Source organism: Oryctolagus cuniculus, chromosome 1 (assembly GCF_051225735.1).
Source record: "Oryctolagus cuniculus isolate XC-2025 breed Fujian yellow rabbit chromosome 1, ASM5122573v1, whole genome shotgun sequence".
Classification (NCBI taxonomy): domain Eukaryota; kingdom Metazoa; phylum Chordata; class Mammalia; order Lagomorpha; family Leporidae; genus Oryctolagus; species Oryctolagus cuniculus.
Window position 1 is genome coordinate 207,082,153 of NC_142867.1, and position 72,089 is coordinate 207,154,241.

Below are 72,089 nucleotides of genomic sequence, written 5' to 3' on the forward strand. Positions count from 1 at the left end.
GGGTCATGGCTGGAATAATTGTATAATAGCTCTTGAGCACAATTTAGAATTAAGGAAATTTAATTTGTAGACTAAACTGATAAGGAAGCAAAGGGATATATACTTTCATTTTATAGTCAGAAAATATACTTAAAATCCCACATCCATTACTGTCTAACTAAAGTCTTTGGTAATTTATTCTCATTCCAAGTGGAAATGCCTGACTCTTATTTCTTCAAAGTCTCGTTCAATAGTTACATCCTCAATTATACATTTAGTGCTTTAAATCCTTAATCATCCAAACTAAATAAGTTATCTTCTGAAACATTTTTTTCTGTTTCACTACGTAGTATTGTGCAGTTATTGAGGTAACTTTCTTTTTTATTATTTTCATTATTAGTCTATTATTGTTATTTGTTTCCACCAACAAAATGGAAACTCATCTATTGAATTTTACTGATTAATTGGATTTTTTTTTTCACTTTTTACAAATAAGAAAACCAATGTATGGTATATATAGGCAACTGAAAATGTGTGTCCCTTGATTTTAAATTTTATCCACTCAATGACTATGTCAAAATTGTTAGATGAATACTGAATAACTCATAAGAAATAATAAATGGATATAAAAGTAAATAACCAAGTTTAAATAGGATAACAGATGAGACACACTGAAATCATTTGAATGGGACTGCTGTATCTGGTGAAATTGCAAGCTAACACCTTCTGTCTCTTCTCAGTAACCCATAACAATGAGAATTTATCTCCATAACTAGATGCTAAATTAAGTGATCAAATTGCATCCCTAACTAATCCTGAATATATTCCTAACTTCTCCAAGATTAATCATCCTAAACAGAAATAAAAATCAGTAGTAACTCACTTACATGCTATGCACAATCAGCAGGGTACCCATAAAGGGGTTATTGACTTTTCTTTTGATTAATATTGTGGCTAGATTCAAAATTTATAATCTTGCTATTCATTCATTGCATTCATTTTTCTTTCAAGTTTCATTATTTTACTGACTAATGAATTAATATTTTTATTGCTTCATATTTAATCATCGTTTTTGGCTTAGATGCTACTACCATTGTTTATCTTACCAGGTTTTCTTTTTAAGGTATATTGTATAAATCTTTAAACTTTTGTCTAATTTATTGTATAATACATCATTTAATAACATATAATATATACATACAAATATATACATATGGCTCATAACAGCTTACTTCAGTTTCTTCCCTGCTTTTTGTACCATTATTTTCACATTTTATTTTATATAAATTTAATATATTTTATCATTCATAACATTCAATAATCTAAAAGGATCTGAATAACAGAAGTCTTACTTGTAACTATTTATCAATATTTTATTCCAAGATCTATATTTCTATTAGATAATCATGTTCCTTGTGACTGAAAGACTTTTTAATATGTTTTGTTGTGTGTGTTGGCTTTTGATTACAATCTTCTCCTTTCTATGCTAAAAAATGTTTCCACTACATTTTTTTAAAAAAAATTTTATTGTGTATGTAAGGACTACATATATGTATATGCTTTCTGAATTTTAAAGATGTTGCTTCATTGTCTCATACAATTTCATTCCTCTGTACCTAAGGCATCCTTTTAAACTCTGGGTGCTTTTAAATTTCTTTCTCATCGCTGGTTTTAACCAATTCAAGTATGATGAGCTTTTTTGTTTTCTTTATGTTTTTTGTATGTACAAGGGATGTGTTGTCCTCAGATCTCAGGGTTTAACATTTATATGACATTTGAAAGACATTTTGACTGTGGTTTCTTCAAATATGCTTTTCTGTACCCTTCTTTACTTGGTGATTCAAATTACAGATAGTTTAGAATGCTTTAAACAGAGCAGTTTCCATGTAACTCTGTAATTTTGTAAAGTTTTCTATACTCTATTTTAAACCCCAGCTTTAACTAAGGTGTAATTTGTAAAATAAAAAAAAAGTTAAAAGTTTTAAAATTTAAAAGTATATTGATTCTGTATCCTGCAACTTCACTGAATTTATTTATTTTGTCCAAAAGTATTTTGGTAGAGTCTTTAAGATTTTCTGTAAACAAAATGTCACCTTCAAAAAGCGAAAATTTTATTTCATTTCCAGTTTGGAAGCTTTTTATTTCTTCTTATTGTCTAAGTGCTCTAACACTCCCGTGTTGCACTGAATAGAAGTGATAAAGCAGACACCTGGTCTTGTTTCTGATCTTAAAGAAAAAGCTTTAAGCTTTCCAAAATGCAATGTAAGCTTAGGTGTTTTCATTTTTGGTCATTATTAAGTGAAGCACAGTCCTTCTATATCTAGCTTGCTGAATGTTTTTAATATTTATTATTTTTTTTGACAGGCAGAGTGGATAGTGAGAGAGAGAGACAGAGAGAAAGGTCTTCCTTTGCCGTTGGTTCACCCTCCAATGATTAATATTTATGTATTAATGCATTATATAAGTATATATTACATTAATATATAATACATTAATTCATTAATATTTATAATATCTGAAAGTCAGAATTACAGAGAGAGAGAGAGACAGAGAGAAAGATCTTCCATCCACTAGTTCACTCCCTAGATGGCTGCAAAGGCCACGGCTGTGTCAGGCTTAAGTCAGGAGCCACGAGCTCCATCCAGGTCTCCCACATGAATAGCAGTGGCCCAAGCAATAGGGCCATCTTCCTCAACTTTTTCCAGGACATTAGCAGGAATGCTGGATCAGAAATGGAGCAGCAAGTCTCGAACTGGTGCCCATATGGGATGCTGGCATTGCAAGGAATGCTTTACCCACTTTGCCATAATGGCAGGCCTCTTGAGTGGTTTTGTTGTTGTTGTTTTAAAATTAAACAGTGTTCAATTTTGTCAAATGCTCATTTTTAAAATCTACTGAGACAAGCATATGCTTTTGATTCTTCATTCTGTCGACGTGGTATATTACATTACTTATCAGAAATGAAGGGAGATAAAGCCATATGATAATAGCAGGAATTTTAATGTCCCATTTTCAACAATAGATTGATCATTCAAACATCAAATCAATAAGGGACCAGTGGACTTGAATAACACCATTGTCGAAAGGGACTTAACAGACATACAGAGAACATTTCATTAAATAGTAATAGAATATTTGATCTTTTCAAGCATACACAGAAGATTCTTCAGAGTAGATTATATGTTGGACTACAAAATAAGCTTTAACAAATTAAAGAAAACATAAAATATATAATCCCTATTCTAATCATAGTGGTATGAAACTAGAAATCAATAATATGAAGGAAATTAGATAATTCATAAATGTGTCGAATGTAAATAATATAGTTGTGAACAACCAACGGGTCTAAGAAGGTATCAAAAAGAAGCTGAAAAGACATCTTGAGGTGCAGGCATTTGGCACAGTACTTAGGGCCCCACTTGGTCAAATCAATGTGTCTGGGTTTGAGTCGTGACTCTGCTACCAACTCCAGTTTTGTGCAAATACACACCTTAGAGATCAGTAGATGACAGATGGAATGACTGGGTCTCTGTCATCCATAAGGGAGACAGAGATTGGAATCCAGACTCCTGATTTGGCCTGATCCATCTTTGGCTATTACAGGCATTTGGGAAGTAGACCTGTTGATGGAAGATATATGGCTACTCCATCTACCTTTCAAATAAAAATAAAGTGGGCATGTTAATATTGAAATAATGATTTAAGCTATGTGAAATGAATAAAAATGGCAACATAACATACAAAAACATGTAATGCAGCAAAAGTAGATCTAAGAGGAAACTTTATAGTGATAAACATATGCATAAAGTAAGAAAAAATCTAAATACAACAAAAATTCACATCTCAACTAGAAAGGGAAGCAACAATAAACAGAAATCTACAGAGGGAAGAAAATATTAAGCAGAGGAGAAATAGATTAAATAGAAAATATTGCTGGAATTGAGTTAGTTTTTAAAAGAGATAAACATAGTTGACTAAACATTACCTAAAAAGAAGGCTAAAATTGATAAAATTATGCCTGAAAGAAGAGGAATTGCAATAGACAGCACATAAATAATATAAAAGATCATCTAAAAAATCTGCAATTACAAGGGTATCCAAATGTAAAATATTTTCCTTACTCAAACAGGAAACCTTATACCCTTTATCCATCAACTGCTGTCTCCTAATTCCCCATCCTATCTTTATGCAACCATAAACCTACATCTTTCTTTATTGATTTGACCATTCTGGGCATTTAATACACATGGAAACAGATACTGTGTGATTTTATTTATGGCTGACTTCTTTAACTTTACATGTTTTCAATGCCCATTCAAGGCATGGCATATGTTAGCATTTCATTTTTTCACATGGCAGCATAATAATCCATTTGTGAATATGTCACATATTGTTTAGCCATTAATCAGTTAATGGACATATACATTGTTTCCACCTTATGACTACTATAAACAATGGTGCTATAAGCATTCATATGAATGTTTATGTGTGGGTATGTTTCCACTTCACTTGGGAGAAAAGTAGAATGTAGGGCATATATTCAATATTTATGTATTTGAAAAACTTCCAGGCTGTCTACCAAAGTGGCTACACTATTTTAACTTCTCACTGGAATTATTAATATTTCCATGTCTATACATCTTCAACAAAAATTATTAATGTCTTTTTATTACAGACATTCTAGCGGAGGTACAGTGTCTTCTAATTTCATAATGACTAAAGAGATGGAGCAGCTAGTGTACTTACTGGAAATTCATATATCCTTTTGGGAGAAATGTCTAATCAAATATTTTACTTTCATTAAATGAATTATTTGTCTTTATTATTGGATTATGAGTGTGTTTTTGTATCCATGATATTAATTTATTATTCGATACAATTTTGTAACAGTTTCACATTTTATGTTGAATTTTCATTTTTTATATTGCTATTTGAAACACAAATTTTATTTTGATGAAGTCTAGTTTATCAATTTTTTTCTTTAACTGCAGCCTTTTAGTGTAATATTTAGGAATTTAATGCTAAATCTAAGGTTATAAAAATTTATCTGTATGTTTCTTTCTAAAAATTTTACAATTTTACTTTCTACTTTTTTATATATCTGATTCACTTTGAGTTGATTTTTGCATAGGGCATATGGATCAAATTTCATTCTTTTTTGCAACTGGCATTTATTTGCAGTATTTTCTCTAAGAATGGTCTTGTCACCCTACCCAGTGGTGGAGGATGTCATTCACACAGACAATATAAAGCCTGCAAAACCATTTGGTCTGGTTCTGCCGAAGTAACTGTAGGTAACACTAAAATGCAATGAAGCTATATGAGGTTAATATTTAAGCTGATAATTTTGGATGGCCTGTGATTGATGTTATAAATATTCAATTGTCCTTGTCAGAAAAAAAAGGTCCCCACCCCCACTTGGGCTAGTGAAATGCTTGCTGGCCATAAACATGTGGATTATTCTTCTCTCTGATTTACATTTCATTGATCTACATGTTTATGAAATGTCAGCACTACACTGTCTTGATTAGTGCAGCTTTTCAGTAAGCTTTGAAAGCAAAATTTGTGAATACTCCCTCTAGTTCATATAAGTCATCTTCATTCATCTTTTTCAAGATCGTTTCAGTAGCTATTTTGAGTCCACTGTGAAATTATCTGCATTTCAAAATTAACCTTTAATATTTAGAGAAAAGTTGACTGCATTGATTCTGTTTCCCTTCTACAAGGTGGAGTTACATATTTGCTGGGATATGGTTCTCCATTTTGCCTTTAACTGAGAGTGAGATAAAGATGTAGATATGTTCACAGTTAAAAAAAAGTTACTACATAAAATGACTTTTAGAAGCTAATTTTAATAGAATCCCTACACTAAGTACCGTGTATTTCCTTTAACCAAAATTACCAAATAAACACAAAGTGTATTTAAAATGTCCTATTTGGGTATAGAATAAAATACTTTATTTCATCTGTTCTAAATTCAAAATGTAGTATACAAGTGGATAACTTACACAGAGAATCTAAAGTTACCCAACCTGCACAATAAACATTTAGGGTTCTATAAATAAATTGTGTCATCTACAAACAACATTTTAATATTTCCTTTCCAGTTTTGATTATTTTTATTGTCTTAATACTCTGAATAAAACTCCAGTATTATATTGCACAGAAGTGATGAGAGTGGGCATCTTTATCTTCTTCCTAATCTTAGAGGAAATGCTTTCAGCTTTTCACAAGTCATTATGATGTAGCTGCAGGGTTGTCATATATTGTTTCTATTATGTTGAAATACATTCCTTCTATTCTTAACTTGTTGAATGTTTTTAATGTGAAAAGTTGTTTATCTTTTCAAATGCTATCGTTTTGCATCTATTAAGATGTGCATATGCTTCTGACCCTTCCTTCTCCTGATGTGGTATATCACATTAACTGATCAGTAGAATTGACCTTTACTGACCTTTTCCTTAGCCTGGGTTGCTGACTGGGGGCTGAGCAACTTGAAAGCTTGGAGAGGGAAGCAGCACTTCATGCCTACCTACTTCATGCTCTCCCTATCCCCACCCCCACAGAATGATAGATATGCAGCAAAATGTCATGCAGTGGACCTCTGTTCTGATCCTATCAGAATCAGAGTCACAGTGAAGGCAACACATGGGTCAAAGCACAGATTCCCTGTGTCCTGCAGCTGTGAGAGTTTTGGTGCTCATGCATTCTACATGAACCACGGGGATTCCTCCTGGTTTATGGGGACTAGTGTCATAAGCAGCCCATAAAAAAATCTGCTTTAACACTGGAAGATTTGAATACTATACCTTGCAACATTAGGACTGAAACAATTAGTTGTAAATTCCTCAATCCCACTGGAATCTACCAGGTGGATTTAGGAAAGAATCTACTCTGGACTCATAGTCATTAGCAAAAAGTCTACTGTTTACCTTGTGGTCATCCTAAAGTATTGGAGAAGGGTTACTTCATATGCTATATTCCCTGGACCAGGGCTGTTGGTGTTTTAAGCCATAGGACCACCTGGACTCTCCCAGCAGGATCTGAGGAATGGCTCAAGCATATTACACAGTTTTAGAGCCACAGAAATTGGTGCAAAAATGATAGAATCATTATGCTTGCAACTGAGACAAGGGCGCAGCCAACTTTGTCTCCCTTAGCATGAAGAACAAGACCCAGGCTACCACAATCCCCAGGGAGAACTACACTGAACTCACTGTGGACTGAATATACAGACTGAACAGGAGTCACTGTTCACTTACTCCCCATGTAGGATCTCTGTCCTTAATGCGCTGTACTATGTGAATTAATGGCATAACTAGTTCTCAAACAGTACTTTACACTTTGTGTTTCTGTGTGGGTGCAAACTGTTGAAATCTTTACTTAATATATAATAAATTAATCTTCTGTATATAAAGATAATTGAAAATGAATCTTGATGTGAATGGGATGGGAGAGGGAGCGAGAAATGGGAGGGTTGTGGGTGGGAGGGAAGTTAAGGGGAGAAAAAGCCACCATAATCCAAAAGCTGTACTTTGGAAATTTATATTTATTAAATAAAAGTTAAAAAAAAAAGAAACACAATCATCTTAAAGACACACTTTTATCCTTACAAAATGCAGTAGACTAGACCATTGTGTCACCTACAGACAAAACTCACATTGATTAAGACAAAGGAAATAACTCAGAGACTACACTCCTAGCCCCACCTAGAAACAAAGCAGAAGCAATAAGACAAGTGATACCCTGAATTCCAGATACAACATAGACTCTTTTCCAAAATACCTACTCCATAAAAAAGAAATGATTGCAACAGATGTACAGACATCAATATAGGGGCACAGAAGACATAAAGAAGCAGGGTAACATGACTCCTCCAAAGGAATACAATAATCCTCTAGAATTAGATCCTGAAGCAAAGGAAATACATGAAAAATACAGATATGGAGTTCAAAATAATGATTGTAAGGAAACTCAATATGATACAAGAGAACACAGATACACAGATTAAAGGAATGAAGAAATCAGTGAGTGACATGAATACAAAATATTACGAAGGAGTTGGCAATCATTAACAGAAACTAAACAGAAATTTTGGAGATAAGATCTTCAATCAGTTAAATAAAAATATGATTAAGAGCTTGAACAATAGAATAAGACAAGTGGAGTAAATTTTCTGACCTCAAGGACAAAATTTTTTCAATAACCCAGACAAAAAGAAAAAAAAGAAAATACTAAATATTCATATTTTAGGTATTCCTGAAGGAGAAGAGGAAAACTGTTAAGAACCAACTAAGAGAAATAATAGTTAAAAATGTTCCAAGTCTTAAAAGTAACATAGACATTCATATACAATAAACTCAAAGCACTCCAAGCAAATCAACCATAAGAGATCCTCTCTAAGGCATATTGTAGTCAAATTGACAAAGGTTAAGGACAAGGGGAGAATCCTAATGAAGGAGGATTTTTTGTCAAGTTACATATAAAGGAAAACAGGCAAGAAGAGAATGAAGTGACATATTCAAGGTCCTAAAAGAAAAAAAAAAAAACTTCCAATCATATTACATCCAATGAAGTTATTCTTCAAAAATGATAGAGAAATAAAGTGTTTTCCAGGTAAGCAATAACTGAGAGAATTCTCCACCACCAGACCAGCCTTACAAGAAATTCTTACAAGTGTCCTGCATTAGAAGTAAGCATCATCAAACACGTGACACAACCAAGTTCATTAACAGAGTGGTATAATAAGTATCCAATCAACAAAATGACAGATGTTAGTTCTTATCTATCAACACTAACCTTGAATGTAAATGGATTAAATTCTCTAGCCAAAATACTTAGATTGGGTAAATGGATAAAAAAAACAAGACCTACTACTGCCTACAAGAAAATCACTTCACAAAGAAAGATCCCCCAGACTGAAAGTGAAGGGATGGAAAAAGATATACCAGGCAAATGGAAACCAAAAATATACAGAAGTAGCTATTCCAATATCAGATACAACATGCCGGACGCTCGCCAGCGAGAGTCCAGCGTAGTAAAGACACGATCGCTGCTTACTCAGTTCTCATGGAACTTTATTCATCCAGACGCAAGGTGAAAGAAAAGAAGCCAAGCCCTCCCTCTCTACACAATACTATCCCCATTATATACCCAAGGTTCCCCTAGCAGGATGCTCCCAGCCAATGGCAAGTCTGTTCACATGCAGTCCATGCAGGCACAGTCCAATCAAGTTGAAGGGCACATAGTGCCTCAGGTGGAAAGTTCATTTTGCTCCATCGGGGTTGTTTGTGTGTCTTCAGGACATCCTGTGGTTAGCACTTCCTTGACTTGTTTTGCTCAGCAGCCAGCACTTCCTTAACTTGTTCTGCACAAGTTGTTACAACAGGCCATGCAAACAGCAAAGAGAGGAAGTTCCCACAGGTGGTCAGCCTGTGGTTCCCCACAACAACAGACTTTAAGTAAAAAAAAAAAAAAAAAAAAAGAGAGAGAGAGAGAGATAAAGAAGGACATTATATTTTGATTTGGCAAGAATACATAACAATCATAATATATATGCAACAACACATGAACACACAGATATATACAGCAAATTCTATTATATCTAAGGAGAGAGAGAATCCAATACAATAAGATTGAGTGACTTCAACACCCCACTCTCATCAACTGACAAGTCTTTCACAGAAAATCAATAAAGATACATCATATCTGAAAGATATTATCAAAAAAATGTACCCAACAGATATTTACAAGGCATTTCATCCAATGGCTACAGAACACATTCTTCTCATCAGCACATGGATCTAGAATAGATCACATATTAGGCCACAAATCAACTCTCAGCCAGTTTAAAGGTTCAAATTCTACCAGGTATCTTCTCAGACCATAAAGAAGTAAAACCAAAAGCAAGAACAATAAAATACTCATAAATACTTGGATATTAAATAACATACTGATGAGTGATCAGTGGGTAATTGAAGAAACTAAAAAGGAATTCAAAAATATTTTTAAAATAAAGAAAATTAACACAAACCATTTAAAAACCTGTGGGATAACAGCAAAAGCAATATTAAGAGGGAGTTTATAGCATTGAGTGCTTAACATTAAAAAAAGAGAAATGTCTCAAACTAAAGATCTAATGATGCACTTCAAAAACTTAGAAAAACAAGAACAAACTAAACCCAAATTCAAAAGGAAGCAAAAATTAATAACAATCAGAGCAAAAATAAATGTAATTGAAACAAACAAAAAATTGTCACTGCATATAATCAACAAAACAGATGATTGGTTTTTTGAAAAGATAAACAAAATGCTCAAACTCTTAGCCAGAATAACAAAAAAGAGGAAAAACACAAATAAATAAAAATAGAAATTAAAAAGGAGACATTGCAACTAACATCACTGAAATACAAAGTATTATAAGAAACCACAATGAAAAATTATATGCCAATAAACTGGAAAGCCTCTAAGAAATGGATAAATTCCTGGATACCTACAACCTACTAATATTAAATCAAGAAGATATAGAAAATCTAAACAGAAACATAACAAACAAATGAGCTTTAAGCAGTAAACAAAGCTTTCTATCAAGGAAAAGTCCATGACCTGATGGCTTTACTACCAAATTCTAAAAAACATTCAAAGAAGAACTAAGTCCAATACTTTGCAAACTATTCCAAAATATTGAACAGAATGGAGCTCTGTTTTGTGGCCAGCATCACTTTGATACCAAAACCAAATACATGATATGAAAATAAAACTCAGACCTATATCCTTAATGAACACAAATGCAAAAATTCTCAACAGAATACCAGCAAACTGAATCCCAAACCACATCAAAAAGATAACACAACATGATCAAATGGAATTTATTACAGTAATTTAAGGGTGTTTCAAAATTCTATAAATGTCATATTTACAACCTATTATATAGGTTATAGCAAATCTATAAGTGTCATAGGTCACATCAACAGTACGAAGAACAAAAACTATTTGGTCATCTCAATAGATTCAGAGAAACATTTGAAATGATTCAATACCCTTTCATGATAAAAATCCTCCACAAATTAGGTATACAAAGAACAAACCTCAAAGTAGAAAGACTATCTATGAAAAATAGCCAATAGTATACACAATGGGTAAAAGCTGAAAGCATTTCCCCTCAGTTGGAACAAGATGAGGATGTCTACTTCTGGGGCCAGCACTGTGGCATAGCGGGTAAAGCCACCACCTGCAGTGCCCACAGCCCACACGAGTGCCAGTTCAAGTCCCACCTGCTCCACTTCCAATCCAGCTCTCTGTTATGGCCTGGGAAAGTAATGGAATATGATCCATACCCATGGCCCCCCTCACCTGCATGGGAGACCTGGAAGAAGCTCCTGGCTCCTGGCTTAGGATTGCCACAGCTCAGGCTGTTGCAGCCATTGGGGAGTGAACCAGGGGATGGAAGATCTTTCTCTCTCTCTCTGCCTCTGCCTCTCTCTAACTCTGCCTTTTCAGACAAATAAATAAGTCTTTAAAAAAAAGGATTTCCACTCTTGCCACTATTATTCAATATAGTACTAGAAGATTTAGCAATAGCAATTAGGGAGGAGAAAGCAATAAGGGGCATCAAATTGGATAGGATGAAGTCAAATTATGTACAGTTACGGACAACATGAGATTGAAAATAGAAATACATAAATACTCTTTAAAAATAAGAGATAATAAAATTACAGCTGAAATAATAGTGATATATAAAATATCAACTCAAAATGGATCAAGGGTATAAACTTAAGACCTGAGACTATGAAGCCTCTGGAAGAAAAAGTCCAGGAAACACTTCAAGACATTGGTTTAGGTGATGGATTCTTGGATAAGACCCCCTAAGCCAAATAGGATTATATCAAACGCAGAAGCTTGTGCACAGCAAAGGAAACAATCAATAGGGTAAAGAAACATCCAAAAGAATGAGAAAAATATTTGTGAGTTTTCTGACAAAGGATTAATGGTTAAGAATGTTGTATTACTAGAGTTTTAATGATCTGTAATTACTTTATAATTTTTTGTATGAGGGTGAAGTGGTCATTTGTCCATTCAATTATAACTTATAGTCATTGCCCACATCCCCATTATACTAGGGTCTTTTTGCCTCTTGTCTGTTAAACTTCTTATCTGTGAAGCATTTAGACTTCTTTACTGTAATGTAAATTTAAAATCTTTTATCGCAAAAACTAAACAAAAAAAGGAAAAGATATGGAGGGAGGTTGTGGTTGAGGAGAAGAAAGGGAATATCATATTCGTAGAATTGTATCTATGAACTATATTGAATCTTTTAAATATACTTAAAATAATTTTTAAAAAACTAAAATCAAAAAAGCAAACAAGCAAAAAAAAAACATAGTTCTTATTCTAAGGAGTAGTGGAGAGATACATACAGATCAATATCAATGAAAATGATATGATAAGAGCTAGTAGGTGGCATCATTGTGTCACAGTGGGTTAAGCAGACAATCTAACACCAGCATCCCCTACTGCAGCATCAGTTCGAGTATTTGTTGCTCTGCTTCTGACCCAGGTCCCTATTAACGTGCCTTAGAAAGCAGCAAAAGGTGGTCCAAAGACTTGGGTTACTGCCACCCACATGGAGACCCATATAGAGTTCCAGGCTCCTGGATTTGACCTGGCCCAGACCTGGCCATTGCAGCAATATGGGGTGTAAAACATCAGATAGAACATATCTTTCTCTCAGTCTTTCAACCCTTGATGTCCACATGACTATCAAATAAGTAAAATAAAGAGCTATTATAGGTGTTATACAAATTGTTATGGGAAATTAGACAAAGCAGTACGCCAAAGAGGCTATACAGGGAACTACCTTACCCTGTGGCTTACAAGAAAAAATCTGAACAAGCATCATAGTGATAAGTTATAGAAGAAGAATTAGAAAAATGAAAGCACATTATGTACTTTGCATTGATTCTGGCTAACATTCTACTTCAGTAGTACAGCAATGACTGTAACATTTAAAGGTATTTTTATAATAATGGCAGTGAGAACAGCAGTATTTATTGTTATCTTTTTTATTGTATTGTCTTGTGTGTTATCTGATTTAATATAATCTAAAAGTATCAATTTCATTTCTCTTATAGAGATGAGTTAAAAACCACTTTTATTCACAAAAAGTTTTTACAATACCCAATCTGTGACTTTAAACTTTGGTCTGCATTTGATCTTTTTTTTAATATTTTTTATTTATTTATTTGACAGGTAGAGTTATAGACAGTGAGAGAGAGAGAGAAACAGAAAGAAAGGTTTTCCTTCAACTGGTTCCCTCCCCAAATGGCAGCTACGGCCGGTACTGTGCCAATCTGAAGCCAGGAGCCAGGTGCTTCCTCCTGGTCTCCCACACATGTGCAGGAACCCAAGCACTTGAGCCATTTCCACTGCCCTCCTGGGCCACAGAGGAGAGCTGGACTGGAAGAGGAGGAGCCGGGACAAGAACCCAGTGACCATATGGGATGCTGGTGCCGAGGTGGAGGATTAACCAAGTGAGCCATGGCGCCGGCCACCTGCATTTGCTTTTTAAGATAGGAAATACAAAAAGAGAGCATCCCAGTAGATTTTGAGTGTCACCTGGTTTAATGTTTCTTTGGGACACATTTCATGAGCTTTATAAGTATTATATTATGTGTATCAAGTTACCATTGAATTTACTTTTGCATGAATACAAGGCATTTCTGCATAATATTGCAGTGTAAAATCATTCAAAATACAGTTCCACTTTACTAGAACTTACAGTGAAGGATGCATGAGGGGGCTTCTAATGTTCATGGAAAATAAAAAAATTAAAAGATAACATGTTTTTCCATTTTAATTAACATTTAAGAAGTCACTTTTAATAAATCTTAAAAAACATTTAAAAGGTTTAAAATTATATTCTGTTAAATATTTCTATAAGTTTTAGTTTAAATCACAACTCTAATTGTAGGTTACATATTTTTATCATCAATAAATCAGTAAAGTGTCTAGATCCTAAATATACCTTTAACAAAAGGATAGCCTTGACCAAAAAATATATTTAAAAATTATTTATGGGCTGGCGCCGTGGCTTAATAAGCTAATCTGCCACCTGCAGTGCTGGCACACTGGGTTCTAGTCCCAGTTGGAGTGCCAGATTCTGTCTTGGTTGCTCCTCTTCCAGTCCAGCTCTCTGCTGTGGCCCAGAAGGGCAGTGGAAGATGGTCCAAGTTCTTGGGCCCTGCACCCGCATGGAGACCAGGAGAAGCATCTGGCTCCTGGCTTTGGATCAGCGCAGTGTGCCGGCCGCAGCGCACGGGCCATAGCGGCCATTGTGGGGTGAACCAGTGGCAAAAAGGAAGACCTTTCTCTCTGTCTCTCTCTCTCTCACTGTCCACTCTGCCTGTCAAAAAAATTATTTATGGTGTTATCCTACCTTTAAAGCAACAGAAATTGGCTAAAACTAATAAACTCTCAAATGTAACTGTTTCCGAAGTAATGATAAACTGCTTAATCTGCATTCAAATATGTTAATAATAGGAACAGTTTCATATTTTGTATATGATTTGGGAAAAATATAAAACTATTTGATTTCTGCTTCATTTTAAAGGTAAATCTAAATTACTAATTGTGAGCACAAAAAGAAAAAACAGTTTATAAAGGTTAAAATCAAATGTTTTATATCTATATACAACATTTTAAAACATTATTAATTTTGTATTAGTCATTCTTTTGTGACATATAATTATCTGGAAAGCTGTTCAACACATTTGAAATAGAAGGAATCCTTGGTGTACATAGGGAGGAAATAAAATATTAAGAATTTCAGGGTTTGGTGCTGTGCCTAGTGGGTAAAGCTGCCGCCTGCAGTGCCGGCATCCCATGTGGGCACCAGTTCAAGTCTGGCTGCTCCACTTCCAATCCTACTCCCTGCTATGGCCTGGGAAAGCAGTAGAAGATGGCCCAGGTTCTTGGGCCCCTCTACCCGTGTGGGAGACCCAGAAGAAGCTCCTGGCTCCTGGCTTTGGATCAGCACAGCTCTGGCCATGGTGGCCAATTGGGGAGTGAACCAGCAGATGGAAGACTTCTTCTCTCTCTATGTAACTCTGACTTTCAAATAAATAAATAAATAAATCTTTATAAAAAGAAAAAGAATTTGATATTAGGCTTATCTTTCTCTGAAAAATCTTTTGTAGTGGTTAGGATCGACTACATGTAGAAAAGGTTTGAGAAAATTCACTCATTCTGTCTATTCATTCAACCACTTCATGATTTCTAACAAGCATGTACCTGAATGAGAAGGTTATCATACTTAAAGGAGAAGCTCAGACCTGTCATTCTTTCTAGTATTAAAAAAGAAAAAACTTCCATAAACCCATCTTCGGATTATTTTGTAATTGTGACTTGTTAAACTTAACTACTATGTTTCATTTATTAAATTTATACTTCTTTCTATTGATGAAATATTATCATTGTACATTTAGTCACAAAGACTTATTAATATAGCAAGCACCATTTTGTCAATTGAATCACTACCTACACATAAACTACTACTGTCAATATTTAGACATGAAATGTTGCTTTACTCAAATTCCCCAGTAACTTACTAAGTTTGCACCATAGATTTCAACCTTCACTTTGATGGAGCTTAGTGTATTAAAATGCCTGTGTTATTATAACCTACTCATATATTATCTCATGTGGAAAAAAGTGATCTCTTGAATATTTTCCCTTTTTTAAAAAATTTATTTTATTTATTTGAAAGGCAGAATTACAGAGAATTAAAGGGCAAAACAGAGAGAGATTTTCCCATCTACTGTTTCACTCTCCAAGTGGCTGGGGCTGGATAGGAGCCAGGAACTTCATTTGGGTCTCCCTTGTGGGTGTAGGGCCCAAGCACTTCTACTGCTGAATGGGAAGTGGGGCAGTTGGTGCTAGAACTAGAGTCCATAGGAGATACTGGTGCTACAGGCATTGCCTTAACCTACTGCACTAAAATGCCAGTTGTGGATATTTTTCTCTTAATGGTATATGGAATGTGAGAAAATATTCAATCTCTTGGATAAATTTTGCACTTTGATATCAAGAAAGTATGTGGGTACTTCAAAACTTTCATGGAAAAATCATATATAGTTTTTTCATAATAAACTTTTCTAAGAACATATTAAATACCCCTCATATGTATGGATTTCAGTTTTTGCACCAAAATAAACTGATCTTTTAATTCATTTTTCATATTTTTTAAAATAGACTTGTGCTTTAGTATAAATAATTGAATAAAAGTTTTATATATATCTTAATGTTAATTGGGAATATGTGCAGTAAGATGACTAATCAGTTATTCACAGTGAGATATCTTAAAATATATATAAAGTACACAGACACACACACATACCCACCCATCCACCCACACACACACACACACAAATACACAGAGATTATAAGCACCAAAGGAAAAGTTACCAATATTGAAGGACGATCTACATTTTATAATTAAGTTCTTCTATGATATGCTATATAAAAAGGGTTTTGGCAAGTCTGTAGCTAGGATCATTGTGATTCCTCCATTAATTTTCTGTGACTCAGAAACTAATTTATTTTGGAATTTGATCTCTGCTCATTTTTTTTCAGATATCTCCTGGGGGTTTAAGATACAGAGGCTTGTCCTAAAAGACAGAAAATCATCAATAGAAGTTAAGGCAGGCTTTTAGGATAGCAGCTAATGCCCCAATTTTGTGAAAAAGCTGTTTTTCTCACCTGCTGTGAGACTTCTGGGACTCAGATTATAAAAGGAGACCAAACAGACGGGAATAAATTAGATGAAAGTATTCCAGCAAAACCAGTGCTACTTTGAGTTTGGGGTGAAATTATCTTTAATTTTATCTGTTGGTGTCCCTAGAATAAGGTGAGATATCCACACACAAAGGATGAAATTGGATCATTATCTTACATATTGCACAGAAAATAACACAAAATTCATTGAGGATTTAAATTTAAGATACAGAAATGTAAAATTTCTAGAAGAAGTTCTAAGGGAAAAGCTTTATAAAATTGCCCTAGGCAATTTATATGATGTGACACTAATGTATAAGCAATAAAAGCAAAAACAGACAAATGGGACGATACAAAACTAACAAGCTTCTGCACAGCAAATAAAACAAACAACAGAGCAAACAGACTACCTATGGAATGGAAGAAAATATTTGCAAACCATGTAAAGGAATTCATGCAATTCAACAAAAAAATCACTAACTTGATTATAAAATAGTCAGTGAACTTGAATAAATACTTCTCCAAAGACACACAAATGGTATTTTGAAATATGTTCAACATCTGTACTAATCACAGAAATGCATATCCAACCTTCACACCTGTTCAAATATATTCACTATAAAAATAATAATTTAAAAATCAAAGCAAATGTTGGGGGAGAGAGGCTAGTGTTGTAGTACTACAAGTTAAGCTGCTGTTGGCAACGCCAGCATAACATATGCTAACATAAGTTTGAGTTCCACCTGCCCTACTTCAGATGCGGCTTTTTGATAATATGCCTGGGAAAGCAGCAAAGAATGGCCTATGTATTTTGGTCCCTAACAAACTTATAGGAGACCCAGATAGAGTTCTAGGCTCCTGGCTTATTCCTAGTCCAGCCACAACTCTTGCCACTATTTGGAGAAGTGAACCAGTAGATGAAAGATCTCTTTCTATCACTCTACCTTTCAAAAAATAAAATAAATATTAAAAAAAGAACATGCATTGCATTGGTAAAGAAACTGCAACCTCTGAATGCTAGTGGTGGGAATGTAAAACAGTTCAGGTCTTAGGAACATTCCTCAAACATTTAAAATTGCCATATTCATCAATCTCATTTGTGGGTACATGCTAAAATAATTAAATCAGGATCACAAAGAGACATTTGCCCTCCAATGCTCACTGTAGCTTTATCCTCAATAGCCAAGATGTGGAAAACACCAAATGACTACTGATGGATGAATGAAAAACAGAAACATAGTCATAATATACATATACAGTGGACTATTATTCACCTTCAAAAAAGTAAAATTCTCCATATGCAAATACATGGATAAAACTACAGAACAATATGTTATGTGAAATAAATCTTAATACAGAAGTATTATTACTATGTTATTCTAATTGCATGATACATAACTTACACAACTTGTAGAACTAGAGGATAGAACAGTGGTTTCCAGGAGCTATGGGCAAAGGAAAATTGCAAAATAGCTGTTTAACAAACATGTAATTTTATACAGGATGAATAAGTTCTAGAGTTCTGCTATACTACACTGTGCCTATAGTTAACAGTGCTATTTTATACATTCAAAAATGTGTTAAAAGACTGAACCCAGAACATTGAATCACAGAGGATGGGAAGGTTGGAAAAACTAGAGGGATTTCTACTAAAAACTAGGGGAACCTAGGTGCAGTTCATTAATTGTAACTTATGCTACTTATAACTAGCTTATATTAATCTCAACTTAGCTTCATTTTATACAAATCACAACATTTTCCCCCTACAACTCTCAATTCTTCACGGGTCAGAAATGTGGGCAATCAATTCTGTAGAGTGGCATCAAACTTCTCAATGAAACCTAATAATCTTCTGTCAGATGCATTGCATATTAATTGAAAATGCACACCATGGAGAGAAACTGTCTAATTGTGAAATCTCATTTTACCCTGTGACTTTGGAAAAGTTTTTAACCTCTTGGCATGAAATTTTATTAACTATAAAACTGACAAAACAATTTGAATGGTTTATGTAATTACATTATGTAAGAGTAACTCGGATAATTTAATAAAGTGATTACTAAAGTATCTAGAAAATAGGTGTTATGAAGGCATATTTCATTTTATGATTAACATTACTACTATCATTATTAAAGTGCCATTTATCTTTATGACATATGAACTCCTTCAATTCTTGTGGCTAACAACCCACATCATTTTAAATAGATTATCTCTTCCTATTTTAAACTAATATGGAAACTGTCACATTTGTCAGCTATTGGCTTCTTGATATAATTTATTAATGTCATTAGACTTATGATGGGATGTCCAAAAGGTCATAGAAAATGGAATGTAAAAATATGTTTAATTTGGTGCAAAAATATTTTGAAATACAAGCATAATTTTTGATCATATGTGCTATCCATGAACTTTTTGAAAAATCCTGATTTTTAAAACACTCATTTTATTTATCTAAGAAACATAGAGAGGCAAAGATAGTTTCCATCTGCTAGTTCACTTTTCTTTTTCTTTTTACCCAAAAAAAGGTTGTTTTTATTGCTTTACAACAAGCCAGCAACAAACACAACTGTATAATTCCACACATGACACTTCTACATTCTCACATGAAACTACAGGACCAGAACGTGCCCCTGCACTTGAACTGTGTTTGTTACAACTGAAATCCACTTCTGGCCAGAATTTTAGCATTTTCAAGCAGAATGAACACTTAAAAGACAAAACGGTCATCAAACTCACTGCCTAGGCTGGATCCTGTAACTGAAAGCCTTCTTGCTCAATCCAGGCAGTGCTATTACTGCACATTTTAAGTGACCACCCTAGGCACTCTTAAGAACCTAACATCTTTTTCTTTCTACAAACTCCCCTCATAAAGCGCTGTCAAGAACACTGTTCTAAAATCCAACGTAGAGAGACTCCTGCCTCACTCCTGCCTCTTTCCTCATGATGTAAACTGCAGCCAGCCTTTCCCTGGGCCTGATACAAATGTGGAGGTAATGCCTGATATTTCACTATACACATTGGTACTAGCAAGTGATACTTCTAAACACTTCACATTACTCTAGGAAGCACTAGCACCTTCCCTTCAGTGCCAAATAACTGTGGATTAAGTCACCATTTTCATCAATTCAATTCAGCAGCAAGAATTACCTGGCAAAGATTCTTAGTGTTAGCTGAAAATGAGGAGGAGATGGAGGAGGTGGAGGAGGGACCAATAAAATATACATGACTGGCCCCAAACTGTGCATGCAAAACCTGACTGTAGAGATGGCCTTCAACAGCTTAAAACTTCCTACAGTTACAAATGTTACCAAATCAAACTTTGTTTCTTTTTAATCCAGGGATTTTACCTTTCTGCCAAAGCACAGCACTGGCTGGGGTACTGCTAACTTTTAAATTCACGTGGGTGGCTTTATACTCCCAGACCCAACAGTCTAGCTGGCTGCTAGGAAAAAAATTTCCCAGCTTAGGAATATATCACATGAAGTGTTAGTTCAAGCCATGTGTGAAGACGATTTTAATTGCTGCAACAGCAGAATGTTAGGGCAGAATCAGAAAGCAGAGGTGTTTGAAAATGCTAAGCCCTGCTCCCCACCTGGCAGAACCAAATGGTAAGACGTTTACTAAATCCCTTTAATGCAAGAACTTTCCAAAATAATAATCTGTTTAGCCTAATTTTTCAGTTTTGGATTTTGAATTTTGCTGGCAGTGAAAAAGAATTCAAGGATATAACTTCCTTGATCAAAAAAAAAAAAAAAAAGTCAACACCTCATTTATTCACAAGGCTTAAAAGAAGGGAAGGAGTTTTCCTTGCTTGGCAATCATCCTCTTGAATTGTTTGCATCCTGGGGTGGATGGCTAACTTGGATAGAGAAAACATCAAGCATCGAATCTGGGAGAATCACACAGAAATAACGGGCTTCTCCATCAGTACATCAACAGTCAGGTATACCACGAGATTGACATTTATACTTGTTGACAGAACTGAAATACACTGAATAACTGAGAAAATCCACTGAAATAACAAAGAAAATTCTGTCCATGTAAAGGCTATTTTTTAACCCCAAAAAAAGTGTTTCAGTTCTGATACGCACACCACACAACCGGTTAAGAAAATAAAGCGCAGTGTTTAGCAACTGGGCGTCCTAACTACCATAAGAGGCACTCTCTGCTCACCCTCCCCGGGCCACCGCGAGGCCAGCCAGGCCAGTTGCAGGGGGAGCCTCCTATTTCTCAACAGAAGCTGCAGCTGTCTCCTTATTAAAGCCCCGGATGGAGAGATCGTAGACCACCTCCTCTACTTTCTTCACGTCATACTTGAAGCCCTCGTAGCATTTCCTCAGGGAGTGGTTCTTCAAGTTGAGAAGGCGGAATCCGGAATCCAGCTCACTGATAAAGGTGGAGATGTGCAGGGGCTAGTCTCCAGCAGTCACGCTGTTGACGGAGAGCCTCGACAGTTCACTAGCAAGAATTAGAACGCCTGAGAGATAATCTTCTACAGCCAGATGAAATCCTTTCTCCCGATCTGGCTCAATGCCGAGAATCTCTGTCACTGCTTCTCGGGTCACCAGAGTTTCTGTTTCCAAATACACGACAAACGCCGCCAGGAAGACCAAGCGCTACAGCACAAACCTCCAGTGCTCTTGAAACCTGTATACTGTTCAGCAGGGAACTTCGTCTTCAGAGATGTGAGATGTGTTTTTACTGTGCCAAAGTGTTCTCGAGCTTTCAAACACCTCTTTGGAATGTCCTGAAACCCAGCACCCTGCTGGACCCCTTGCAGTAGAGTTAAAATCTCTCGGGCTGTTTGTTCTAAACTCTGTACAGCTTTTCGGATTTCCTCTCGGATGTCCTGCTCCGCAACCAAAAAGCCCTGCAGCTCCACGGAGATCTTGCTCACAGACAGCGCCGGCTGCAAAACAATCAGCCAGAACTGCGAGAGCAGTCAGGAAAGCGTGATCCGGAGACAACCAGCATGGTTTAGCCGCAACCTAGTTCACTTTTCAAATGCCCACAACATCCAGGCTGGGATGGTCTGAAACCAGTACATCTCTCACATTGGTAGAGTGACCCAATTGCTTGAGCCATCAGCTTCCACCTCCCAGGGTATACAGTAGCTGGATGCTGGAATCAAGAGCAGGCACTAAGATATGGCTACAGGCATCTCAAGCAGCATCTGAACAAGTGCACCAAATGCCCACAAAATGGGCCAAACTGTGGTTTAAACCTTAAGGTTTTAGCAAATGAAAACTCTCAAGACACCTTCATTACAGACCAAACCCTTTCAACGTTCATTTATGCCCCCTCGCAATTTACCACAGTATTTATGCACATCATTCCACCACAGGGAAGAGTTGAGTGAGTGAAGTGGGAAGGGACAGACATCAGAAGGAGGCAGCAAAGGAAAACCTATCATATGAGAGGAAGTAAATAAGCTTTTCTTTACCCTTTGATCTGGTAAGATCTTCTAAATATTCTTACTTCATTCAACATTAAGGAGTGCACATACTTATGAGCTGAAAATACATCTAGGTCTATGTACCTATATGTAATCACCAGAAAATATCAACATTATTTAGACAAGAAGATGGAAATAGGAAATGAAATTTAAGAAAATGTTATAAGGCTGTGACCTACTGAGGGCTCAAAGGTAAGAAAACATGAGCTGGAGAGTTATGAGTTAGTCTCAAGTACGCAAGAAATACAGACCCCAGATTCTGAAGAGGCAGATCTAAAATTGCCATTTTATTTTCTCTGAAGACACCCTAACAGCCAAATAGAAATGGGTTATAGAGGGAAGAAAAAATAAAGAACAAACAAATAACTTTTCTGATTTCTGCAGTCTATTTTTTTCTTCATTCTCGGAAAACTGATTCATTTTGCTAGGTAATGTTTATTTCAGCCTTTCATTCATTTTTTTTTTTATTTACTTGACAGGTAGAGTTATACACAGAGAGAAAGGTCTTCAGTCTGCTGGTTCACCCCTCAAATGGCCTCAACAACCGGCGTGCTGCACCAATCCAAAGCCAGGAGCCAGATGCTTCTCCTGGTCTCCATGCGGGTGCAGGGCCCAAGGACTTGGGCCATCCTCCACTGCCCTTCCGGGCCACAGCAGAGAGCTGGACTGGAAGAGGAGCAACCGGGACTAGAACCCGGCACCCATATGGGATGCCGGCACCACAGGCGGAGGATTAACCAAGTGAGCCATGGCACCAGCCCCTGCCTTTCATTCATTTTGGTATAACACCCCTAACTACAGTTTTAGCTTCTTAGTGGTAAAGGCTATCTTTCTATGGTATTTCCTTCTATATGCACTTTATACAAACAACAAATATTTAATTATTATTTTCTAGTAGATGCTTAACATTATATGCAATTATAAAATTATATTTAATATATCTTATTTACTTTTGCAAATGATCATTTTTTTGACTGACATAAAATTATTTGAAAAATGGCATGTATTTTATATTTCAACCAAAAATGTTTTCATTGTTGCTGAATAAGTAAACAGAGGAAACCAAAATGTGATTTGTTATGTAAAACTCACATACAAAACTTTATAGAAAGCAACACAGAATTTGGTGTTAGATTAGCTGATTTTGAATCATTTATTGGAGACTAATCTATCTTTGTCTTGGCAAGTCACTTAACCTTTGTCTGTCTCATTTTTCTCATCTCTAAATTTGCATAGTAATAATGACAGTTATTGCACAGTTATAGGGAGTATTAAACATAATCTACAAGGAAGTACTTTACAAGCTATAAATTTTCACTCTTATATTATCATTTAAGCAACTGCATATATGATTTTTTACATAGCTCCCTGTATCTGCCAACCAATCCCAACCAACATCAAATTTTAATATACAGCCTTCTAAAATCAGCTCTTCCCTAAGGACAAAAATATACATCTCCCTTGGTGCCACAAACAGGTCAGATATTACCTACCTATTGGACAACTCATTAATTTCAAACTTCATCCATCTCTTCAGAGAAAATAAATAATCTAGAGTTGTTTCTAAAAGTATAAGGCAAAATCTATTATACTAAAGATTGATAATATCTCATGTTAAGTCATCATCACTCATTCCTGTTAAAACTAAGCTATACAATTCAAAGGTAAATTAACTAGAAGTCAAATCATGGCCGCATAGGTATTTTAAAATAACTCTACTAAGTGTCAGTGTTTCAAATTACCATAAATTGGTACATATTCTTTGCCATTCTTCTTAATCTGTTAGACTCTACTAATTCAATATCATTTTTAGGAAAGCCTTTAATTTACAATAAAATCTGTGTTTGGAAAAGCATTAATTTTAAGGCTTTAAAATCTTCAGAAACCTTATAAAAATTAAGTTTCTTTGTTCCTTTAACATTTAAAAATAATAGTTCCAAAACTCTTCACTCAGTAATTAAACTATATAAGAAAACAAAGCATTACAATTCCATGAATATTAAGAATAATTTTTCTGACAGGCAGATTTAGACAGAGAGAGAGAGAGAGAGAGAGAGAGAGAGAAAGGTCTTCCTTTTTTTCCATTGGTTCACCCCCCTAAATGGCCGCTACGGTCGGCGCGCTGTGCAGATCCGAAGGCAGGAGCCAGGTGCTTCCTCCTGGTCTCCCTTGTGGGTGCAGGGCCCAAGCACTTGGGCTATTCTCCCCGGGCCACAGTAGAGAGCTGGACTGGAAGAGGGGCAACCAGGACAGAATCCGGCACCCCGACAGGGACTAGAACCTGGGGTGCCACGCCGCAGGAAGAGAATTAGCCTAGTGAGCTTTGGTGCCAGCCTAAGAATAATTTTGCAACACAATTAGGTGGAAAGTAAAACATATATCCAAACAAATATAACCAAGAAATTCTGTATCATGACTTGTTCTTGGATATTCAGTTATTTGTGAGCAGAGGTTTAGCTCTTCCCTCCTTTTTACCACATAAAGCAATTTATGGAACATTGTTTTGATCCATAAAAATATTAAACTAAATAAAGAAAAATTTATTTCATAATATTGGTCTTCTACTACAAAGAGGAGTTATTGCTCTTCTAGAATGATAAGTAAAGCATTTTAATTTGGATGCATTTTGAGAGAACAGAGCAGAATGGGAGAATGTTAATGAAGGGTAATGAAGCAAATTTTACTTAGGTCTAGAAAAATTTAAAGTTAACTTTTATTGAGTAAAATTGGCTAGACTCAATTGAGTAAGTCAATCTACTTCTCTGTTTCTCATTATTCTTTCTCTTTTTCATCTGTCAATGATTCTTTGTTGCTTAAGAAGTATCCTCATCTCTGCAGAATCTAAGAAAGCACTTCAGGAATTGAGAGAAGAAAGTCATTTGGAACAATAATTCTTATGCCAACAATGCAAATACAGCTGCAGCTGTTATTACTGGCATTGCCCACAAATTCTGAGGACTACACAAGCTTGTCATACAACTAGATCAGCTTAACTCAGATAGAAAAGTATTACAACAGCAAAGCCACCATTGCATTGGTCAATGAACTTATAGGCAAAACTGATCATGTTGATTTTAGAATTTCTCAAAGCAGAATGTCCAGAAAAATCTGAACACAGGCCAACTGTACTTCTGACAGGCAAATGCCCATGAGTAGTGAGAAAAGCTCTTGGATCTTAATCATTCTTATTTGACTTCTCATTTCAATGCCTGTATACCCCCCACCGTGCCCCCAGGACACTAAGATAGTGGTTACTCTAAAGAGATAAAGCTTTGACTTACAAACTCCTGTTTAATGATGTCAGTGATGATAGACAGTACTGTCTACTGCCATGAACCATCCCCCTGAACACTTCCCCTCAGCAATCTTTATTCAATTTCACAACCATTTTTGAAGAATGTTTCTTACTGAGTTTCAAATGAAACAGAAAAGTCAGACAAACGCTTTATTCTGCAATTTAAAAGGTTGATTAAAAGCCAGACAACACAAAAGTTAGGAAAAAAATCAAAGTATTAATTGAAAACATGGCTACTGTTTGTAGGTTTGTTTGCTTAGATTGAGAACATAGGGACAGTGAAGGTTAATGGATGCAAAATTTGGGCAATTATAAAATTTTATAAAGAGAATCCCATGGATGCATAATAAAGATGATGTGAAGTTTCTTCAATTAGGCCTTTATAATTGTGTTTTATAATTCCACTTTTTTTTAAAGATTTACTTATTTATTTTAGAAAGCAGAGTGACAGAGAAAGGAGAGAGATCTTTCATCCTATATTTCATTCCCCAGATGGCCACAATAGCCACAGCTGGGTGAGGCCAAAATCAGGAGGCTGGGACTTCATCCTGGTTTCTCAAGTAGGTGCACAGAGACCAAGTATTGGGTCATCATCTGCTGCCATTCAGGCACACTAGCAGGAAGCTGGATAAGAAGCAGAGTAGCTGGAACTTGAACTGTTACTGCAATACGGGATACCAGCATTCAAATGGGATCTTAACTCAATGCACCACAACACCAGTGCTTAACTGTAGATTTTAATTATGCTATTACACATTTTATAAAACATCTCTTATAGAATGTATTTTATTATAATATGTGTGCGGTACAAAATTTTAAAGTTAAAAAAAACTCTCTTCATTCCTAATTGTCCAATTAAGTAATATTAACAGTTTGGTGTGTATCCCTTTCAATATGTAAAATATACACAAGAAGCTCATTCATTTTGATAGCTACTCTGACATCTTACTTCATCAGTTCCTATGTGAAAGCATTTCATTTATACAATTCTTATTGAATAAACAATGCTATAATTAACACATAATAAGATTTAAAGTTTGATATGTTCTCAAGAGAGCAACTAGGCTAATGCTGTCTTCATTCTGCTAAGACACTATCATGAGAAAAAGTCCCAAAAGACCTAACCAGTGATTCTGATAGAGCTGTGCTTTGTGATAGTCTAGTTAAGGCACAATGAAAAAAATCCAGTTCTCACTGAAACAACTGTTACTAAAAGGTACAATAGTTTTAAATAAAAATAATGTCTGCATATTTTTCTAAGCCTTTAAACAGTTCAGCTCCCCAATTCCCAAACTCAATTTACTTTTAATTTCACAGTTTATAAACTCCAGACGATTAGCAGCAACTGACAGACATTCTAGTAAAATTACAAAACAAGAAAATTTCAACTCTAGCTTCCATTTTCTCTATCTTTCCCCCAAAATACTCTGAAGCCTTTAGAATCAATCTTATTTGTAAACAGAAAAAAATGAAACTAGATTACAGCACATATTTTCTTCTCCAGGAAACACTGTTGCTTAGTAAATACCACCTTATGAGAAAATTGACCTCTATGTATAAGAAACCACATGGCCACATTTGTGTCTAGACATGATTGTATTTCCAAAATTCTGTGGATATGTGCTGGTGCTCTGGTAATACTAAATGTCCTGTTGTTCTTCTGGAATTCTCCAATATTGAAGACCTTGAAGAAGCTACCAAATTCTACCTGAGGATAATCACAACTGCTAAATAGGAAACTTAGATGTGAATTTCACCACCTCTAATTTTGGGGTTTTTGTTGTTGCTATTTTCTAATATATATTATATACTTAAATTTGTTCAGACACAGAAACTGAGTACAGTTAATAAAGGTAATCAATGAGGTCTCAATTCTCAACCTAGGAACAGTGAGTCTTCATTGAATTAATACATAGTTCGCCAAATGTCAGTGTCTCTGTTAGAAGTGCCAAATGCCTTCCATACAAAGCTTTCAGAGGTTGAACATTTTACCTCAGTAATCCTAGGTGCAGAAGCAGAAGCAGAGTTAAGGACTGCAGTAGACACTTAAAAAGATTTGAGCATAGGTTTTCTAAATCTTTGCATATTTCAACCCTTTTTGGGGAAAAAAAAAACAAGATGCATAATTGATTATTGATTGGTTAAGAGCATATTCAGTGAAGATGCAACTCAATGGAAACTAATTTTGGAAGACAATATATATTTACACAAGGACTACAAAACCGGAATATACTGGGATCAAATGTACATAAGAATGTTTTCTCCACTGAAGTAAGTAGAAATGCATACATTCATGGGAGAAGTTCAGATCATCCTCTCTTGAATTTTTCCTTTTCATTTCTGCTGTTTATATTCTCTGGGAATCTGTTTTCTCCATGAGTTCAGAAAGATTAAATAGCCTCATTAGTTTTAGGACCATCTGGGAAGACCAAGATTAATTCAGAATCAAGAACTGGGAAACACACCATTTTATATTCTAGTATTTTTATTTGTGACATTTTTGCTTCTTGTTGAACCAGCTATGTTTTGGGGTAAGTCTAGACTTGCCACTCAAATGCTGAGATGTAGCAGATGAAGCATTAATGTGGAGTGAGAGAAAGGAGATCAAGGGGTCATTTATTGCTCTTCATGTAAGATTCCAGGTGGTCTTTAAATTGGACATTAGTAACTCATGAAAAGATTACATTAGAGTTTAGAATAAAAAATCTCTTAACATCACAAAGTGGTCCTTTGCCTAAACTTGATCTAGATAAATATGCTTCAACATGAACCAATAAGAAATGGTAAGTTACTAGCTGAGCACAATAATCACGGAACCAGGATCTGGCACTTACAGGAAAATTGGATTCAAATAAAATAGATATGAAGCATGATACCAAGGATATAATAGGTTTATGAAGTAATGTATATTGAAATTTTAGTAATATTTAACTAAAATTAAAATATATTTTAGAATAAAAGGTTAACAAAACAAACAGTAGGTTACAATTGTTGTAAAAAATCATATCAATATTGTGTGAAGAATATTCCTTATGCTTCAACTTCTGAATGTATTGTATCACTATCATAGAAACTGAGTAATAAAATCGTGGGTAATACAGTAAGACTTCTTGTTGTTATTTTAATAGGTTCTGGGATTACAATTCTTTTCCAACCTCTGATTTTGAAAAAAACTAAACATAATAAATACTCTGTGTTTTTTCCAGTGAAAACTGAAAAAATAAATTGACATTTACTTATAAACTTTGTTCAGCACATTTCTGTTGTGTTTTGAAAATTCAATTATTATTTGAAAGATATACAGAGGAGGAGAAATCTACCATCCCCTGGTTCACTCTCAAATGCGCACAACTGGAACTTAGATAGGACAAAGCCAGGAGACCAGAACTAAACTTGTGTCTCTTACTGGATGGCATAGACCCTGCCACTTGAGACTCCCAGGTGTGCATCAGCAGGAAACTGTAACCCAAAGCAGAGCCAGGACTTGAGCCCAGGCACTCTAATATGTGGGCATCCCAAGCAGCAGCTTATCCACTGTACCAAATGCCTGTGTCTCATGATGATTTTGATCCAAAATATTAGGGAAGGTATAGGTATGCAAATTAAAAAGCAGCTATGATGTTCACTCAGATATTTAGCCTACTTATTAGCTGAGATATTTCTACCTAAAATACATTTATTTTTTATTTTTTTATTTTTATTTTTTTTGACAGGGAGAGTGAACAGTGAGAGAGACAGAGAGAAAGGTCTTCCTTTGCTGTTGATTCACCCTCCAATGGCCGCCGTGGCCGGCGTACTGCGGCCAGCGCACCGTTCTGATCCGATGGCAGGAGCCAGGTACTTATCCTGGTCTCCCATGCGGGTGCAGGGCCCAAGCACTTGGGCCATCCTCCACTGCACTCCCGGGCCACAGCAGAGAGCTGGCCTGGAAGAGGGGCAACTGGGACAGAATCCGGCGCCCCGACCGGGACTAGAACCCAGTGTGCCAGCACCACAAGGCGGAGGATTAGCCTATTGAGCAGTGGCGCCAGCCACATTTTTAATATAGTATAAAATTTTAACTATGTCCATAATTATTTTTTAAAAAATTTTTCTACCTTATAAAACTATCAATATGTAGGAAGATTGTATTACATAAAATTAGTGCCACAATTTAAGATTCTATGCTATTGTTCTTTTTTGAGTCTTATTTTAATTGGCACATAATTATTGTAGAAATTATGGGTAAATTATAATGTTTGCATACATGTATATATTGTTTAATGATCAAATCAACATAATTAGAATATCCTTCACCTCAAACACTTGTCATTTCTTTATGCTTAAACATTCAAATCCTCTTTCCACTATTTTAAAGTATAAGGTACATAATTATTGATTATAGTTTCTCCTGCTGTGCTTTTATGCTTTAAATGTTTTTTTTCAGGTACTCATTACCTGTTTGCGGATTATAAAAAAAAATCAAAGGATAAGTTCAAAAATTGATTAGAAAATAATATCAAAGTCTCCTAGGGAGTGTTTTAAGCCTGCAACAATTCGGCAAAATAATATTTTTTAAAAACCCATTTATTGGGGCCAGCGCTGTGGCACAGCAGGTTAACACCCTGGGCTGAAGCGTGGCATCCCATATGGGCGCCACTTAGAGACTGGGCTGCTACACTTCCGATCCAGCTCTCTGCTGTGGCCTGGGAAAGCAGTGGAGGATGGCCCAAGTCCTTGGGCCCTGGCACCTGTGTGGCAGACCTGGAGGAAGTTCCTGGGTGCAGCTCCGGCTGTTGCAGCCATCTGGGGAGTGAACCATTGGATGGAGGACCTCTCTCTGTCTCTCTCTCTCTCTCTTTCTCTCTACCTCTCCTCTCTCTGTGTAACTCTGACTTTCAAATAAATAAATAAATCTTGAAAAAATTATCTATACATCCTTAAATATATACATTATTGTTATAGAAAAGCATGTGCCTTGGGCCCCTGTTGTGGTTTTATGGGTTAGGCTGCACCTGCCACCTCATATGCATGCCGGTTCAAGTTCCACCTCTCCACTTCTGATCACGTTCCCTGCTAATGTACCTGGGAAAGCAGCAGAAGATGGCCCAGGTCCTTGGGCCCCTATATCCACATGGGAGACCTGGATGAAGCTCTCTTTCTCTCTGTAACTCTGCCTTTCAAATAAATGAAATAAATCTTAGAAGGAAGGAAGGAAGGGAGTGAGGGAGGGAGAGAGGGAGGGAGGGAGGAAGGGAGGGAGAAACGAAAGATCATCTGCCTGCCCACATATTTAAAAATGTCCTCTGGGCAAGCATTGTAGTATAGTGGGTAAAGCCACCGCCTACAAAACCAGCGAAACCATGTGAGTGAGGCTGCTCCACTTCCAAATCAACTTTCTGCTAATGACATGGAAAAGTAGCAGCAAATAGGCCAAGAGCTTGGGCTCTGTACACACATGGCATACCTGGAAGAAGATCCTGGCTTCTGCCTTTGGCCTGGCACAGTCCCAGCCATTGTGGCCATTTTGGGAGTGAACTCAGGGATGGAAGATCTTTCTCTGTCTGTCAGTTTCTCTCATTTTATATCTGTAACACTAGCTTGTGTTATGAAAATGTCCCCTCCTTCCTTTCAATGAACGAAATTAATTCCAACAGATCAAAGTGCACATAAATTTAAGATCTCTTTAGAAAATCCCTTTATTTGGTTTTAGTATCCCCAAAGTTCACTAATTAAATTAAACCTTTTATATTAGAAATATTTTATTTGTTTCATCTAGATGGACTGTGAAAATGAAAAAAAGTTCATTTTTGTATGGTATGTATGATATGGTATATAAAATATGAAGACAAATAAATAGAGATATTTGAAAAAATAATATTCCCACTTTTTCTTTAATGCAAGAATGTTTGATTTTGTATGGTTTTTGCAAAGTCTTACTCAACTGATTAGAATGAGATTAAACAAGAAAATCCTTCAATGTAAATTTAAGAGCAATCCTGTGTCTTGAATATAGTAATGTCTATGAAGTTAATTCAGTTGGTTAGACTTTTCTGAAAGGTCAGTACCTATGTGTAAGTTTTATCTCCAAGTGTCAGGCAACTGATTTTTTTGTTGTTGTTGTTGTTGCTGCCAAATGTCTAACAAATCTTTTCTTTTTTCTTAAAGATTTATTTATTTGTTTGAAGTCAGAGTTATAGAGAGGGAGAAAGAGAGAAAGGGAGATATCGTCCATCTCCTGGTTCGCTCCCCAGATGGCCACAATGGCGAGCTGAACCATGCCGAAGCCAGGAGCCAGAAGGTTCACTCAGGTCTCTTACACGGGTAGCAGGGGCTCAAGCTCTTGGGCCATGCTCTGCTACCTTTCCCAGGACATTAACTGGGAATTGGATCAGAAGTGGAGCAGCCAGGACAAGAACTAGTGCCCAAACGGAATTCCAGCGTTTAGGTGGTAGCTTTACCTGCTATATCACAAAGCTGGTCCACTACCAATTCTCATACCAGCTATCTTTGAGATATAAGCATATTACAAAAGCTTTATGGAAAAAGAGAATTAAAAAATTAGTTTATTTTGTTGCAAAACAAATTAAATTTTATGGATACTGTTTTTCATTAAGTGTATTCCCATGGATTTTGGAAATTCTTCATATGTCTTCTTAAAATTTTTTATTAAGCAACAATTGTAGGGGCCAGCACTGTGGTGCAGCGGGTTAACACCCTGGCCTGAGGTGCTGGCAACCCATATGGGCACCAGTTCTAGTCCCAACTGCTCCTCTTCCTATCCAGCTCTCTGCTATGGCCTGGGAAAGCAGTAGAAGATGGCTCAAGTCCTTGGACACCTCCACCCACGTGGGAGACCCAGAAGAAGCTCCTGGCTCCTGGCTTCGGATCAGCACAGCTCTGGCTGTTGCGGCCATCTGGGGAGTGAACCATCAGATGAAGACTTTTCTCTCTCTCTCCCTGCCTTTCCTCTCCTCTGTATAACTTTTTCAAATAAATAAATAAATCTTAAACAATAATTGTATATATTTATGGGCTATAGTGGAACATTTCAATGCATGTACATGTTATGCTATGTCAAATTAGAGTAATCAACATTTCTTTTTCATTGGCAATAGTTTATGATAGACACTTTGGAGCTGTGTGCTTATATTTGCTTATAAAATATGTAGTAGGTCATCTAGGAATTTACTCATCTGATCTAATTCTGATTAGGTACCTGTTATTTAAACTTGCTCTATCCCCTGCTACCCCTCTCAGCCTCTAATAATTAATATTATGTGCTCATGTTCTCTTTTTTCCTTTTATTTGGCTTCCAAACATGAGGTACATCATGAAGTATTTGTCTTTCTGTGACTGACTTTTTTCACTTAACATGATGCCCTTCAGTTACATCTATTTTGATAAAAATGACAGAATTTTATTCTTTTTGATTACTGAATAACATTATATTTTGTATAAATACAACATTTTCTTCATCAGTTTATCTGTTTATCTGTGATGGACACCGTGGTTGATTTCATATCTTAGCTATTGTGATACACTAAACATGGTGCTGCAATAAACATTGAAGGAATCTTTTTGAAGACTTAGACAAGAGGATGCAAATATATCAATTAAAAACATCTCTTCTACTTGGCAATTTCAAGTACAAGTGTTAAAATGTGTTGCAAAGCACTAGTACTTGATTTTATAAACATCAGAAAATGACAATTTTGAGGAGGAAAAATTAAGTGAATTTATCTGGTAATAAATGCACTAAGCTACATTGAAATACATAGAAATACATACATAGAAATACATGAAATTTGTTCACCTTAATAAATAAAAAATTTAAAAATATATGAAAAACATCAAGGCAAATGCAAAACCAAGGCTGTTTCCATTTATGCATTACCATATTAATATGGCTAGAATCTCACTACACAGAATGTGATCAAGAGACCAAAAATAGCTCCATGTGGGATCTGGTTAGCAATGAGGAATATCAAGATCACACTATTGGATCAGAATATGCATTTTTACATTTACACTCCTCTTTTTCTCACAACCACCCATGATGCATATGCGCATTAAATTTTGAGAAGTATTGATTTAAATGACACTCCAAATTATCTTTTCAAATGTTAGGAATTTGGTTAGAATATATATCACAATAGAATCCATACTAGGATACATATAAAGTATGAAAATTTCAATCTTTAGTATTATCTTCATAGAATCCAAAATTTGGCTCATAAGTGCCTGTAACAGTAGAGTTGGGTCAGGCCTAACTTGGGAACATGGGTGAAGACGGGGGTACTTGATCCGTTTCTCCTACCTGGGTGGCAGGAACCAAATTACCTGAACCATCACCACTGCCTCCCAGGATGTACATTAGCAGGAAGCTGCAATCAGGAGTAGAGCTAGGACTGGAACCCAAGCACTCTGATATAGGACACAGATGTCTTATTCTGCATCAAAACTACTAGACCAACTGTCTACTCCAACACCAAGGGATTTATGCTTGAAAACCAGTGTTTCATTTTGTTTTGTTTATATGGAAATAAGGTAGAAGAAAGGAAAAAATGAGAGCAAGTTAGGGTATCTCCAATTGATCTTCCCTGTTGAAAGACCAGTTGGTTTATTTGTTTTTACCAATGCAGAGAAGTATGAATATTTTTTCAAAGCTTCAGGAATAAAGAATATGAATTTCGATCCTTTCTACCTGTTGCTATCCTATGTAGAAAGAGTTATGTGTATACCAGGAAACAGGAGTGAACTTTCCTACCCCTATTTTGTCCTTCAACAGTCTCCAGAGGCAAAAGTTGTTTGTCTCCAATATTGGATTTTAAAGGTCACTTTTTATTTTATAGCTCCAGGTTAGTTTTTATTCCTAGATATTTTACATGACCCGTGGTAAATTAGAATCTAACCTGTGCTGAAGGACAAACTATAACTGTGTCTAATATCCCAGAACTTCATTTTCCTACATTGGCATGAATACTTTGAAACTACCTTAACAAAGTCCTGTGGTAATTCCTTGAGACTGGCACTTAGCAGTATATTATAGTGTTTAAAAATTCAGACTCTACAATAAAACAAACGTGGGATGGAATTTTAAAATACTTACTAGTTACTTAACACTGAATTAAGTTACTTGATCTCTGGAAACCTGCTGCATTTTCTGTAAAACTCAGATAGTACAGTCTCATAACATAGAGTTGTTGCAAGAATTGAGTGATGTAGTACATTTAAGACATTTAGCAATGATTGATATATTAAAATGCCCAATAAATTTTTATTAGTTAAAGCCATGTTTATCATTTTCTAAAAATCATTAAATATGTAAAAGTATATTACAAAGTCAACAGTAGCATTTCAAGTACCATTCTAAAAATGATGCAAATAATAAATATAAAAGCCCATTATTTGTTATTGAATGGATGTGATTTCTCATGCTGTTTTTGGTACCTTAGTTTACATTGCATATTAGAACAGTAAGGATATCTACTTCTAAATTCCAACAGTTTTTCCATATTTAACTAACAATTAATGTATGCCTGGTTTTCCATCAAAGTTTTTTTTGAATTAAGAAATGATTGATTGAGAAAACTATTTATCATTACACAGGACTGTATAGTGAATTCTCATAATTTAATGTTGCCTTGGGATCTATTTTGAATGCAAATAGTTTTCCCATACCACAGTCAGTGTTCAGTGACCCTTGATTCAATCTCTAGTTATATACAAAACCTAAATGACTCAAGCCAGTGCAAGAGATAAGAATGTGGAGGTATCTCTCCTACATATAAGATTGGTCTCCAAATTTTCCCACTGCCCTCTCCTAACGGGTCATTCACACGTTTGCCCTGAAACAGAGGACCCCACATTGTGCTCCCCTATATATACTGCTACTTGCCATGGGCTGGCTCTTTCTCTCTCTCTCACTCTTTCTTTCTCTCTCTGCCTGACTTCATACCTGCCTCTTGTTGACCCATAAATGATGACAACTCCCCCAACTCAGTATACACTCCCTGCCCAGTATCTATAATTAAAAAAATCTTTGAACATATTCCTGATACGGTGGTATATCTAGTTTTTGCCTTATATTTAAAGAATGTGGGCTACTCTGGGCAGAGATTTCCCCAGGTTTGGGGTAAGGGTGGGACACAAGTCAGGTTCCCAGTACCACATTGATGGTTAGGCAGGCATACAGTGAATACCAGTCACACAAGATCCATAACAGAATCTGCCAGCATAAACAAGTTTTGCAGGTTGGACATCTGGGCATTACACTATTCACTTGGTAAAAGAAGTATTTATGAAAGGCACACTGTTAATGCCAGTGTTCAACTTCCTTCCTTTCCCTTGTTGGGGAAGGATTGTGCTTATACTGGAATCTCTGCTAAGTTGGTGTCCTTCAAAACAGCATGTCACATGCAGATGCTGGATTGAGCAGTTAATAGGTTGGGATGCTCCTGACATCAGTTTCTTGCTAAAGCAAATCCTAGGAGGCAGTGCTGATGGTTCAAGTGATTGGGTCCCTGACACCAATGTGGGAGTCTGGATTAGATCCTAGCTTCTGCTGTCCCAGCCCTCGCTGTGTCCAGTATGTGAAAAGAACACTAACAAATAGGAGCCCTTTCTGTTTGTCTGTCTGTCTATCTTTTTTTCCATCTCTTTGCCTCTAAAATAAATTAAAAACAAAAACAGAAAATGGCATTTTGGAACAAAAAGAACATGCAAACTTTGTGTTTTGAACCAAGCAAATTTAAACAAAATTCTAACCAAAAACATTTAAACAAAAACAGAAAATGGCATTGTAGAAAAGAGAATATGCATATATTTTGTGTTTTTTTTTCTTCTTCTTCTTTTTTTTTTTTGGACAGGCAGAGTGGACAGTGAGAGAGAGAGAGATAGAGAGAAAGGTCTTCCTTTGCCGTTGGTTCACCCTCCAATGGCCGCCTCGGCCAGCGCACCACGCTGATCCGATGGCAGGAGCCAGGTGCTTCTCCTGGTCTCCCATGGGGTGCAGGGCCCAAGGACTTGGACCATCCTCCACTGCACTCCCTGGCCACAGCAGAGAGCTGGCCTGGAAGAGGGGCAACCGGGATAGAATCCGGCGCCCCGACCAGGACTAGAACCCGGTGTGCCAGCACTGCAAGGCGGAGGATTAGCCTAGTGAGCCACAGCGCCAGCCTATATTTTGTGTTTTTAACAAAGTAAATTTAAAAAAATCTAGGAGCTATCTGTTTTAATTTGTCATAATTCAAAATATAACCAATTAAGTCTTCTAGCATAAAATATTGAAAATATCATAACCCTGTAATATTGTGAAATCTCATTTTGTTTATTTGCACCTTATTAAAAGCACCATAAGCCATATATTGATTATTTAAAAGAGGAATGAAAATAACCTTGTAGCAACTGAAGCATTCAGTTAGTTGGCAAATAAAACAAGATATTTGCACAAAGTTTGTACACTATAAATGATATACTAAGTATATAAATTTTAAAAAGCAATAAGAAAAATGGGAAAATTAACCTAAAAGAAAAATTGTTACAAAGATGATCTTAACTCTAAACCTAAAGGCACTAATGATCAAATAGACATTTCTCCAGACAGCACTTTGGTATGATTTTAAAAGTTAACATAATGGCAGTACATTGATTATTTTTTTATATTACAATTTTTAGTAAATCACATAGTCTTAGGACTTCAGAATATCATTTTTTCAGAAACCAGGATTCTACTTCTCATGAATAAATTATCCATTTTCACATGCACAAAGGAATCCAAAGTCAGCAGAAGTCAGGAGCATGGGTAGGTGCCTGGCAAAGCAGTTAAGATGTCACTCGTGATACCTGCAAACTGTAGCAGAGACCTTGGATTGCAGTTTTGGATCTACTGCCAATAGAGCTTCCTGCAAATGTGCACCCTTGGAAGCAGCAGCTAATGATTCAAGTGGCTGCATGTCTGCCAACCACATGGGGAACTCAGAATGCTTCTAAGTTCCTGGGTTCAGCCTGGCCCAACCTAGTTGTTGCAGGCATTTAGAGAATCAATCAGTAGATGGATTTGCTCACTCTCTCTCTCCCTCCCTTCCTCCCTTATAAATAAATAAACAAATACACAAATAATTAAATAAAATTTTATAAAAAGGTTTTTATTGAGTCTAAATACCAAGTACACTGAAGTCATTGCCAACATACAAAAACATCAAGCCCTCAGAACATTCTATTCAAAAAAAGGCAACCAATTCATAAGAGACTTATATTTCCTATTTCTCTTTTTTAAAAAAATCACTTATTTATTTGAAAGGCAGGATGACAAAGACAGAAAGACATACACACACATACAGAGAGAGAAGAGAGAGAGAGAGAAAGATTCTTTTACCTTCGAGTTTGGTCTCCACATAGCCACAACAATCAGATCTGGGCCATCCTGAAGCCAGGAACCAGGAACTCCACCCAGGACTTCCACTTGGGTGAGTGAGATACAAGTAGTTGGGCCATTCTTTACTTTTTTCCATACACATTAGCAGATTGAAGGTGGATCAGTTGGGACTCAAACTGACACTCTTATATGGGATGCTGGCATCACCAGTTGCAACTTAACATGCTGTACCACAATGCCAGCCCGTATTTCTTAATTCAAGTGCTAAGTACAAGTAAAACTGCGGCACATTATATATAAAACAAATACAATGAAGCTCTGAAAGTCAAAAAGAAGGTTGACTAGCAGAGGACCTTAAGATGCAAGAAACAATGGTGATTTTTTCTACCTGGCTTTCCATTTTACCTCATATAGCTCAGATCTAGACCTGCAGAACCCCAAAGCCAAGAAAAACAAATTGCAGTCAAAATAAAAACACAAAACTCTATAGAAGCAACGATCAATTAAGACAAAACATTTTTTAAAAAAAATAGAAAATCTGTATGAACTTGCCAAAGACCACAAAGAGAACTGAGCCATTCCTAACGGTGCATGCAAAGGCCAAGTGGACATCTGGATTTCCCTCCTCAGCAGGCTGTTGTGATACAGTTGCCTACTTCCTCATCAGGGAAGGGTATAAGAAAATCTAATTAGGAAGTACAGATTTGCATAGCTACTAGGCAGTGTCATTGGAGATCATGTGAGGAACCTGGGTTTCTAACCTTATTCAGCAGTAAGGAGGAACTTCTCCTTAAAACTGGGTTGGTTTTAGAGGAGGCTTTCCATCAAAAAGTAGCAATGATGGTAATATCCATATTGTCAACAAAGGCGTATGGCAATCTGTGAAAAGGTACCCCTATGCTCTCTATCAGGGTGCCATCCATGGAGGTCTAATGGGGAGCCAGAATGCTTAGCGCTTCTATCAGAAAAGAAGAAAATCTAAAATCAACTATCTAAGCTTTTGGGGTTGGCCCTGTGGCACAGCAGGTTAAGCTGCTGTCTGCAGTGCTGTCTGCAGTGGGCATCTCAGGTCCCAGCTGCGCCATTTCCAATCCATTTCCCTACTAATGTACCTGGGAAAGTAGCAGAGGATGGCGCAAGTCCTTGGGCTCTTGTACCGACACGGGAGACTGGGAAGAAGCTCTTGGCTCCTGGCTTCATCCTGGCCCAGTCTTGGGCCCTGTGGCCATTGAGGGAGTGAATCAGCAGATGGAAGGTATTCACTCTCTCTCTCCTCTCTTCTTTCTCCTCTCTATAATTCTGACTTTCAAAAAAGTAAGTAAATCTTTCAAAAAAAAGAATCTAAGCTTTCATCTGAGAAAACAACAACAACAACAAAAAGAAAATTAAATTCAAAGAGAAGAAAATAAAGAATAGATATTAGAGCAAAAATGAACAGAAATGAAAAAAGGAAATCAATAGATAAATCAATAAAACCAAGAAACAGCTTTCTGAAAGAATCAAGCTGTTCAATAAACCTAAGGAAAATGGAAAGAAAACACAAATTGCTAATATCAAGAATAAAAGAAGGAGTATCACTGAGACATTCTAAAAACAAAAATGTTTGCTGGTACACTGTAGGCTTATAGGTGTAGGCACAATTTACTTTATTTGCCTCTTAGGATGCTGAAATAAAGCAGAGAGAGAGAGAGAGAGAGAGAGAGAGAGAGAGAGAACACAACCAAATCATCATTGTGGGCCTAGAGACAAGATCCTCAAGACAAACAGGAAAAAAAAAGGGGGGGCAGTGAAGTGAAATAGAGCTGTTAGAATCATGGTTGATAAATTATATTTTGAATAATAATTAAATGAAAACTTATGTAGATTTAAGGCAACACTTTCTGGAAATAATATGTGAATTTACAGGTCTGCATTCTACAGATAAATGATAGGGATAAATGTGTAGAACAACAAATAAATTTAATCATCATAAAGAAAAAATGTTGAAAGCTAAATACAAGATAAATAGTATGTAAATCATAGTGAAACAAACTTTTAAAAAAAAAGTTTACAAAGAAATATTTACCAAAATATGGAAATATTTCAATGTAAAAGTTGAAAGGGTTGATTAACTTCCATGCTGCATTGAATTAGGAATACATTCACACACATACACAAATACACACACAGGCACACACTACCCATACACACTCTGAGGCATATCCTTGCAAAATCTCTGCACCTTCAGTATAAAGAGAACCATGGGATTCCTTCCATTGAATAAACCAAAATGAGACTTCTTATAAATACATAGTATCCCACCTTGTGTATGAAAGCACTGGGGAACTGTCTCATTTGTATGTATCTGTTCTTAAAATGTGATGGAACCAAAGAACTACATGAGAAAAAGTGGTCTTAATATTACAGCACCATAGGCCGGCGCCATGGCTCAATAGCCTAATCCTCCGCCTTGCGGCACGGGCACACAGGGTTCTAGTCCCGGTTGGGGCGCCAGATTCTGTCCCGGTTGCCCCTCTTCCAGGCCAGCTCTCTGCTGTGGCCAGGGAGTGCAGTGGAGGATGGTCCAAGTGCTTGGGCCCTGCACCCCATGGGAGACCAGGAGAAGGACCTGGCTCCTGGCTTCGGATCAGCACGGTGCGCTGGCTGCAGCGCACCGGCTGTGGCGGCCATTGGAGGGTGAACCAACGACAAAAAGGAAGACCTTTCTCTCTGTCTCTCTCTCTCTCACTGTCCACTCTACCTGTCAAAAAAAAAAAATTACAGTACCATCCCCAAATTTTCTTCTTTATATACCTAAGCAAGAGTAAAATCATTTTTCTAATTAAACATGCATATTTAGCAATAAACATTTCTAATTACTGAATTTAAATAAAATTACATAGTCTATTTAGATTTCAGTACTTTTTGTGATGTAGCAAGACTAAAAATGTAATTTTTAATCAGTTTTTGAATTATAAAAGTGAACTGTTAGTAAAATGGTGCGGTCTTACCTGTGGCTCAATCTATGCCCCAGACACCATCCTAGGCTCTAGACTCCTCTGCCATTGTTGAAAGCCAGGCAATGAGATGGCCTAGCCACAGGTGTCAGCTCTACCTCCACCTTACTGGGATTTGCTGCTCCTACTTCCCTGCCCCCTAGCCAAGGTTTAATAGAACCTGCTTCCAGCACACTTGCACACTATCTCTCTTAATCTCTCTCTAGATCCTTCTTTCTCTTCTTCACTCCTTCCCTCCAGCCTGTCAGATTTCCTGTAAACAAACACTTTCCCTTAACTCCAGTGTTTGGTGTGTTTTGTGTGGCCTTAAATTGGTGCCTTGACTTGAATCCAGTCTCTCCCAATGACCTAGTTCTCCCCCAGGGGATCTGAGCTGTGTTGGGATCCTGGATTTCTGCCAACCACAGAACACACCCCTGGACTCTCTCCACACCACCGAATGCTCTGTCATTTGCATCCATACACTGGCCATCTAACATCCTGAGGTAAGACAGGGAACAGGGAACTCTTCTACTGTAACCTCTACCATGGGTTATGGTTCCGCTCTGCTTCATCTTGAAGTCCTGGTACTAGGCACCAAAACATCCCACAGGCTTTATACTTTCCATGGACCTTTTGTCTTTCCACTGGCTCTATGCCTTTCCAAGGGCACTAGTTCTCAGGCTCCAGTGGGTGTGTGGGTGACAAGCCCCACTCTCTGTTCCCATACCCTCCCCATCAGACAGCTATGATCTTGGGGATGCCCAATTTCCACCATTTGACTCCATAGGTCACCATGGGAACTTCTTCCCACCTTCCATCCAATCCCCCTCTCGGTAGTCTCCTACTTCAACAACCAGTCCACGTTTGACCCTGACACTATTCAAGATCTTTATCACTTGTGTTAGCATTCGGGAAAGTGAAAGAGAATCTCCTATGTCTAAGCTTTCTTCTATCTCAGCTCTAAACCTTCTCCAGCTCAAGTTCTTTTAACTTGCAAAGCTCTCCCTAAAAAGCCAAACCCCTTTATTCTGTTTGCTGCTCCAACTCTATCTTGCTGTACCTCCCCTCCTGCCCAGGAATTCCAACCTTATCTCAGAACCAGCCCTTGTCCAAAGTCTACTCCTTCAGCCTTATCTATAATCCACTCTAACACCCTCCTCACAGTGAAGCAAAGGCAAGTTTAAAAGCAGGCTGTCTCCATGCCATTATCCTCCAGCTCTCATTCTCCAACTGGTCTTAGCTCTTCTCCCTCCTGTTCCAATTTTACCCTAAGAATAGCAAGGGAGTGGTAATTCTATCCTCCTGAGCTCTCAGGTTACCTATCCCTCCCTTTTGATGGTTCTTTTGTTTTATCATGAGCAATCCAGACAGGATAATAAGGTCTTTTGATGGGTTTGGTCCCCACCATATAACTGAATATCAAGCTGACCTTGAAATCAGAAAAGACCCCCTAAAATTTATCCTGAAATGTGGCCCCTTAAAGTTCCCTAGAAATGCTATCTGGGGTGCCACACGCGCTACCGGAATTTGGGGTGCCTTATGATTTCACCACAGGCTTATTACCAAATCCCCAATATTAATAAGCCCAAGAGGGTCTTGCCTAGTATTTATAGAAGAATTCTAAATACCAGCACAGATAAACGAGGCAGCATGGTATGTTTTAAGCTTTTATTTAGTAAGGAAGATGCATAAGAGAGTGAGAACTTTATTTAGGGGAGAGAGGTGAATAGGGGTTCATACCAAGCACCAGGAACCAGCCACATAGATGAGCATCCAGGACAGGAAGCCTAGAGCACATGGCCCGAAGGCTATGCGCCCTGGAGGCACAGGCTACAGCAAGCCCTCTCCTGGCAAGAGGCCAAGGAAGAAGAGCAGGGCCCGGGCACACTGTGCCCTAGGCTTTTAATCCACTCCAAAGGGGAGTGGTTAATTAACCTGATTGGCTGGTGGGCACCCTGGTGTGGCCAGGTAGGGGAATAAGGCCACACAGGGACGTGGCAAAGGCATCAGGTAGGAACATGAGGTCACACAAGGGCGTGGTCTTCCAGTTCGCAAATCTGATCAATTTTAACCTGTATGCCTGCCTACTTCAACCTCACCAGGTCTCCTCAGTTCCTGCAAACTCAATTTCCTGGTCCCATTAGTGAGCATTTCCTTGATATACCTCTCCCAACCTATGTGAAATAATGATCAAGACTACTGGCCCTTCAAACCAGCAAGTTCACTGGTTAATTACTACTTCCAGACATATCTGCTTTTCCCTAATTGCCCTTACTCTGTCACCAATCAGATTCTTAAAAATCTCCCTCCATCCAGAGGGGTGTCCATCTACTCTGATGAATGCTCTCCTCCATTAAACCCAACATAATAGTGAACAGTCTTCAATGACTCCTTGTCCCTGACACGTTGGCGCCTAGCTCATAGACACTCTTGTGGCTTGTCTGGCAGCTGCCTGAACTTTTGTTTCAGATGCAGTCTCAAATAGCTCACTGCTGACTAGGGCATCATTGGCCTAGGGTGTTTTTTGGGTAAAAAAGAACAGCAGATGCAAATTCAATTAAAATGTAAAAAGATGTTTTTGGTAAATAACAATCTCGTGTATGAAAATTTGATCCAGCTATAGCTGGACATTGGGTTTAAAGGAATCTCTTTGAATCTAGGAAGATGACTGAATTTAAAAATATTGCTTTGTAACTTACTGAACTTGGTTTGCAATTTGTTTTAGCAGGTTTCTGATGATATAGCAATGGGTAATCAGTACTCCTTATAGCCCCTAAGGTGGATTTTGCATTCTCTGGGTTAACGTCAATGATTTATAGCTAGAGTTTTACAGATGAAGTAGAATCCCATATGAATGCAATTTTGACTTTAATTCAGATAGAGGTATGATATAATACCAGCATCCTCAGTCATCCACATGTAATTGCTAAATGTAAATTGAGAAAAGGCAAATAAGCTAAATGTGTCTAAATGTAAACTCTGGTATTCTTAGCACCCTATACTCTATGAATATAAAAACTATTTAGGTTTGCTAACATGTTTTTATAAATTGTCCATATGAAAATAGTTCAACACCACTTGAAAGTAACTAAAGTTGAAATTTCATGTGTTATCTTATTTAGAAAATGTTATCTTAATTTGGAGATTTCTAAAGGGTTATTTCAAATGTAAATCAAGGAAATCAGCAGATGGAAAGCAAAAGCTATTAGTCTATTTGACATAGAACTAGAATCTGATCCTCTGTTAAAGCAATGAGGTTTTTGCAATGCACATATGTTAATCAATATTTTAAATAATCTTAAAAATTTGTTTAAAACCTGCAGCATCTCCTTGTAGTAGTTTTGTTTAATTGGTAACTCTCTGTCAGTTTTCTAGCCAGCTCCACTAAGCTATTTTCTCTTGCCTAGTTCTGACTCTGTTAAAACTGTCCCAAGTTATGGGATATGATTCCATACACTAGCTCTTTTTTTTAATATTTATTTATTTGAAAGGCAGAGTTACACAAAGAGAGGAGAGGCACACACAGAGAGAGAGAGAAAGGTCTTCTATCTGATGGTTCACTCTCCAAATGGCTGCAACAGCCAGAGCTGCACCAATCTGAAGCCTGGAGCGAAGAGCCAGGAGCGTCTTCCTGGTCTCCCACACAGGTGCAGGGGCCCAAGGACTTGGGCCATCTTCTACTGTTCTCCCAGGCCACAGCAGAGAGCTGGATAGGAAGTGGAGCAGCCAGGTCCTAAACAGGTGCCCATATGGGATGCCACACTTCAGGCCAGGGCTTTAATCTGCTGTGCCACAGTGCCAGCCCCCATACACTAGCTCTTATATTTAAGGTTTTATTTCTGATTTTTGGAATGACCAAAGAGACACAGATTTTGTGTTCTGTTAAAATAATCTTTTATGTTCCCTAATGTCTAGGAACAATCAAGTTTTAAATGAGCTTTCATTCGTTTGAATATTTACTTGTTCTAAAGCATTTGAGCAATCACTTTGTAACAGTTATCAAATCTGGCCTGTATTATGTCATGATGTTAAGGGATCCTAGTTCAACCAGATATTTTAAGCCTTCTTGGCATTTGTGACAGGCATTCAAAAAATCAAAGCTCCAAATTCTTTAGACTTTGATATTCTCAGTTGGGCCCCTGGAAATATCAAAGGATCTATGTCTCTCATCTTGTAGAGGCTATTTGGATTATATTACAGGTACTGGCAAGACGTGAACTGAAAGGCTAATGATCTTGTGTTACCAGATGTTATGGTTATCTTAATGAGAAAGGCCCAGAGGCCTAAAAGGGTTAAATGTTTTATAAAATTCTACAGATGCTTTCAAAAATATTTAATGGAGTAAGCAAGCGCCTAGTCTTGTTGGCTAATGATTTTATAATTTTAAAACATGGTCATTTAAAGTCTTTTGTCATCCATAGTTTGTGTTCTCCTCCAAATACTAAAACTCAGATTTGCTGCTTTTTGGTAAATGTTTTCATAAGTTGTTATTTAATGGTTGAAATTGCTTGTTAAGTTTTCACTTTGTAGTGTAAAGTCAATAAGTGATCTGCAAAGTCTGAATTCTTCCCTCATTTCTCTATTCTCTTTAAGATGGGAAACTGACTCTATACTGAAGGACTCTCCAGGTGTACAATTTGATCGTTAGATTTTATAAAAGTGATGGCTAACATTTTTCTGTAATAACAGCATAGCTAAATTGAGAGCTTAAATTATGATTTCATGGCTAGATTCACTTTGTCAATGAGCACAGTAAACAGGCAAAACCTCCCTTTCAGACTGAACAAAGGGAGAGAAAGTTTGAAAATGAGGACATAGCTTTCACATGGGCACTGTCTACTTCAGAGTAAAACCACTTTCAGAACATGCCTGTGACTATAGATTTCTAGTTTAGGCCACCCAAGATAAGAGGTGGGACTTGAGCATGAAGGATCCCAAAAGCGGTGCCCTTTTGTGACGACCCCAGAAACACAGACTCCAGACCAGGCGATGCAAAAAGCAAGAGACAGTTTTATTTCATTTGCGCAAATGGGCCCTCTGCTGGCTGCCGCAAGCTGCAAGAAAGAGAGGAGCCCCGAGCAGTTATCTCACACAGCTTTTAAGGGGCAAAACCACAAAATTAACATACCATAGGGTGGCGTGAGTTCATTGGGCAACTACAAGGGGAGGGGGTCGTTGAGGAGGAGAAACGGGTGGCTACGTGCCTTGTGCCCTACCTGCCTTGCGGTTTCTTTGTTAAGCTTGGACAAGGGGAGGGGGTCGTTGAGCGGTGAGGAAGTATAGTCAGTGGAAAAGTACTGGGTCGAAGTTCCTGTTTTTCTATCTTATCAAGGCCACCTTTAGGGCGGCTCATGGCCGCTCCCTTCAGAGCACACCCTTGATTTGCATCCTCTTAAAGGTTTCCTCTGGTCTGCTTTAACAAAAGCCAGGAGGAAGAGAAAACTAGGCATCAGAGGCAATGTAAAGATAAGTGGCAAGCCAATGTCTATTTTGAACAGTGATCTGCCATCAAGAAGACCCAACAGGCCAGTCCACTGTAGTGTCTTTCAATGTGGGAAGCCAAGGCTTCAGCAGAAATCAGCTTATGAAGAGTCCTGGCAGCTCTGCCAGCCAAGAGTTGGATCACTGGATGGGGCTGGCACTGTGGCTCACTTGGTTAATCCTCTGCCTGTGGTGTCGTCATCCCATATGGGCACCAGGTTCTAGTTCTGCTTGCTCCTCTTCCAGTTCAGTTCTCTGCTATGGCCCGGGAGAGCAGTGGAGGATGGCCCAAGTGCTTGGGTCCCTGCACCCGCATGGGAGACCAGGAAGAGGCACCTGGCTCCTGGCTTCGGATCAGTGCAGTGCTGGCCTTGGCGGCCATTTGGGGAGTGAACCTACAGAAGGAAGACCTTTCACTCTGTCTCTCTCTCACTGTCTATAACTCTACCTTTCAAATAAAAAAGTAACTAATTTAAAAAAAAATTAAAAATTTTAAAAAAAGTTGGATCACTGGAAACACAACTGCCCTAGAGTTGAAGAACTTCAGGTCAGAGCCACAGATCTTGTTAGCTCTAAACTGAAAAGCCCTTCACTCAGCCCAGTTTCCAAAGTAACCACCATTGCTGAGGGGATGGGTCAGCAACACTGCAGGCAGAACTATAAATGTCCTATTAGAGATGCCACCTGCCTTTACCTGGCCAGCTCTCCTCCCAGGCCAATGGAAGACAACAGGTGCCTTCCCAAGGAGGTTCACACCTCTTAGGATGTACCCCATGTGAAGAGATAGATAGGTGTGGGCCTCATAACTGGCAAGGCTTTAAAACCCACCTAATTATTATCAAGCCCCTTCTGTCAATTTCTATCTGCCTCTCAATCAGAAAATTTATTTTGGTTTAGACAACACTTTTCTTAGGTCCTCCAATAGTGACTCTGTCTTCTGTTCTGGATCCTGTCTAGTCCACTTGGGCCCTCATTCCTTTGTAATTACACCCTTTATTCTTACATCAATGGCTCTACTCCAGACCCATGTGTCTTGATGGTCTTCTCCCCCAATTAATGTTGTACAATTGGTCAGAATTTTTTTATAGACAAACCCCTCTACCTGCAAGAGATGAGTGGCCTTTCTCCAGTCTTGGCTGGAATCACCTTGGCAGCCTCTCTCTCCTGGGTTTCCTGAAACAGAGAGTGGGAATGCGGGGACAAGGACTCAAAGAATGGAGCCAAGACAAGTCCTGATCAAGGCTCGTTTATTGAATAAATCCAGTAGTATTTAAACATGACCAGTTGTTTACAAGAAGGAGCACAAAACATTTACATATCAAAAAGGCTTTTAAGGTTACAAAGAATTCCCAATAAGGTTCTTAATTATTGATTACAAGGGTACAATAAAACACTTAGGTGATAAATGCAGGTTACAGGTGTGACTGATTATCTGTATCATCTCTTGTGAAAGGTTTAGGTTCTTCCTGCCTCTTCCCAGAATCTCCCTAGCCCAATTGTCTGTGCCCAGGAAGTCTCCATTCATGTGTTTAAATGTAAACAAAGGGGGAGACTGCCTGTGGCTACCCACAAACAGTGATCACAGGAACAAGTTTGGGCCACAATGTTATCTCCACCAACTGACTCCAAAAACAACTCCAACGGTTACAAGAGGAGATAACTAGGCCCATTGAGACCTCAGCTGATACCATCTGAAGTCTCCAAAGCCGTATCACCTAACTAACAGGCGTGGTACTCAGGACAGACTGACCTTAACAATTCTTATTATTAACCACATTCATCTAACACTCTTCACTAGGGTCCAGAGACACCCCTCTTTTCCTCTCCTCTATGAATTCCTCTCATTACTTGGTTAATATCACTCTTAGGATCATTGGCTGCTATTCTGACCCTGGCCTTTATATTATCTTTTCTGTTTGTTTACAGGAGGTGATAATGGAATGAACCAAAGCCTTCACCAAAGAGGCAGTCAACCAAATGCTGCTATGGGGATATACTCAGCTCCCCACCCAGGAGATTGCTGCTTGAGACATTGCCCCATGCCAGCAGAGAGTAACTCATTGCCCCATGTCAGTAGGAAGCTGTTCTAAAGACAGATCATAGTCCCTCCACCCCTCCTGGACTTTTGGTACGGACATAATCCCATACAACACTTGCTTTATAAAAAATAAATGGGGGGAATGTTAGTAAAATAGCACAGTCTTATCTGTGGCTCGATCTACCCCGGGACACCATTTTAAGCTCTAGACCTCTCTGTGATTGCTGGAAGCCAGGTGACCAGATGACCCAACCAAGGTGACAGCTCCATTGTTATCATAATGGGATTGACTGTTCCTATTTCCCTGCCTCCCCAGCAAAGGTTTAACAGGACCTTCTTCCAGCACATGTACATACTCTCTCTTGATCTCTCTCTCTGGACCCTTCTTTCTCTCTTCTTCCCCCCCTTCCCTCTGGCCTGTCGGATTTCCACATCAATAAACCCTTTCCTTTAACTCTGGTATTTGGTGTGTTTTGTGGTGGTCTTGTTAGGTAGGAAGTCAGTTATGAGCTTATGTGTGTGTGACATAAAGGCCTAAAGAGAAGACATCTATGTCCAGCATATGCTGCATCTCAAAGTCATCCTGATGGTGTTTCAGGGGCAGCCTGGTATTCGCATCCTGCCCTGCCTCCTTCTACCTGATAACCTGCCAGGTGGGGGGGGGGGATCCCCACTCCTTCTGCCTGACAAATCTGCTGCTATCTCCCAGGTACAGCCCAGTATCTGCATTTCAAATACCCTGCTCTGGATCCTCATTTTCTAGGGAGTCCTGTCCACCCTTCCTCCTGTCTGATAACATTTGCATCCATAAAGTCCTTTGTTTCAGACCTTCAAGAGAAAACTCAGATAGAAGTTTTTCTATTTACATCCAAAAAGCCCTTTGTTCCAAGAGGAGCAGAGGGGGAGAAGCAAGACCCATCTCCTTAACACCCCCCCACCCCCGCCCTCAACCTGATGCTTAGCCCTCTGCCTCTCTGCTGAGCCACCTGCCTGGCTGGCCAGGTGTAATCTCTCCACTCAACCATGTAACCTCGCTCCTTCCTCCCCACTCCCCAGTCCGAATGACTGCACTCTCTCCCAGGTCCTGTCTGGAGAGGTGTCCATCCATTCTTGCGGATGTCCCTACCCTAATAAACCTTGCTATTTTACCTCCCACTACTCTGTCTCACACCTGAATTCTTTCTTGCGCTAAGACAAGAACCCTGCATTTCTCTGGTAACAGCCTTACATAAACTTCTGCTAGTAATGACCCTTATGATATTACTAGAATCTTTCCTATTTTAGGAGTGATAAATGGCTATAATTTTATAATTGTGAGAACCTAGCAAACATGGATACATACACATATAGTTGTGTTACTGGAGAAATTTGCTGGATTAATCATCTGATTGCTGCACTGGCATCCCATATGGGCACTGGTTCGAGTCCTGGCTGCTCCACCTCCGATTCAGCTCCCTGTTGATGGCCTGGGAAAGCAGTAGAAGATGGCTGAAGTGCTTGGGCCCCTGCACCCACATGGGATACCTGGAAGAAGCTCCTGGCACCCGGCTTCAGATTGGCCAATCTCCAGCTTTGCAGCCATTTGGGGAGTGAACCAAAAGATGTATGACCTCTTTCTGTCTCTCCCTCTGTCTGTAAGTCTGCCTTTCAAGTAAATAAATCTTTAATAAAATATTTTCCACACATAAGTGAGATTATCTGATATTTTTCTGTGTATGACTCATTTTACTTTAAAGCAAATCTCTCTGCACCATCATCTGAAATTTATGTCTGATCTTGCTGATTCTAGAGATCCCTAGTTTATATATTCCATGGGGAATAAAACCACATTTGGCAGTAGGTGTATATAAATAATGGTCATAAGTTACTAATTAATAAGATCAAAATTGCTGGGGCTGGCACTATGGCCTAGTTGTTAAAGCCGCTGGCTGCAGTGTCAGCATCCCATATGGGTGCCGGTTCGAGTCCCAGATGCTCCATTTTTAATCCAGCTCTCTGCTATGGCCTGGGAAAGCAGTAGAAGGTGGCCCAAGTTTTTAGGCCTCTGCACCCACTGGGAGACACTGGATTAGCCCAGCTCCAGCCATTGTTACCATTTGGGGGTGAAGCAACAGATGGAAGACTTCTTTCTCTTTCTCTGCCTCTGTCTCTCTGTAATTCTGCCTTTCAAATAAATAAATAAACCTTTTTCAAAAAGATCTAAATTGCTTCTAACAGGCTAATATTTTTAAGCTTTTCAAAATACACTCCCCACTCAAGAATAATAGAAGAATGCGGTATAACACACTGAAATTAGGGACAATTATCCAATTATGCTTTAAGGAATCATCCATTTCCTTTGCTAAAGTTTTTATTCCCTCACTACTTATATCTCTTTTTGTGGATTGGTGGTTAGAGATTGCTTTTTCCTCTATCAAATATTATATTAAGCTAAAAAATACAATATAATATAATACATCCCATAAACTAATGACAGAACATTTTTAAGGTTGTTATAAAACCTTAAATATACACCGCCAAATCAAAAAATAGTTGTAAAAGAAACTTTAGGTGAGAAAATTCATTTTCTTACTATTACCCTTGTTCTGGAGAATAATAAACATCCCATAAGTCTTATAAATAAAAAAATGATTATAGCATCTCAAATACAAAAGATCTTGAGAGAATTTTGTTCGTTTTATCATGCAAAATTGCCTGAATATTTCCAACTCTCCCTCTTGTCAATAATAACAAATTCATAGGTAGAACAAAACTGAATATCATTCATGTAATCTTTTGCAGACTTGAAGTAATCAATGTACTATAGATGAATAAAAGCCCACAGTTTACGAAAAAAAAAAAAAAAAACTACTTTTCAAAGGACTAAGTATGAAAATGCCTGGAACTTCATACTTCAAAAGCTGTTTGAGGTCCAAGATAATTAAGTTTAGCTACAATTATTTCTACTCATTCCCCCTCCCATTATTATGCTTTCTGAAGGTTGCCATCTGTTTAATGTCTAAAGTGATCATATTCTTCTAAGTCAACTGATTCTTGTCCTTACTACTATTTCCCCTAAGACCATCAACTGGGCCTAATACAAAGAGAAAATTGAGCTAATAGAATTACATCTCTAATGGCTCCTAATGACTTAATGTGCTCATCCTCTCATATAACATATTTGCATTTTAGTAGGGAGAGGAAGTTTCTTACTGGAAGGAATGAATATGATAATTTTAGGTAAAATATGAATATTAAGGCATTTTAGTTAAGTTTTCTGAAAAACTAATGTGTTTATTGAACAGGAAAATGTTATTGTCATTTATCCAAAAATGTTTGGAAAAATCAATTTCTTTGTGTATCCATCTTAATCAAAATGTTTTTCCAAACACCTATTCAACATACTGACCCTAGTTAATGACAATATATTCTTGAAAAATGTGAGGACAATGGATGTTGTGTTACCATTAAAAATATAGAACTATGTGAGTTTAGGTATTTGTTAAATTAGCCATATTTAACAATGTATATACATACATACTATAAAACATCATGTTGAACATGATAAAAGTATACAATTTTAAAATAGAATAACATTTTTAGAAAAGAATAAAACATGTACATGTAATCTAAGACAAATAGTGTGTAGTAGGTAAAAATTCAAATGATATAAATCTTTAAGTAATTACTAGTTGAGATGCGATTATTAGTTATTTACATGTTTATATTAACTTCCTGAATTTGAATTTTATTATCTTATTTTCACTTTTAATAGACTTACTGGGGTTTTATTAAATTTACATATTTAAAGATTATGTTTTTATAAAGTTTGACATGTCTATAAACCTATGAAACCACTACTACAAACAACATATTCTCACTTCCCCAAATTTCCATTTGGCATTTTGCATTCTGTCCCTCTTCCTTCCAACTCCTCTCCACAGTCCTATACTAGTATCTACTCATTTGATTTGTCATGAGAGATTCGTTTTCATTTTCCAGAATTTCTCTCAAATAGAATAACACATATTTGTTATCCGAATTGTCTTAATCAGCAATATTATTTTGAGTTTCCTGTATATTGAGGCATGTACAAACAGTTTACTTTCTGAGACTGAGTGGTCTTCCATTATGTGGAGAAATCTTACTTTGCCAATCCATTCACCTATTGAGTGGTAATTGAGTAATTATTTTTACTATTTCAAATAAAGCTGATAAAAGTGTGTACACAATTAGAGTATGAATGAATGCTTTCATTTAACATGGTTCATTTGCCTAGAGGTTGAATGGTTGGATGGAATAGAAAACGAATTTTTATGAGATTGCCTTGTTTTGGACTCCACATAAGGAATATGATCCTCTGTTATTTGTCTTTTTATGCTTGACTTATTTCACTTAACATAATAACTTCCAGTTCAGTTCATGTTGTTACAGATGACAAAAATTCATCTTTATTTTTAAGACTGAATGAATTCTAACTATATATCACATTTTCTTTATACATTCATCAGTGGATGACCACTTAGGTTACTTCCATTTCTTGTCTATTGTGAACAGCGCTGCAATAAACATGTGTGTGCATATTTCTTATAGACAGATTTCATTTCCGTTGGATATATAGACACAGTATAGTGTTGATGGATTATATGGTAGTTCTATTTTTAGTGTTTTGAGAAACTTCCATTCTTTTTTTCTACAACACATACACTAATTTACATTCCAACCAACAGTGTGTAATGGTTTCTTTTTCCCTGCATCCTTGCCAACACTTGTAATCTTTTGTTTTTTTATAAGTCAACATATACATCTACCAAAATATCACACATCTACTGAAACATGGCCAAATTTGTGTCTAATAAATGTTGTAAATAAAAAATTAACTTTTAGTTTAAGGAGTTCTAAATCTATAGAAAAATTGTAAAATATCATAGAACATTTTCATTTGCCATACAACTTATTTCTCCTATTACTAACATCATACATAAGCATGGCATATTTGTCACAATTATTGAACGAATATTGATACAACATTAGAAACTAAAGTTCTCACACATTTTTCACTCCAACTCCAATCCATAGGAACTGTCACTGGTAATCAATACCTCAGGGAACCTGCCATTAAGGGATAGCTTAATGGGTCCTTGCATTGCACATTGCAATCTAGTTAATTCCTCCTTTCTTCCAGAAAAGAAAAGAGAGAGAGAAAGCAAGTGAGCAAACTCAGCAAAACTAAACTCCAAACCTTATATGCCTCACTGCATACATGTTCTCATGATAAATAACTAGTCCTATGGTTTAAAAAGTCCCATTTTTCACAAATAATCATCATAAATTTATCTTGTAATTGAGGTGGCATTCTGTTTTTGCTAATTGGATTTACTCAAAGAAAAAATAAACTTCTCATATACTTCTGACAAAGAGGAACTTTGCAACTTGAAATCAGGCACTTGCTTCAGTTAGGCTTCAACATCCTGCAGAAACTGAGAGGCACTATCTTCCTCCATGGTTCTCAGTCCTTGAGGAGGATATTCCTGGTTTCTGAGAATGTTATCTTCCAGCAAGGACAGATCTAGCTGAGGGTGTTTATCCAGGGTAGGAGTGTACCATGGTCCAGTAATAAAAGCCTTACCTCCAGCAAGAGACTTATTTAGTTTTCAAAAAGAATTAGATACATTTCCAAGAGACAGAGAAAAAACTTAAAATTGCAAGTTTGCTAAAATAAATGCTCTAAGAAAATTCTCAATTCTTAAGAATTAATTCTATTACATTTTAAATAGGGAGAATTTAGCTTCTGATTTTTAAAATATTTTTAATTTTTAAAATATTTTTAAATTTTTTTAAGATTTTTATTTGACAGGTAGAGTTATAGACAGTGAGAGAGAGACAGAGAGAAAAGTCTTCCTTTCATTGGTTCACTCCCCAAATGGCTGCTATGGCCAGAGCTATGCAGATCCGAAGCCAGGAGCCAGGTGCCTCCCCGGTCTCCCATGCAGGTGCAGGGGCCCAAGCACTGCCTTCCCGGGTCGCAGAGGAGAGCTGGACTGGAAGAGGAGTAGCTGGGATCAGAACCCAGCGCCCATATGGGATGCCAGTGTTGTAGGCGGAGGATTAACCAAGTGAACCACGGCACCAGCCCCAGCTTCTGATTTTTAATTTGGATTAGCCCTGAAAATCATCACTGCTGTTCGATCTCCATGTTCTATCAATTTGTGAGAGTGCTATGGATTTGTAAATTTGCCCTAAACTTCTGTGGTTTCCCTACAAGCATTTTGAAGCATTCTGATGTTTACATACTTAAGAGTTCTATGTCCTTTTGAATTGATTCTGGTTGTTTTTCACATTCAGTTATCTGAGATTATAGGTTAATCTATTTATCACAATAACTATTTTGTTTTCTATATGCATTCCATAACATCATATATAAACCACAAATATATACATTAGAATTGAAATTGATCAATCAATCGATGGCTGCGGAGATGAGAGATACAGGGAAATGGGAGGGGGTGGGGAACAAAAAAAAAGAGTGATTCTTTTCAAATAAGAAAATACATTGGTGATGTTCTTTGTTGGAAATAGACCTTGTCTGTTGCTAATATAGCTATTCTAGTATGCATTTAATCCATATTAAGATAGCATATCTTCCTAATCTTTATCCATTGTTTCTACATATTTAATATAGGTTTCTTTTTATGATTTTTTATTTATTTGAAAAGCAGAGAACAGAGAAGGAGGAAAGGGGGGAGAGAGAGAGAGAGAGAGAGAGAGAGAGAGAATGAGAATCTTCCATCTGTTAATTCGCACCCCAAATGGACACAGTGGCCAGGACTGGGCCAGGCAGAAGCCTGGAGTGAGGACCCCTTCATCCAGGTCTCTCATGTGGGTGCAGAGGCCCAAGCACTTGGGTCATCTTCTACTCCCTTCCCTGCATTAGCAGGGAGTTTGAAGTGCAGTAGCTGGGACTTGAACTTGCACCCATATGGAATGGCAGCACTGCAGGTGAAGGATTAACCTTCTATGCCATAGCACTGGCCCCTAATATTGGTTTCTTACAGGCATATTTACTTGGGGCTTATACATTTACCCAATTTGATCATTTACTTTTTATACCTGAGATTTAAGTCTATTGACTTATAATTATTCATGTAATTAATTCTAAATTCATTCGATTGCTATGTCTCCCATTTGTGCTTATTCCTTCTTCTCTTTATGTCTTTTAAACTTCAGAATTAATTTTAAAAAAATCTTTTTGATATGCTTTCATAGTCAATTGGCTATTTTTCTGTTTTTTACTTCTTGTGGATTTATAGTAAATATAATTTCTATTAATGTATTTCAAGTCACACAACTCTGTATCATGAATAAAATTGAAATATATCTACACATAAACCCCTCACAATCCCTCACTCCTATACCGCTATGATCCCACAGCATATTTCTGTTGACTTTTCTGAAATAGCTAATTATCTTTATTTATTTTTTGTTTTTTTTTTAAAATTTATTTGACAGATAGACAGTGAGAGAGACAGACAGAAAGAAAGGTCTTCCTTCCGTTGGTTCACTCCCCAAATGGCCGCCACGGCAGGCGCTGCGACGATCCGAAGCCAGGAGCCAGGTGCTTCCTCCTGGTCTCCCATGAGGGTGCAGGGACCCAAGCACTTGGGCCATCCTCCACTGCCCTCCTGGGCCACAGCAGAGAGCTGGACTGGAAGAGGAGCAACCGGAACTAGAACCCCGGTGCCCACATGGGATGCCCGCACCACAGGCGGAGGATTAACCAAGTGAGCCATGGCGCTGGCCCCACTAATTATCTTTAAAAATATGGGTACAATAGATATTTTAAAATATTTACACAGATATTCATCATTTTTAGAACCCTTTATTTCTTTGTGTAGATGCAGATATTTATACAATATCTTTATTCTTCTGCTGGAAAGACTCCTATTACTATTTCTAGAAGTGAAGAATTGCTATTGCTGAAAAGTTTTTAGCCCCTCTATTTCTGTTGTATTATCATATTCCCATATTTAATATATATTTTAAAGACAAATTTAAATATTTTTTCTTCTGTATTGTGCTCAGAGTATTTTAACCCTGTTAGAGCTGGCTGCAGTTTTATGCTTTCAATTGGGTTACAATAAGCTTTCCACTATTTATTATTTATTCAAATTTTTCTTTCGTCTTTCCTCTACTTTGGGAAGTCATTTGGCACTGCTATTTGACAGCCTGCAACTGTCCCACAACTCACTGATAATTGGTTCTTTTTTTCTAAGTGGGGTCTTTCATTTGTTTCTTCTCTGTATTTATTTCTTTATTTGAAAGGCGGAGTTACAAAGAGGCAGAGGCAGAGGCAGAGACAGAGACAGAGATCTTCTGTTCGTTGGTTAACTCCTCATATGGCTGCAACAGCTGGAATTGGACAGATCCAAAGCAAGGAGCTAGGAGCTCCTGCCAGGTCTCCTATGTGGGTATAGGGGCCTAAGGGCTTGGGCAATCTCCCAGTGATTTCCCAAGCCATAGCAGAGAGCTAGATTGGAATTGGAGCAGCCAGGTCGTGAACTGCTGCCCATTTGGGATGCCTGCACTGCAGGTGGTGGCTTTACCTGCTAGGCCACAGCACCAGTCCCCTGTGTTTTATTTAATTTGGTTTATTGCTCAAGGAGGCTTCCAAAAGTATGTTGAAATGGGTTAAAAGATAAGTTAATTGTGGTGTAAAAAATTGAAATCCATGTTTAGATTTTTCATAATATATATTTTATAAACATTTTAAAGGCTCCATGTATGTTTTTCTAATTAATTTGACTTTTGTTCTGCAAAGTCTAATGTGCTGTTAATTCTACCCAGTGCATTTTGTGTCTTATACATTACAGTTTCCATATTTAGAAGTTTGATTTGGACCTTTTTATGTCTACTATGTTTATTTAATATGCAACTTTTGGTTGACCTTTGTGAACATATACAATACATTAAATGTAACTTTTTCTCTCCTTGCCTACTAGTTCTTTTATTAATATATTTAGTAAAGTTTTTCACTACTGGTATATCTCTCATTACGAGACATATTTTCCTGCATCTTTTCATTCTACATTTTTTTAAGATTTTTTTATTTATTTGAAGGGCAAAATTACAGAGAGGCAGAGGCAGAGGCAGAGAGAGAGAGAGAGAGGGAGAGGTCGGTCTTCCATCCACTGGTTCACTCTCCAGATGGCTGGAACAGGCAGTACTGTGCTGTTCCGAAGCCACAAGCCAGGGGCCCAAGGACTTGGGCCATCTTTTTCTGCCTTCCCATCAGTGGTGGAGCAGCTGGGACTCAGATCGGTGCCTATATGGGATGCTGGCACTGCAGGCTGCAGCTTTACCCATTATGCCACAGTGCTGGCCCCGCATTCTATTTTCTATTGGAAGACTGACACTAAAATTTTATCTTGTTGGAGGCTGGATGTGCTGTATTCAGTTAAATTGTTGGAAAATATTTTAGAGTTTTTCTTTTAAGATTTTTTTAGATGGGATCAATTGATTTGGGTTGACTTTTTTTCCCATTATTGAGGCAAAAATATCTCATTTATAATACCAAATGTGCCAGCTACATTTGCTGGTGGGAAAATGAGGTTTTCTTGGATCTGAGCTCTAGGATTGATGTATCAGTTTCTTTTACTCACTGCTTTTGCCAGCTTCATGTTCTGTTCCTGCATTCATTGATTTGTATACTTAGCCATCAAGTCTAAAGAAACCCTTGCAGGTCTCTGGAGTTCTCCCTCTGACTCCTCCCAGGAATTCTGCCTTATTATGTCAAACTCAGATGGCTTTACCACATTCCTTGATTGGTTATCTTCATTTGGGGAATCCACTGGATTCTGTCAAGTTTTCCCATCTTTGTGAGTCAACCTGGAAATTGCCTCCCAGTGATAAGTCTGTGCAACACCAGTGAGGCAAGTGTTATGTTGTTGTTCTTTGACAGTTTTTTAATTGCTTTTCTTGATAAAGGTATATTTGATTCAAATCTACTTAGGAAGCTAAATCTTGTATCTATTAACAAATTTATTGCAGCTTTGATGGTTGCCTGTAAATGCCTGCCCCTTCAATCTATTATATATCACCTTAATTTCATGCATATGGCTTATTTATTTTTCTATAAGATCTTAATTAGGAAAAAAATCCAAAGTATATTATATATGTTCAAAATAAATGATTGTTTTAAGGATCATGAAACAAACAAACTGCTTAATTGGACTTTAGTTCAGAATTCTCAATTTACTGGTGTGACTGGCCACCTCAAATGCAGGTTGTTAGCTGCAATTATTTGAACTGTATGTGTTTTCACATTATTTATTTGTCCTGTTTTGGGATTTCAGGGATAAAGGTTTCAGATGCATGTGGGCATTTTAATCTCAAAATTTTGTTAGTAATAGTTGATGACCAGAAATTGAACAGAAGTCCAAGTTTGCTAATTTAATATGTTTGAAGCCTGTATATAAATGCCCTGACATTTATTTATAGGCTTCTGTTGTAGGCACTTTCTTTCTTTATGGCCTCATTTAAGATGTCATAAATTCAGCATTGCCTTGCATAGCATAAATATTCACTTCTGAAGTTAAAAATAAATAGTAAGTGTGGCAAATTGAGTTCTTATGTTTGCATTTTGTATATAACAGAGAAAATTTTCAAACAAGAAGCAGTTCTTTGCCTTTCATTTCTAATAGAAAGTAAAATAAATCCCGTGGGGGAAAATGGTCTTCAATGCCAACTGTCTTCCATTTCTTTTTAATTTTTAAAGATTTTATTTATTTATTTGTTTGTTTATTTGGAAGAGAGACAGAGGGGAAGAGAGAGAGAAAGAAGAGAGAGAGATAATCTTCCATCCACTGGTTTACTCCCCAAATGTCCACATGGCTAGAGCTGGGCCAGAAGAAAGCCAGGAGCCAGGATTTCCATTTGGGTCTTGCACATGAGTGGCAGGGACCCATGAAATAAGACCATCATCTTCTGCTTTCTCATGAGCATTAGCAGGGACCCTGATAGGAAGCAGAATAGCTGGGACTCAAACAGGTGCTCTAGTATGGGTTGTTAGCTTTGCAAGCAGCATCTTACCCTGCTGAGCCACAATTGTCTTCCATTTCACAGCCATAACCTGCTGATTTGATGTAATTCAGAAGCTTATTCTGCCTCATGATAATATAAATGTATTTAACTGATAATTCTCACAAAATGACAAAACATGTAATGTATATGAGCATGGCTGTCATTTTGAGATCTGCTGACTGTTTATAGCCCTTGTATCTACTACTGAGGAACAGTGCTATTTTCTGCTTACTATTTGTTGAATTCTTTACTTAGTGTATGGAGAATCTTATAAATAAAATAAACTGAAAGTAGATCATTGTAAAAATTAAAAGAAAGAATAAGAAAGGAAGGAGAATGGAGGGTGGCAGCATGGGAGGGAAGGTATGGTACGGTGGGAAGTATCACTATGCTCCTAAATCTGTATGTATAACATACATGAAATCTGTTCACCTGGAAAACTAAAGAAATTAATCAGTATAAATGTTAGATGCAAATTATCAAAAAATAAACATAACTAAAACTTTGTGATTGTTTTATTGTTATTACTAGGTTGAAATTCAATTCAAATCAAGCAGAACTGATAATATGAGCTTTTAGTATAAACTTATAAAATTGGAACTTGAACTTTACCACAATTTATAAATGGAAAGCATGGCAATGAAATGGTTTTTAATTTTAAAAAATACTCATTTAGAAACTCATTAGGGAGAAGTTAAAATATGAATCTGTTTCTTAAGTTTATATTTTTTTAAATTTATTTGACAGGTAGAGTTATAGACAGTGAAAGAGACAGAGAGAACGGTCTTCCTGCAGCTGGTTCCCTCTCCAAATGGCCACTACAGCCGGCGCTGTGCCAATCCAAAGCCAGGAGCCAGGTGCTTCTTCCTGGTCTCCCATGCGGGTACAGGGACCCAAGCACTTGGGCCATCCTCCACTGCCCCCCCGCCCCCAGCCACAGCAGAGAGCTGGACTGGAAGAGGAGCAATCGGGACTAGAACCCGGTGCCCATATGGAATATCATTTATTGATCATTTTGTTAGTTTAAATATTGTTAGTTGGAAATAAAAATAAAAATACAAAGCTGTGCTTTTCTTGGATACATTTCAGAAATACTGTATAAAATGTTTCCCCAAATAAAAAAAAATAAGACAAACAACTGTGTAGGCATTAGGAAAATATTCATAATGAAGCACTCATTTATGTTGGTCTGAAAAATGGGTATATTCACAGTTCTGAAGGAAAGAAATGAATTCCAGGCAAAAGCAACTTCCAAAAGTTTCTCTAGTTAGGGAAGTATTCTAGACACTGACTACATGAGTTTTGTGGAGAAATAGAGCCAATAGGATTTGATAGAGTGGAATTAAGTATGGAAACTTATAATACTTCACAGCTTGTGTTTTATAATCTTGAAAGCAGTTTGAAATAAGGATTTTATAAGACTATAAATGGAATTCAGTTTAGGTCAACTAGTATAAGATTAATTTTATATTATATAAAATTTTAACTTTTTCCCATTGAATACTTTTGGAAACTTGAAGGAAACAAATATTCAGTACTTAGAGAAGAAAACAAAGCATATGGATCAATTTGGAGATTCTTATAATCATCTTAATAAAAATTACAGTAGATAGGATTAAAATTAATGTATTAAATAACTTTCACAGGGGTATTTTAGAATTAAATTGGGCAGAATTTTCCAAAAGTTTGGATTAATATCAGGTCTCAATTTTCATTTTTTAAAATCAAAGATAAATTCATTAATAGACTAACTCCAACTAATTACTGTTCAGTTTTGTGATGGGCACAACTCGTCTAGAAGAATCATTTTAACCTTTTAGTTTAAAAGCCTCAAAATATGTTTACTGACTAACGGTGAATATTTCAATTGTCTCTCTTAACTTCTAGTATAGCATCTAGTTGGAGAATTTACAAAAAAAGAAAACTGCATTTCATAGATTCCCGTGAAAATAACAGTCTAGATAGTCTAGATATTTCTCTAATGGAATGACTGATTTGAGATTTATAAAGAAGAAACTAGATGAAGACAACTTGTATTCTGGCTATAATCACTGGTTAGAAAACATTTTTATAATTCATTCTGGTGTGTCTTGGAATCTTGGCGGCCAGGGATGGTAAACAACATTCCTAACTGAGAAGAGATTTGGTGGTGTTGACAAAATTCGAAGCTTCCCTGAATTTCCAGATCTTTGGGTATACAATTATTCCATAATGGTATCTGTTGCTTGCAATGAATTGTGATTTACAAATAGGTTTGTGTTCATGAAGAATATAAAAGCAAATAAGCAACAAATATAAAACAAAAAAGTACAAAACTAAAACAGTTTTGGAGAGGATCCAAGATGACTGAATAGGGAAAAGTCATGCTGATTTTGACCACAAGGAAGATAACAGAAGAAAAGGGAGGGACTGCTTTCCCAGGGGACAGATGGAGAGAAGTTGCAGTGGAAATTCTTCAGAAATACGAGACACCATGAAGCAGTAGAGACAGTACAATCATCGCAGTGAGCAGGATATCACCAGTTGGCATCTTCTTGAGCAAAGTGAGAAGAGCCTGTGGCAACCTGTGTTACTAGTTAAGTTGCCTGAGGGAGAACCTCAAGGACCTCATGACTTTGAGTCTTACCTGGAGTGATAGCTGGGCTCGAGGTGCACACCTAAGCCCATGAAGGGACAGCAAGTGCTTTCTTCCCACCCCCCTACAAGGGAACCCAGTGACCAGAATGGAGGAAGTGCCATCTTAATAAGGCAAATACAGGCTGCTGAAGCCTATGCATGACTAGGGGATTTTATTGAGGGATAAATCTGGTTTTCCACTGATTTGAGTCTGGCCTTGAAGGGTTGGCAGGAAGCAACGTGATCACTTATGCCTGTGAATTTTCCCCTTCCCAACATTCTATCAAAGCACCTGGACTCAGCCTGCCAAGTAAGAGCACCCAAAGTTCTATCAGATGGTCAGCTGGCTCTGGGAACACGTCGGCTCTCTCCATGGACTTGGGAGGCTTGCAGGGTTGACAGTAGATGCCCTGCTCTCTGTGACTGTGGGAGCCCTGTAAGCTATGACGGTGAGAATTCTGTGAATGTACAACAGGGTGTGGGGTGTGGCTGGATGTGGCTGGGTCTCTGGGCAATCACAATCACTGTGTCTGGTTTCAAAGGCTCAGAGTTCCCTGAGTGCCTGGTGTGGGTCATACATAGCAGAGGGTTCTGTGCTCACACAGAAATGCACAGGTGTAGTTCATGTGCCTGTGTGGGCAGATATGTAGCAACTGTGGGCTCACCCTGTGCAACTGATTCACCTTGGCAAAGGGGGGTGAGGCCGTGAATATGTCAGCATACATGAACACATACCCCCCACCAATCTCCTGCTGACAGTAGAGAAGATCTACAATGCCCAATGAGAATATATTTCAGGACTCTTGCCCCACTCTCAAGCACTGGCATGAGCTCTCTGACCCCACCCAGCACATGCCTCTGGATATCTACTGAAGGAGCAGGCACTCCATTAAGCCATAGAGACATATTTCAAAAATAAAAATCATCAGAGGAGAAAATCAACAAATGTTTCCACAGTTGCTTAAAAATCAACACAGAAATAAAGAAACATGAACAAGGAAGACAATATGATTACTCAAAAAAAGAACACAACACTTCAATATTAGAATGTGAACAGATTGACGAATGTCCGAAGAGTAATTCAAAAGAATGTAATTTATAGATTCAATGTGATCCTCACCCATCAAAATACCACAGATATTCTCCTCAGAGCTGGAAATAAAAGACCCTAAAATTCATATGGAATCACAGAAGACCCCAATAAATAAAAAGTAAATAAAAATAAAAAGAAACCTAGACATTTCACAATACTATATTTCAAGACACATTACAGAGCAGTTATTATCAAAACAGGCTGGGTTTGGCACAAGAATAGACATGTGGAATAATGGAACAGATTAAAGACCCAAGAAATTAATCCACCCATCTATAACCAATTTATCTTTGTCAAATTAGTAAGAATCACTCTTTAGAGAAAGGACAGTCTCTTCAATAAATAATGTTGAGTATACAAAGACTATTGATTTTTGTTTGTTAGTTTTATATCTTGTGTCTATATCAAACTCTTTTATGAATCCCAATAGTCTCTTAGTGGAGTCTTTTGGATGCCCTATATATAAAATCATGTAATCTGCAAATTGGGATAGCTTGACTACCTCCTTCCCAATACACAAATCCCTTCGATTTATTTTTCTTACCTAATGGCTCTGACTAAAACTTCCAGGATTATATTAAATAGCAATGGTGAGAGTGGTCATCCTTGCCTGGTTCCAGATCTTAGTGAGAATGCTTCCAACTTTTCCCCATTCAATATGATGTTGGCCATAGGTTTGTCATAAATTGCCTTGATTGTATTGAGGTATGTTCCTTATATACTCAATTTTCTAAAGGTTTTCATCATGAAACAATGTTGTATTTTACCGGATGCTTTCTCTTCAGCTATTGAGATAATCATATGGTTTTTATTCTTCAGTTTGTTAATGTGATGTATCACATTTATTGATTTGCAAATGTTGAACCATCCCTTAAGACCAGGGATAAATCCTACGTGGTCTGGGTGAATATTTTTCTGCTTTGTTGGTAGATTCAATGAGTTAGTATTCAATGAGTTAGTATTTTGTTGAGGATTTTTGCATCTATGTTCACCAGTCTGCTGTATCTTTTTCTGGTTCAGAAATTAAGGTGACACTGACTGCATAGAAGGAATTTGGGAGGCATGAAAAAGAAAAGGATAGATCCTCTATTTCTGTTATTATGAATAGCTTGAAAAGAATTGGAATTAGTTCTTATTTAACTGTCTGTTAAGATTCAGCAGTGACACCATCCAGTCTTGGACTTTTCTTTGTTGAGAGGGTCTTAATTACAGATTCAATCTTCATCTGGGTTATTAGTCTATTTAGGTTTTAGGAGTCTTCAGGACTCATTTTTGGTCGAACATATGTATCCAGGAATGTATCCATTTCTTTAAGGTTTCCCAATTTGTTGACATACTGCTCTTTTTCTCCCTAATCTGTGGTAACTAATAGTACCTAAAAGATAATTTATAGGAGTGAAATTGATACTTTGAGATGTGGTGATTTTTTTAGCAGCTCCAGTCTTAACTCTTGAGGAACAGTTTTTTTTTTTCTTTATTTTATTTGTTGAACTTTTTACTTAGTGCAGAGTTAATCTTATAAGTACAAAGATAACTGAAAATAGCTCTTTGTAAAAAATAAGAATGAAAATAAGAGAGGGAAGAGGAAGAACAGTGGGAGTGCATGTGGAAGAAAGGATAGGGTGGGAAGAATCACTATTTTCCTAAATTTGTAGATATGAAATAAATGTAAGTTGTGCCTTATATAAAATATAAAAAATAAATGGTGTTGGGAAAATGAGATTCAAGAATGTACAAGTATGAAACAAGCCTCCTACTTTATACTTAATTTAAAAAGTCAACTTACAATGGATCTAAGACCTGAAACCCTCAAATTACTAGAAGAAAACATAGGGGAAACAATAGATGATATTGGCATATGCAAAGACTTCTAGGATAAGACCTCAGCAGCACACAAAAATAAAAAAAGGATTATATCAAGCTAAGAAACTCCTGCACTGCAAAGGAAATACTCCACAAAGTAAAGAGGTCTGACATCATAGGAGAAAATATTTGCAACCACACATCTGATAAATGATTAATATCCAGAATATATTAGGAACTCAAGAAACTCAACAACAATAAAACAACAGTCTTAAGAAATGGGCTAAAGATATGAACAGGAATTTTTCAAATGATGAAATACTATTTGCTAACAGACACATGGAAAAATGCTCAGGATCATTAACAGGAAAACATAAACAGAAACCAGAGTGAGGATTCATCTCATCCTAATTAGAATGGCTATCATGTAAAAATCCAAAAATAACAAATGGCTGTCAGGATGTGGGGGAAAAAAGTACCCTAATACACTGTTGGTGTGAATGTAAATTCATGTTTCCATTACTGAAGACAGTATAGAGATTGTCTAGAAATCTGAAAATACATCTATCCTATGACCCAGCCATTCCACTCCTGGGAATTTACCTAAAGGAAATGATATCAGCAAATGAAAGAGTAATATGTATCCCTATATATACAGTAGCTCAACTCACAATTTCTAAGATATGGAATCAACCCAGATGTCCATCAATTGATTACTGAATAAAGAAATTATGGTATGTATACACAGTGGAATACTACTCAGCCATAAATAAATTTTTTAAAAAAGAATGAAATCCCATCTTTTGCAACAAAATGGATACAACTGGAGATGATAATGCTTTGGGAAATGAGCCAGTCCTGAAAAGACAAATACAATATTTTTTCCCTGATTGTGGTAACTACTAGAGTACAGAAAGAAATGCAATGTACATGAGTGAAATTGACATTTTGAGATTTGATTATTGCTTATAGCCCTTGTTTATATTCTTGAGGAACTGTGTGTGTTATTCTCTACTTACTACGTGTTGAATTCTTTATTTAGTGGAGGGTTGAGCCTCTGAGTATAAAAAAAATTGAAGTATGTCATAGTAAAAATTAAAAGGAAAATAAGAAAAGAAAAAACGTGAGTGGATGTCAGGGAAGGAGGCACGGAGGGTAGAGTGGGAAGTATCATTACACTTGGAAAACTTTATAAAATGGCAATTGCTGTATGTAATGCTCAGTGACCTCAGAGTCAGTCCATAAGGCATTCTGATCTGGCTGAAAAGCCCACAAGAGCATTTTCAGGCATGAAAGCCAGGACACTGTTGCAAAAAGTGTCCCTACAGGAAGGACCTCTGTGGGTGAGACCCCAGTAGATAGTGTTTGTCAAAGAAGGATGAACTTTTCTCTGAAGGGAGGAGAGAACTTCCACTTTGCTTATGGCCTTGTCTAAATATTGAGGGAGTTTGTGGATTCATAAGGCTTCCATAGTCTAGGCAGCTCCAGGTGATTACTGACATCATTCATAAGAGTGTTGATTGTTAAATTAACAACAGGATTCACTGTGTACCAGCTTCCCATGCAGGACCTCTGTCCTCAAAGAGTTGTATTGTTAGAATTATTGGCAAAGCTTGTTCTTAAAGATTTACTTTGTTTTAGTGTGTTAAGTAGAAAATATTATATGTAATAAGTTTCAGTTATGTCTAAGTGTTCTACTCCATTGCTTGTATTCTTAGGTGTTTTTTTAAAGGTAAGTTTCTCAAACATGGACTCTTGGATCCATTCCTCCCTATAATAATTGCCTGTTTCAAAATCATATAGAAAGTACAGAATGGTTAGAGACATCAGGCTATTAATGAGACAGGTGTTTCAATACATGCCATTGTATGTTAAACCCTTACCTGAAGGATGTTTTCTAATGCTTCCCATTAAACTTACAACCTACCAAAGCTAAGATATTTTCCCTAATGAAAGCTCAGGTTTCTAAATAAGGGGTAGATTACCTGGAATATGTTATAACCCAGGAAAGCATGCTCTTTCAGTCAAGAGAAAGGAAGCCATGCTATATATAAGACCACTACAGACTACAAAAGGATCTAAGGACACTATTGAGAATGGTAGGATTCTGTAGAATATAGATTCCAGGATTTGGATTAATAGCCAAGCCATTATATGAAGCTTTAAATGTCATGACACAGATCCACTTTGCTGGACAGGGGATTTAACAGTAGTCATTCAAAAGAATTAAAGAGCTTTAAACAGAAGCTTCAGCATTAGGAATTCCTAACCTGTGTAAGCCATTTACCCTCTCGATAAGAGAAAACTAGGAGTACTGACTCAGAGATTGGGTCCACTTCCACAAGTAGCCTATTTTTTTTCTAAACAGCTAGATTCAGGGGCTTCAGGGTAGCCTGCATGCTTAAGGGCTGTTGTTGCTACAGCACTCTTGGTGGAGGAAGCCACCAAACTGACTTTAGACCAGCCACTTGAAGTTCAGACTCCACACCAGGTGCAAGAGGTCTTGGATATTAAAGGACACCAATGGCTAACAGAAGGGAATCTCACAAAATATTAGGCTCTACTGCTAGATTTGCCAGGTCCTCAACCCAGCAACTCTGTTTCCACCTGAGGGCACTGGAGAGTTAATTCATTCTTGTGTAGATCCTATAGAACAGGTATATTATAGTAGGCCTGACGTAATGAGATGTGCCTTTGGAGAACCCAGATGTTGAATGGCTTGCTTATGGCAGCAGCTACATGAGGGAAGGAATCAGAAAGGTAGGTTATGCCATAGTGGATCTTACCCAGGTAATAGAAGCTCAAGCATTAACAAGCAATACTTCAGCTCAAAAGGCTGGACTTATTGTATTAACTAAAGCCTTGCAGTTAGGAAAAATCAGCAAATTAATTTATCAATGGATTCCAAATATGCTTTCCTTGTGTTTCACACACATGCAACAATTTGGAAAGAAAGAGGGTTACTGACTGCAAAGAATTCCCTTGTTAAATATGGAAAGGAGATATTAGCTCTATTTCAGGCAGTACTGGAGTCTTTAGAAGTAGCTGTCATTCACTGTAAGGGACATCAGAAGGGAGACAACTATGTTAGCAAGTGAAATGTACTAGCAGGTAAAGCATCAAAAAGAGCTGCTGCACAGGAAGCTCTGGAAATGGCTCTGACATCTCAGCCTGTAGTAATGACTAAGGAACCTCGCAATACCGACTCCCGACTCTGAGATTGAATGGGCCCGGCAGTGGGGTTCTACTAAAGATGTTAATGGATGCTGGACTTTGGATCATAAGGTTATGCTCCCAATGGCCTCTCAATGGAAAATTATTAAGGAGATACATGACTCTACCCATCTGGCAAGAGAAGCTTTAATGCAACTAGTCTCCCGGGTGTTTGGAGGGAGAGGACTAAATGCTGTGTAAGGGAAGTAAATCGCCCTTGCCCACTGTGTGTTTTTTTTTTAAGATTTATTTTATTTATATGAAAGAGTCACACAGAGAAAGAAAGAAGAGGGAGAGAGAGAGGGAGAGAGAGAGGGAGAGGGAGAGGGGGAAAGAGAGAGAGAGGTCTTCCATCTGCTGGTTCACTCCACAATTGGCCGCAATGGCCAGAGCTGCACCAATCTGAAGCCATGAGCCAGAGGCCTTCTCCAGATCTCCCACGTGGGAGCAGGGGCACAAGGACCCAGGCCATCCTCCACTTCTCTCCCAAGCCACAGCAGAGAGCTGGATCAGAAGTGGAACAGCCGGGTCCCGAACTGGTGCCCATATGGGATGCAGGCGCTTCAGGCCAGGGTGTTAACCCACTGTGCCACAGCACTGGCCCTGCCCACTGTATTTTCAAAATAACTCTGCTGGTCATGTAAAACTGCCTTCTTTGCTAACTCCTTTGCAGAGGAGGGAAACATACCCAGGTGAAGATTGGCAGATTGATTTTACCAAAATGCATCCAATGAGTAATCATAAATATCTTTTAGTTTTTATTGATACTTTCACAGGATGGACAAAAGCCTTCCCAACTCAAACAGAAAAGGCACACAAGGTATCAAAGGCCTTGCTGAAGGACATTGTGCCATGCTTTAGACTTCCACGGTCACTCCAGAGTAACAGGGGACCTTCATTTGTATCTAAAATAACTCAGCAGGTAGCTGCTGCTCTAGAAATTTATTATCATCTCCATGCCTCTTGGAGACCTTGGAGACCTCCAGGTCTCTTGGAGACCTCAAGTTAGCTAAGCTTTACCAGGAGACCTAAGAAATGTGGCTTAAACTATTGTCTATTGCCCTTCTCAGATGAGAATGACACCTACGACTGCTTTAAAGCTTAGTCCATTTGGGATGCTATAGGAAGGCCTTTTCTCACCTCTAACATCCTCTTTGATTCAGAGATTCAAGATCAGATAAAGTATATTATAAATTTAGGCCAGGTATAGAAGGCTTTGATAGAGTATGGTAATAAAGTTCTCCCAGTGCCAGATCCTGAGACTCACATGAGCAGCCTATTTCGTGAGGAAATTATTAAAAATTTGGAAGGCAGGATCCCCTTCAGATCAGCTGCAGCCTAAATGGAAGCGTCCCTACCAGGTGCAATTGGGCACACCTATCTCAGTGAAATTATAGGACATCCCAAGCTGGGTACATTTGTCAAGGATTAAACTTCTACCTCTTAAGTCTTCACAGGTGAACTCAAAAGACACCTCTGATTATTCCTGTGAGCCAATCAAAGATCATAAATACCCTCTTTAAAAAGCAAAAAGATAAGTAAAGCTTTTGCTTTTGTCACATAAAGAAAGTAACATTTTAAGGCAGACACGCTGTACCTACCTCTTTTGACTCTTTCTAGGAGTTGTTATTGGCTGAAAAACTCCTTAGTGAGTTCTTCTATTATAATGATTGAAAGTCCTGGTGAGCCGCATGAACTGATTTTAAAAACCTGACCATAGCTCTCGGTAATTTGCCCTACACATTGGGCCAGCTTTTACAGCAAGTACTTACGTCAGTGGACACTCTGTCCAAGGTAGTTTGACAATAGACAGGCCTTGGAATATATATTAATAGAGCAAGGAGAAATGTGTGCAGTGATTAATGGAATCTGCCACATTTACTCGAACAGTAGCTTGTTCACTGAAAAAGAAATTAAAAATTCTATGCTCAGGCTAAATGGTTTTATAATTTGCATAAGGCTAGCCTATCATCACCCACTATCTGGGAGTGTATAAGATATGCTCTTTCCATCTTATAGGAACCCCACTTACAATTGGTTTTGTTCCCATTTTGCTTATGCAGACTGATAAAATTACATGTTTCAGAACTAAATGATTTCTGAGAGTAATAAGGATGACCATGCAGGAGAAACAGCCATTGGTGGTGACTGAGAGCATTTCAGCTCATGAAACAATTTGTTAGATGTGATAGGAAGAAACTTCCAGATCCAGAACAAGTAGAGTCTGTACCCTTGATAAGCAGGAAGTAGCTATGTAAGCTATGAGGAATGTACATCCTGCAGCATCCATTAAGATTAAGGGTCTGGAATCTCTGAGTGGGAGATGATATAATATCAATCAAGGACATATCCCCTCACCCCCTGAGTGATTGCACACCTCTATGTGATTTCACCCACCTGTTAGACTACATAACCACTTGCTTTTTGAAAGAGAATAAAAGGTGTGGGATCTGCCCGTTTTACCGTGTACCATGCATCCTGCCTATGAGGAAAAACTGCATGGCTCTGGCTTATGAAGTCTCACGTGTGGGCCCTGAACTGCTTTCTGCCTGTCATGGAACTCTAAGTTCATTTTTCTGATCACCCTCTCCCTTAAACAAAGCCTTCACATTCCTGTGTTTTTCTCCCATTTACCCAAATAAATCCTACACGTTAAAAAAAAAAAAAAAAACTATGTACATGAATTTTGTTCCCATTACGTAAGTTTTAAACAATTTAGAAAGCTAAAATAGTTTTGCTATACCATTGTTGTAAAGTTTATAATAATAAACACTTTCAAAACTAGTTCTGATTTAAAAAAATTCAATGAAATTTTTAAAAATTCTAAATTTATATATAACTAGCATATTATCACATTTAATTGTTTTATTTTTTATATATATATTTTTTCTTTTGACAGAGTTAGATAGTGAGAGACAGAGAGAAAGGTCTTCCTTCCATTGGCTCACCCCCCAGATGGCTGCCACGTCCAGAACTATGCCATCCGAAGCCAGGAGCCAGGCATCTCCTCCTGGTCTCCTACGCGGGTGCAGGCACCCAAGCACTTGGGCCATCCTCCACTGTCTTCCCAGGCCACAGCAGAGAGCTGGACTGGAAGAGGAGCAACCGTGACTAGAACCGGTGCCCATATGGGATGCCGGCACCTCAGGTGAAGGATTAGCCTAGTGAGCCAGGGCGCCAGCCCCCACACATTTAATATTTTAACATATGCATGTGGCCGGCGCCCTGGCTCATTAGGCTAATCCTCTACCTTGCGGCACTGGCACACCGGGTTCTAGTCCCGGTCGGGGCACTGGATTCTGTCCTGGTTGCCCCTCTTCCAGGCCAGCTCTCTGCTGTGGCCAGGGAGTGCAGTGCAGGATGGCCCAAGTACTTGGGCCCTGCATCCCAGGATAAGTACCTGGCTCCTGCCATCGGATCAGCGTGGTGCGCCGGCTGCAGCGCGCTGGCCGCGGCGGCCATTGGAGGGTGAACCAACGGCAAAAGGAAGACCTTTCTTTCTCTCTGTCTCTCTCTCTCTCACTGTCCACTCTGCCTGTCAAAAAGAAAAAAAAATTAACATATTCATGTGCCTTTTTAAATTGTATATTCACAGAAAAATCTTAAAAAAAATAAAACAATCTGAAACTAAAAAGAAATGTCTGTGTATCAGTATTGCTGTAAATATAGTTTTGTCAAGCATCGTTTTATACTTATTCAAATCAATGCTTAAGAATATTGTACTATTATAATTTTAACTATCTGTAATTATTTTAAACAAGTCTAGTACCTGCTAATACTAACCGATAGAATAAATAAAGGGGAGAGTGATCCAACATGGGAAGCAAGATACTCAGCAGACTCATAGAATGGCAGATGTCCTAAATAGCACTCTGGACTCAGAATCAGCCCTAAAGGCATTCGGATCTGGCTGAAAAGCCCATGAGAATATTTCAGGCATGGAAAGCCAAGG

General features: G+C 37.5%; 1 pseudogene; it reads right to left on the minus strand.

The window, feature by feature from the left end:
• Positions 1–20,678: 20,678 nt before the first annotated feature.
• LOC100339949 (translin pseudogene) lies at positions 20,679–35,350 on the minus strand (annotated as a pseudogene).
• Between the last annotated feature and the right edge of the window lie 36,739 nt (positions 35,351–72,089).